The 71,600-nt window shown below is 43.2% G+C and overlaps 2 protein-coding genes across 2 annotated transcripts; both read right to left on the bottom strand.

The window, feature by feature from the left end:
• Positions 1-20,482: 20,482 nt before the first annotated feature.
• LOC308652057 (L-selectin-like) lies at positions 20,483-38,425 on the bottom strand. The gene is made up of 9 exons (XM_081299755.1): positions 38,284-38,425; positions 37,413-37,491; positions 35,312-35,698; positions 34,281-34,388; positions 31,769-31,954; positions 30,515-30,700; positions 28,858-28,986; positions 25,271-25,289; positions 20,483-21,549 (listed from the first exon to the last, which is right to left on the bottom strand). The coding sequence occupies exons 1-9, from the start codon at positions 38,284-38,286 to the stop codon at positions 21,531-21,533; spliced, it is 1,116 nt and encodes a 371-aa protein (XP_081155881.1). The 5' UTR covers positions 38,287-38,425; the 3' UTR covers positions 20,483-21,530.
• An 8,170-nt stretch (positions 38,426-46,595) lies between these two features.
• LOC308652192 (E-selectin-like) lies at positions 46,596-54,179 on the bottom strand. The gene is made up of 11 exons (XM_081299967.1): positions 54,099-54,179; positions 53,702-53,782; positions 52,646-53,029; positions 52,033-52,140; positions 51,667-51,852; positions 51,169-51,357; positions 50,788-50,964; positions 50,145-50,255; positions 49,412-49,433; positions 49,238-49,310; positions 46,596-48,340 (listed from the first exon to the last, which is right to left on the bottom strand). The coding sequence occupies exons 2-10, from the start codon at positions 53,736-53,738 to the stop codon at positions 49,253-49,255; spliced, it is 1,272 nt and encodes a 423-aa protein (XP_081156093.1). The 5' UTR covers positions 53,739-53,782; positions 54,099-54,179; the 3' UTR covers positions 46,596-48,340; positions 49,238-49,252.
• Positions 54,180-71,600: the final 17,421 nt, after the last annotated feature.

The following is a 71,600-nucleotide window of genomic DNA, read 5'->3' as shown; positions in this document are numbered from 1 at the left end:
GGAAGGGAGAGGATCAGCAAGTGAATGGAAGACCTTGGAGGTCATCAGTGCCTGCTAACCACAAGTGAAAGCTGAACAAACTGAAGGGTGGACCTTCTCAGGACTGTGGAGAGGTGAGGCCACAGCACAAGGGCTGTCCTCACAGTTCAAGACTGAGGGGAGGATGAAGAGGCACAGCTGAACATTTTTTCATATATTTGTTGATTGATTGTAAATCATCTTCTGAGAAGTGTCTGTTCAGGTCCTTGGCCCCTTTATTGATGGGGTTATTTTTTTTATTGTTGCTTAGCTTTTTGAGTTCTTCATATACCCTAGGGATTAGTGCTCTATCTAATGTGTGAGGGGTAAAAGTTTGCTCCCAAGATGTAGGCTCTCTATTCATCTCACAGATTGTTTCTTTTGCTGAGAAGAAACTTTGGATGGAGTTAGAGAAGATAATGTTAAGTGAAGTTGGACAATCCCAAAAAACCAAATGCTGAATGTTTTCTCTAATATAAGGAGGCTGATTCATAGTGGGGTAGAGAGGGGGAACAAGGGAGGAAGAGACGAACTCTAGATAGGGCAGAAGGGTTGGAGAGGAAAGGAAGGGGCATGGGGTTAGCAATGATGGTGGAATGTGATTGGCATCACTATCCAAAGTACACGTATGAAGACCTGAATTGGTGTGAATATACTTTGTATACACCCAGAGATATGAAAAACTGTGCTCTATATGTGTAATATGAATTGTAATGCATTCCACTGTCATATATAAATTAAAAAATTAATATAAAAAGACAGATAGCTGATTGCAGCAGCAACCTCATGGGAACCAGTGGCTGCATCACACCTTGTTATCCATAAAAAATCAGAAGGCTTGCCAGAAGACAGCACAACTGGAGGGGACATAGCAAGCATCCAGACAAGGCCCAGGTGAGTCAGGGCTTTTGGGACCACCAGACCAGGAACATAAGGCAACTGTGATTAATATGATAAGGGTTCTAGTAGATAAAGTCAACAGCTTCAAGAACAGAGGGCAATACAAGCCAAACGATGGGAATTCTAAAAAGAAACAAAAAGAAATGCCAGAGATCAAAACCACTGTCATGAAACTATTAAGGCATACTATTTTTAAAGTACAGAAAATTTAAAAAGTTCTAAAAAGCCAGAGGGTGAAAACACCTTTCCTACAAAGAAGAAATAAGAATTGCATCCAATTTCTCCTCAGAAACCATTTAATCTCCAAGGATTTCTTAAATAAAGGCACATTGCATACATACCAGGGGTCTGGGAAAATGGCCTCATTCATACTGACTCTGAGATGCCAATGGGGTGAGACATGATAGGAAAACACTCTCAAACCACTGAATCAAGTCACTTGTAGGTGGCGTGTCCCTACTGATGTAGAAGAGGGCTGTCATCACAGGCTGGGCTCTTAAGAAGCCCTAGGAGACAGACAGCAGGTGATGGAACTAGAAAGAGAGTGGGAGGCACTAGAGACCATTTAAACTACGCCACAGTGGGTCTGGGCCTGGCTTTGGTCTGGCCACCGAGACAGGAGCAGCCAGGCAGCAGCTCCCTTCCTGATTCAGCGCCTAGAGGACTACACGGGAAGTCAGCTGACTGACCTGGCAGACTTGGATGATGAACTGAAGAGGCCTTTCCCAGGCCTCCCATTCTGGAAAAACCTGAGTCCCAGGGCTAACGGGAACCCAGCATCTTCCTCTCTAAAGCAGAGTCCCCTTGCAGAACTTTTAGGAAACTCCATTTGGGACTGTAGGAAATTGGAAAAAGAGAGCCTTAGCCTCAGTCTGTATCTATTTTAAACCATGAGTGTTGAAAAAGAATATCTGATAAAAAAAAATACATATAGAGCCAAGGTTGGCGGTGCATACCTGTAATCCCAGCCACTCAGGAGGTTCAGGCAGGAGGATCACAAGTTCAAAGGCAGCCTCAGTGACTGAGCAAGGGCCGATGGACTGGGAATGTGGCTCAGTTGTTAAGCACCCTTGGTTCAATCTCTGGTACCAAAAACTAAAAAGGAAAAAAAAAATTTTTAAAAAAGCACAGATACAACAAGGTGGTTCACAGCAGTGATGTTGAATGATCTACGTACAACAAGATGGCTGAATCTCATAAATAAAATGCTGAGTGAAGGAAACCAGGCCACAGAGTGAAGACATTCTGGAAGAGTCTACCTAGGTACAATCTAGAAGCCAGCGGACCAATCAGTGTTGCTGCTGGAAATCTGGGGAGGGTTGCCCTTGACAGGGTGGTTAATGGCAGAAGATGCAGCAGGGGAAGCCCCTGGGGTGGGTGGGATCTGTTTCTTAACCCGGGTGCTCCTTACATGATGTGTGGGTCATAAAAACTTATATAGCTATATGCTGGTGATGTGTAACTTCTCATACCACAAGGAATACTTGCTCCATCTGCCTAAACTTTCTAGCTTGATCATGGCTTTACTTTTGTGGAAATGAAGCCATAGATCATTTTAAGAATGGGCAAAGTTGCGGGGAAGTTAGAGTGAAGAATTCAGAAAGTAGTTCTGTTGGCTAAGATTCTCCACTTATCACACCATGGATTTATTCCTTGATTCAGCCCCTTTGGAGTCGAAATGTCCTATATTTTTTTGTATCTGGAAAGAAGACAGGCTATGCCTCTAACACCTGATACACTGTTTCCCAACACTCAGAAAACAGGGGAAAGACAACTTTCTCCACAGGAGAAAGGGGGTTCCTATTTCCTACCAAATACAGAAGAAAGTGTCTATAACTTGCCAGGGGAAAATAGTCTGAAAATAAGTAAAATATGCTACAGGATGGATGCTTCAGGCTTCCCTCTTTTCCCCAAGCTTTGCTCCCTGGGCCCCTGGAGACTGTCCCATCCACTGTTCTGTCTTCATCTCTCACCCTGAAATGAGCAGAGATGGCCAGGAGGTCCCCAAAACCTATAAATATAGATGTTGCTTATAAGTCATTTTGCTAAAAAAAAGGGGGGGGGGGATTTACTTGGAACAAAATTGACCAAATGATACTGTTATATTGTGTACAGGTACGAATACGTAACAGTGAATCCCAGTGTCCTATGTAGTGATAATGCACCCGTGAAAAAAGAACGGGGGGGGGGGCATTGAGATGGTCTGGGATATAAACTGGAGCACTCATGTCATATAGATCTTTATAAGAGAAATTGGACTGTGGTACCTTAGAGGCATGACACAGTCTCATGATGATCTTTAACCCCCCCACAACACTGAGGTTCTGAGGTTGCCTCCATCTTATGTAATAGGTGGAGACCGAGCCTGGCAGAAGCTCCATGAGACAGCCTAATGTAACTGGGAAGTGGGAGAGTCAGGATTTTGGTTGGCCTTGCCCTCACCCATGATAGGATCTTCCTGCTATCCATCTGATTCGATTTAAGACAGTGAATATCATTTAAATATTTACTGAATTTTCACTCAAAAATTTTGGTATAGTATGAAATCTTCTGAAGCCCAAAGACTCTTATTCAGTATTAAATTTAGAAATTTAATGGATATGGTTCTCAATATTTATATGTTCACTGTAGAAGTAAGTATTATGGAAAGGTTTCTTGTAATTTTCCTTCTTTAGACATTAGCTTTTTTGTTTGTTTCAGCCCACTAAAAAGTTTTTTAAAAATGGAAATCTTATTTTTATAGCACATAGTGCTTTTTTCCCCAAAATTAAAATACCTTTATCCTTTTTATGATGATAAAATTCATAATCACTTTTATTTTAATAACTCAACATTAAATATCATAAATAAAAAATTCAAAATTGCTTGAAATCCTGCCATTCAAGGCAATATTGGTTAAATATTTGCTATGTAAATAAGTACATACAACACACATGCATACATATAAGTATGCATATATCATCATAGATTTCTTTCTATCTGTAAATGCATATGTTTTCGTTTGTTTCAATAACATCTTCATAAAAACTAATGCAATGTTATGTTTCTTAATTTAGCACAGTGGTTTTGCTTTATAGCATTTATCACAGCACTCAATTTATATGATCCTTGCACAAGTGCTGAAGCTAGACCTCTCTACCCCCGGATTCTAATTCCAGATCTTTGACTAGTTGTGTAATCCTGAGCAAGTAACACTTATTCCTCAGTTTTTTTTTTCATTTGTAAAATATAGATAAAAATATTTACCTCATGGGATTGGTTTGAGAAATAGATGAGTGTAAAACACTTAGGACAACGCCTGCCACACACTAAACCCAGGTGTATTATCCTCTGTGCCAAATGGTTTTCTTTCCACTAAGCTCTCTGCATGTGGGGGTGGGGAGAGAATCAGGTTGTTCTTCTTCCACATTACATCCCCAGCTTGTTACACAGTGAATATGAGGTATTTATTGTCTGCTATTTGTGGTATTTAATAAGTACCTGTTGAATGAGTGGAGAAACACCATGTATTAGTATTTGATATAGAGAACATAGTGGGGGAAAATTCAAATTCTGGAATCAGGCAAATAGGTTTCAAAACCTCCTTCTCTAATCCTCAACAATTGATATTTGGGGTTGGTGGTGGAGAAGGGAAGGGCAATTTATTAGACTTTCCTGAGCTTTCAATTCCTCATCTATAAAATGGAGATAATGATCAGTTCTTGTTTTCGGTTTGCAACATACAGATTTGGAGAAGCTATAAGTTCTTATCCTGAAGGAATGGTGAATTTTATTGAAAGCCTTTTGTGTATCTACTGAGGTGTTCACATGGATTTTGTCTTTTGCTCTGGGAATGTGATGTGTCGCATTTATTGATTTGCACGTTGACTCACCTTGCATCCCTCTGATAAAACCCAGTTATCATGATGTATAATCTTCTCCATATCTTGTTGGATTTGGCTTTGTTGAGGATTTTTGCATCTGTGTTCATCAGGGACATTAGCCTAAGGTTTTCTTTTGTTTGTTGTGGCCATGTCTGGGTTTTGTATCAGGATTGTGCTGGTCTTGGATAATGACTTTCAATGAATTCTTTCCCTTTCAATTTTTTGGGGGAGTCAATTGAGAAGAATAGGTGTTAGTTTTTCTTTAAAAGTTTGGTATAATTCTAAGCTATGCTGTCCTGGGCTTTTCTTTGTTGGTAGATTTTTATTGCTGATTCCATGTCATTGCTCATTACTGGTTTGTGAATGTTTCTATTTCTTCATGGCTCAATCATGGTGAGTTGTATGTGTTCAGGAACTTAGGCATTCCTTCAAGGTCTTCCAGTGGGCTGGCATGTACTTGTCCATAATAGCCCCTGATCATCTTTGGCACTTCTCTAGTTGTATCAGTTGCATTATCTCTGTTTTTATCTTTGTTTTTATGTATTTAGGTCTTCTCTCTTTTTTTTCTTAGTGCAGTGCTTTGTCAATTTTGTTAATCTTTTCAAAGAAATAACTTTTTGATTCATTGATCTTTTTTTAAAGGGACACTCATTTTTTTCTCTTTATTGGTACATTATATTTATACATAATAGTTGGGTTCATTTGACAAAATCATACATGATGATTCATTGATCTTTTGTGGGTTTTGCCTCAATTTTGTTTATTTCTGCTTGCATCTTAATTATTTCTGTTATTCAACTGATTTTTTGTTTGATTTATTCTGGCCTTTCCACTTCCTTGTGTTGACTTCTAGGCTATTTGAAACCTTTCTCCTTTTTGATGGAGGTGTTTATTGATTGAAATTTCCTTCTTGGGACACCTTTTGCTGTATCCTGTAGCTTTGCTATATGACATCTCCATTTTCATTTGTTTCAATAACATGTTTAGTTTCCCTTTTAGCCTCTTCATTGGCTCATTGGTTGCTCAGGGGCATACGGCTTGTTTTTTAGGTATTACACGTATTTCTGCAGTTTTCCCAGTTCCTCTTGTGGTCAATATCTAATTTTATTATGTTGAAGTCAGAGAAGATACACGCTGTGTTTAGGTTTTTGACTCTGTTGAGACGGTTTTTTGTGGCCTAACATATGGGCTATCCTGGAGAATGTTTCATGGGCTGATGAGAAAAGTGTGCATTCTGCAAATAGTGGGTGAAATGTTGTGTAAATGTCTGTTAGATCTATGTTGGTTTTTTTGTCTGGATAATCTGTCCATTGATGAACGTGTGTGTTGAAATACCAAATTGTGATTGTGCTGGAATATATCTTTCCTTTTAGATATAGTAGTAAGTGATTTATAGATTTTGGTGACCCCATTTTAGTATCTACAGATATATATTTACAATTTATTTTTTCTCCTGCAGAACTGATCCTTTCATCATTATATAATGACCCTCTTTATCTCTTTTTATGTTTTTTTTAAAGATGGACACAATAACTTTTTTTAAAAAGAGAGAGTGAGAAGTGTCTGTTCAGGTCCTTGGCCCATTTGTTGATTGGGTTATTTGTTATCTTATTGTCTAGTTTTTTGAGTTCTTTGTATACTCTGGATATTAGGGCTCTATCTGAAGTGTGAGGAGTAAAAATTCGTTCCCAGGATGTAGGCTCCCTATTTACCTCTCTTATTGTTTCTTTTGCTGAAAAAAAACTTTTAAGTTTAATTAAGTCCCATTTGTTGATTCTAGTTGTTAACTCTTGTGCTATGGGTGTCCTATTAAGGAATTTGGAGCCCGACCCCACAATCTGTAGATCTGAGCCAACTTTATCTTCTATCAGACGCAGAGTTTCTGGTTTGATATCAAGCTCCTTGATCCATTTTGAGTTAACTTTTGTGCATGGCGAGAGAAAGGGATTCAGTTTCATTTTGTTGCATATGGATTTCCAGTTTTCCCAACACCATTTGTTGAAGATGCTATCCTTCCTCCATTGCATGCTTATAGCCCCTTTATCAAATATAAGATAGTTGTAACTTTGTGGGTTAGTCTCTGTGTCCTCTATTTTATACCATTGGTCCACTCGCCTGTTTTGGTACCAGTACCATGCTGTTTTTGTCACTATTGCTCTGTAATATAGTTTGAAATCTGGTATCGCTATACCACCTGATTCACTCTTTCTGCTTAGAATTGCTTTTGCTATTCTGGGTCTTTTATTTTTCCATATGAATTTCATGATTGCTTTATCTATTTCTACAAGAAATGCCGTTGGGATTTTGATTGGCATTGCATTAAATCTATAAAGAACTTTTGGTAATATCGCCATTTTGATGATGTTTGTTCTGCCTATCCATGAACAGGGTATATTTTTCCATCTTCTAAGATCTTCTTCTACTTCTCTCTTTAGGGTTCTGTAGTTTTCATTGTATAAATCTTTCACCTCTTTTGTTAGGTTGATTCCCAAGTATCTTATTTTTTTTGAGGATATTGTGAATGGAGTGTTTTTCCTCATTTCCATTTCAGAAGTTTTGTTGCTGATATACAGAAATGCCTTTGATTTATGCGTGTTGATTTTATATCCTGCCACTTTGCTGAATTCATTTATTAGTTCTAGTAGTTTCTTTGTAGACCCTTTTGGGTCTTCTAGGTATAGAATCATGTCATCTGCAAATAGTGATAATTTAAGTTCTTCTTTTCCAATTTTTATGCCTTTAATTTCTTTCGTCTGTCTAATTGCTCTGGCCAGTGTTTCGAGAACTATATTGAATAGAAGTGGAGATAGAGGGCATCCCTGTCTTGTTCCGGATTTTAGAGGGAATGCCTTCAACTTTTGTCCATTCAGAATGATGCTAGCCTGAGGCTTAGCATAGATAGCTTTTACAATGTCAAGGTAAGTTCCTGTTATCCCTAGTTTTTCTAATGTTTTGAACATAAAGGCATGCTGTACTTTGTCGAATGCTTTCTCTGCATCTATCGAGATGATCATATGTTTCTTATCTTTAAGTCTATTGATGTGGTGAATAACATTTATTGATTTCCGTATGTTGAACCATCCTTGCATCCCAGGGATGAATCCTACTTGATCATGGTGCACTATTTTTTTGATGTGTTTTTGTATTCGATTCGCCAGAATTTTATTGAGGATTTTTGCATCTAGGTTCATTAGAGATATTGGTCTGTAGTTTTCTTTCTTTGAGGTGTCTTTGTCTGGTTTCGGGATCAGGGTGATGTTGGCCTCATAGAATGAATTTGGAAGAGCTCCCTCTTTTTCTATTTCCTGAAATAACTTGAAAAGTATTGGTATTAGTTCTTCTTTAAAGGTTTTGTAAAACTCCGCTATATACCCATCCGGTCCTGGGCTTTTCTTGGTTGGTAGTCTTTTGATGGCTTCTTCAATTTCATCTATTGATATTGGTCTGTTCAGATTGTCTATATCCTCCTGACTCAGTCTGGGCAAATCATATGACTTAAGAAATTTATCGATGTCTTCACTATCCTCTATTTTATTGGAATATAGATTTTCAAAATAATTTCTAATTGTCTTCTGTATTTCTGTAGCATCTGTTGTAATATTGCCTTTTTCATCCCGTATGTTAGTAATTTGAGTTCTCTCTCTTCTTCTCTTCGTTAGCATGGCTAAAGGTCTGTCGATCTTATTTATTTTTTCGAAGAACCAACTTTTAGTTTTGTTAATTTTTTCAATAGTTTCTTTTGTTTCAATTTCATTAATTTCCGCTCTGATTTTAATTATTTCTTGCCTTCTGCTACATTTGCTGTTGTTTTGCTCTTCCTTTTCTAGGGCTTTGAGTTGGAGTGTGAGCTCATTTATTTGTTGGTTTCTTCTTTTTTTGAGGATATACAATCAATCAACAAGTACATGAAAAAATGCTCTCCATCTCTAGCAGTCAGAGAAATGCAAATCAAAACCACCCTAAGATACCATCTCACTCCAGTAAGATTGGCAGCCACTATGAATTCAAACAACAACAAGTGCTGGCGAGGATGTGGAGAAAAGGGTACACTTGTACATTGCTGGTGGGACTGCAAATTGGTGCGGCCAATTTGGAAAGCAGTTTGGAGATTCCTGGGAAAGCTGGGAATGGAACCACCATTTGACCCTGCTATTGCCCTTCTCGGACTATTCCCTGAAGACCTTAAAAGAGCATGCTACAGGGACACTGCCACATCGATGTTCATAGCAGCACAATTCACAATAGCTAGACTGTGGAACCAACCCAGATGCCCTTCAATAGACGAATGGATAAAAAAAATGTGGCATCTATACACAATGGAGTACTATGCAGCAATAAAAAATGACAAAATCATAGAATTTTCAGGGAAATGGATGGCATTAGAGCAGATTATGCTTAGTGAAGCTAGCCAAACCCTAAAAAACAGATACCAAATGTCTTCTTTGATATAATGAGAGCAAGTATGAACAGAGCAGGGAGGAAGAGTAGGAAGAAAAGAGTAACATTAAACAGAGACTTGAGATGGGAGGGAAAGGGAGAGAAAAGGGAAATTGCATGGAAATGAAGGGAGACACTCATTGCTAAACAAAATTACATATAAGAGGTTGTGAGGGGAATGGGAAAATAAACAAAGAGAGAAATGAATTACAGTAGATGGGGTAGAGAGAGAAGATGGGAGGGGAGGGGAGGGGGGAAAGTAGGGGATAGGAAAAGTAGCAGAATACAACAGTCACTAATATGGCATTATGTAAAATTGTGGATGTGTAACTGACGTGATTCTGCAATCTGCATTTGGGGTAAAATTGGGAGTTCATAACCCATGTCAATCTAATGTATGAAATATAATATGTCAAGAGCTTTGTAATGTTGTGAACAACCAATAAAAAAAATGTAAAAAAAAAAAAAGAGAGAGAGAGTGAGTGAGAGAGAGAGAGAGAGAGAGAGAGAGAGAATTTTTTAATATTTATTTTTTAGTTCTCGGCAGACACAACATCTCTGTTTGTATGTGGTGCTGAGGATTGAACCCGGACCGCACGTATGCCAGGCGAGCGCGCTACCGCTCAAGCCACATCCCCAGCCCAGAGGACACAATATCTTTATTTATTTTATTTATTTTTTTATGTGGTGCTGAGGATTCAACCCAGTACCTCACAAGCACAAGGGAAGTGCTCTACGCCCTACCACTGAGCTGTAACCCCAGCCCCTTTATGGTTGTTCTGCTGTTGTTGTTTTCTGCTTAAAGTCTGCCTTATCTGATATGGTGTGAGCACTCCTGCCTGCTTTTGAATTCTGTTTACGTGGAATATCATTTTACATTCTTCCACTTTCCATCAATATGTGTCTACACCTGTGAGACAGTTTTCCTGTAGGCAGCATGTAGTTGAGTCCTGTTTGTTACCCATTCAGTAGTCGTATCTCTTCATTAAGGAATTTAATCCATTTCAGTGAAGGAACTTATCCCTGTCATGTTGTTAATTGCTTTTGTCATTTTATTTATCTTTTGTTCCTTTCTTCCACTCTTGTTGTTAATCACTGTGGATTGGTGGTTTACTGCAGTGACAAGATTTGATTTCTTACTCTTTCTCAAGTGTATATCTATGCTACTTGTGAGTTTTATACTTTTGCATATTTTCATGATGGTAATTATTGTCCCTTGCCTTCTAGATGTAAGACTTCCTGGATTTCCTGAAGCCTTTCTTATAAATTTGGTTTAGTTGTTGCCATCTGAGTATCTTTTATTTCTTCTTAAATTCTGAAGGATAGCTTTGCTGGGTATATAATTCTTGGCTATAGATTTTTTTTTTCTTTCAGCACTGAATATATCATTCCATTCTCTCTAGGGCTGCAAGGTTTCTCCTCAGAAATCTGCTAATAAATATTCCCTTACATATGACTTAGTATCTTTCTTATGCTTCTTTTAGAATTCTCTCTTTGGCTTTTGACTCCTCCATTATAAAGTGCCTTAGAGAGGGCTCCGTTGAGTTAAGTATAATTATTATTCTTTGAGATTCATTGCTTGGATGTCCACATTTCTTCTGAGACTTAGGAAATTCTCAGATATTATTTTGCTGAAAATGCTTTCAATGCCTTTCTTCATCATCTCCTTTGGAAATTTCCATAATGCAAGAATTTGTTAACATAAGGATACTTTAATAGATCATGTAGACATTTTTTTCACACTACTTCATTTTTTACCCTCCTGATTGGATTAATTCAAAGAAATTGTCTTCAAGTTCTGAAATTCTGTCTTCTATATTATCTAATCTGTTATGGCTCTGAATTGTATATTTTCTTATTCACTGAATTCTTCAACTATGATTTCAATTTAGTTTTTTTATGCTATATATCTCTGTTGAATTACTCATTCATGTCATGAATTTTTTCCCCTGATTTCATTGAATTGTTTTTCTATCTTATATCTCACTGAGTTTCCTTTTTAAGATGACAATTTTGAATATTTTTTCTGAATTTCACAAATTTCCTTTTCTTTGGGGTCTGTTACTAGAGAGTTATTGAGTTCTCTAGGAAAACCTTCTTGCTTTTTCATGGTTCCAATATCCTTACGTGATATCTGAGCATCCAGGGAAACAGTGGGATTTTCCAATGTTAGGGACACTTTTTGTCTTCACAGGGAGAGGATTTTTCTTGTGGATGTGTGTGGCATGTTGACTGGTTATGACAAGTTAGCTCTGATTGTGGGTAGACTCGCACTCTTGTCTGTGCAGTTTTGTCAGCTGCAGTCCTCACTGTGGTGTCTGCAGTTGTCAGCGGCTTAGGCTGTGGGTATGTGTGTTTTTGCTGGAGGCAGGACACTGCCTGGCTGTTTGTCAAACTGGGCACAAGCATCTGCAGATGGGATGGTAGGCTTTCTGGGGGTGTAATCACCATCTGGATGGCCGATGGACAGGGTATGATGTACATGGACTCTGAGGTTAGCTTGTTGTGTAGCAGGCTTACTGGGTGGAGGGACTGTCATCTGGATCCTGTTGAGATGTGCTCAGGTACATGAAGGCATTTCAAGCCAGTCAGGTGTATGGTGGGCTTTCTGGGGGGATTGGGACCTTTACTGGCTGGCTGTTGAGCCCTCACAGGCACACTAATGTGGTGGCAGGCTCCTTGGCTGGATGGCTGCCAGCTGGGATTTGGGTACACACTTTTCTGCTACTCTCTATGGGCTGGTCTGCTGTGTGGTGGATGGGCTTTCTGGGTGGAGTTCCCTCTTGGATGACTGTTGGGTTGGTGCAGTCACACAGGGGTGTTGCAGGCTGTTTGGATGTATAGTGAGCTCAGCAGGGAATCAGGGCTGCTGCTAGATGGCTACTGAGCTGAGTGCAGGCACATCTGAGCTTCTGGTTCTATACTAGTTTCACTTCAGTGCATGCCCACCTCTTTGTTGGGCAGGGGGCCCTGTGTGAACTTAGAAATGGAGGGCCTGGGCTCTGAGCAGAAAGGGACATGCCACTGCCGTCACTTGTGTGAACATGGTAGGATGGTTGCTGAGTCTCAGGAATGGAGGCATGCTGTGACTACCAGCCCTAGGCAGCTATTCCACAGTCAAGACAGTGCTGAGCCTTAGTAGCTTAGGTCACAGGGACAGGGCTGAACTACATGGTGGGCTCTTATTCTGTGCCAATACAGCCATGTGTACTCTGAGCAACACTCCAGACTATGTCTGGGGACTGTTAGGGCTGAGCAATCTCCTGTGCAGCTGACGGTAGAGGCTGTGGGCACTTCTAGGGGTCTGTAGCTACCCTTTCCCATTATGAATACTCAGTCTTGGCTCTGAAATGACTTGGGAAAGGGAGAGGCAGGGGCCTTGCTCTTCTCTCCCTGCTCCCTCTTATCTCTCGCTTCTACCTCCACTAGGGTCTCACCACTTTCCTGCTACTCTCTAGCATATTTCTTCACTCCTGTTGCAATATTGTTGTTTATTCTTTGTTGTGTTTACTTTGTGGGAGGGTGAGTGCAAGGAAACTCAATTCAGCTATCTTCCTGATCTCCCCATTATTCTCATTTTAAAGGCATGAAAAATGAAACATAAACTCTTGACCTGAGTTCAGATTCAAGCTTCTTAAACTCCACATTCATTATTCTCTAAAGCCCAGTTGATACAGTGACAGCAGGGAGGAGATTATTTAAAGTAAATCTCCTGAATGAACAAGTTATTGTTCCTTTTCTACCATCAGCCTATTCAGTGTTCACTCACTATCTAGGAGACTCAGAGCCCAGGAACTGACTTCCTGTGCCCCATCTCTGTCCCGCATCCAGGGTTGGATTGTGTCCAGCAGGTACTTTCTGAGCAGGGATAGGCACATCAGGATGCAGGCATGGAGCACAAACAGAGCCTCTTCTGGTTGATGAACAATGGGTGAATCAGTGTCTAATCAGATGAACAGGAATGTTTGGTAAAAACAAGTTGCTTCTAAGGAAAATGAGTTTCTTGGCGTGTTGCTTGTCAGCATTATGAGGCTGACGCTAAGCTTATCTTCCATCTGTACAAGTCCACCCTGTGGCACAAGTGTCCTGTCCATTCTCCTCTATGTGGCTGCTGCCTGGTTCATGAATCAGGACCCAGGTCACAGTGTCCCCTGGGTTTCTTCCCTGAGATTTACTTACGGGCAACATCTTCATGTGTTTGTGAACAGCCCTGGTTGATACACGAGAGGGTCAACCTGGGGCATCGCTGGGGCTTGTGCAGGGAAGTCTGGCCTGGTCACTGCATTTCCACAGAGCAGGAAGGGGAGTGGTGGCCTGTAACCTCAGGGAAGCCTGCCAGAGGGCCCCCTCCCTTCTCTCTCTCTCTCTGAGGAAGTGGCACAGCCTGGAATGGCACCACGCAGGGCAGAATACAGACCCGAACCAGCACAGCTACTGCCCCTGTCCCAAGGGCAGTTATTCAGCAGTACCACCAGCTTCTGTTGAAATTTTGGAAAGACTGAAACATGGTCAGAAATGAATGCTAATGGGATAACAGTCGCTAGAGCATTGGCTGCCCCTCCAGGACAGTCAGCCAATCTCATCAGCCTGCAGCAGTTCTCCCAAAGAAGAGAACATACACCGGTGATGCAGCAAGAGAAATTGAAGCTAGATATAGAACAACTTTCTGAATGCCAGGCTAATTACATGTTGAAACCATGTTGGGGGAGGCATTCTGTAGGGTCCTTCCTGAAGAAAGTAGAAAGCAAAAATGATATTGAAGTTACTGGAACTTGGAGGGGTTGGATCCACCTGATCCTGTGTTCTTTCTATCTTCCCTATAATGAAGGTTGCTGGGATGAGAGAAGTTGTTAGCAAGTTTTATTTTCAGGGCATGAATGGGTGCATTAGGTTTTGAACTGGAGTTAATTCTAACATTCATTAAGCACATGATGTGAGCAGTTTTCAGGAGTTCATTATCTAGCTGTGACCATTCTTGAGGAATGGTATCTGGTAGTAGAATCATATAAATGAATAAGGTCTATGTGACAAGTTGTGGTCATTACTATAATCCCACAAGCTGCTGCAGAATTTTGGTAGAGGGAGTGTTGCCCCAGTTTGGATATTTAGAAGAATTTCCCGAGTACATGTAATCCTAAACTGGGTCTCACAGGATGGCCTAAACTTAGATGGAGACTGGGGAATGTGAAGGTAACAATAGCCCAAATAAAGATTCAGGGGAGGGGGATGCACCCAGTGAATTCAAGGAAAGCCAACTGTGCTGGTGCATCTAGAACTCAGGGTCGGGGATCAGAGGTTGATGGGTGATGTGCTGCAGATGTCTGGAAACTAATGCAGTGTTGGGGGGGAGCGGTCACAGTTAAGGCCTGCTGTGGTTTGGTCCCCAGAGCAATGCTGCTTAGAGCTGGGGGTTTGGGGAAATGATTGCACAATAAGATTTCTGATTAATCTTTTGAGAGACTCATAATTGGATGGCAGTAGATTGATCCACTGATGAACTCATAATTGGATGGCATTTGGGGGAGGTGGTAGAAACTGTAGGAGGTGGGACTTTGTTGGAGGAAAGTGGCTTCTGGGGGATGCCATGGAAGGGTCTACCAGGTCCCTGGCCCCTTCCTTGTGCTCACTCTCTCTCTGTGTCTCTGTCTCTCTCCTTCCCAGTCTCCATGAGGTGGGAGGCTTTGCTCTGCCTGATGCTCTGCCTTCTCTCAGGCCCAAGGCAATGGAACTGGATGCCCTTGGGCAGCAGCCTCTGAACCATGAGCCAAAATAACTCTTCCCCCTCTAAGTTGTTTCCCAAGTATTTTGTCACAGCTGACCAACACAGTGTGCTAGTCAGGCTTTCCAAGAAACAGAACTAAGATGAGTAGGCACTCGAGAACTGTGCAGGGAGAAATGCCTGTGCAGGGCAGAAGCCATGAAGCAGGAGCCACTCTCAGAATGGCGTGCCAGCATGACACCTGCCGTGGGAGGAGAGGGAGGCAAGGAGGGGCTTCGGAAGCCTGCAGACTGCTGTAGAGTCTGAGACAGTTTTGACCAGGCAGATGGGGAATCCTGGAGTTAAAGTTGTCCACTAGAGGAGTTCCTCACCCACAGGGAGCAGGGGGCTGCACTAGTATCGCAAGTGTCCCTATCACTGGCCAGGAGCAGCCTGAGGGATGGGCAGCTTCCCCTGGAAAATGGTGGTGGACCCAGAGGCTAGCTCCTGGGGCTGTGGGTCACTCGGCTCCAGTGCAGGCGATCGGACTGGTGGGTTTTCCTGGCTGCCATGGTGGGTCAGCCCACCGAGTCACTCCTGAGTGTAGAGATTTGAACAGACCCTGTTAAGGGTGATGTTTGCTTCAGTGTTTGGGAGGAACCCTTTCTTGGTTAAGGAAAATTCCTCTTCTGGATCGCTAAATGTTCCTTTCCTTTTTTGGAAATCATGAATTCCTTTTTGGCAATATTGAGGTTATTATGCTTTTTTTCTCTTCTAATCAGTTAAGATGATTATTGTGGTCAGAAGTTTTCTAATAGTCCCACTCTTATATTCCAGAAACAAGTCTAAACTAAGCCTCATAGATTACATTTTTTTAAATTTTCTAGTACATTTGATTTGCTAGTTATTATGTTCAATATTTTTCACATGTATTCATAAATGATTTTGGAGTGTTTGGTGTTTGGATCAAGGGTATTCTTGAATCATAAAAATTGAAGAATAGTTCCTCATTTCCTATCTCTAGAAAGTATTAAATGAAATTGGAAAAATCTATTTTGTTTGCTTTTGAATGTTGGTAGAACTCACTTATAAAATTATCTGAGCCTGATATTTAACTCCAGATTCAAATTCTATAATTGTTATAGGATACCATCATTCATTCATTTTTTCAGGAGTAACTTTGATAAATAAAATAATTTTGATAAATCTATTTATTTTGTTTATTGTCAAGTATACTTTTGTTGTTTTTAATATTTTCTTAATTAAAAATTATCTTTTATATGCTCTATATGTTCTGTCTCAAAATTTTTTTGTTCTACATTTCTTTTGTCTTCATTGAGTCTTGCAGAGGTCAGCATATTACTTCTTGATCCTCTCTTATTCCTTGTTTCAATTTAACTTCTGCTCCTAAGTCTATTACTTCCTTTTTTCTTTTAACTTTCTTTAGTTTCAGCCTATCATTTTTTTCTTTAGCTGAAGATGAGAAGCCTGATGACTTTCAAGTTGGTCTCTTAAAAGCATTGTGGAGTGTAGGAACAAGCAATGGTTTTTAATCTCTGAACCCTTATGTTTTCTCATGACAAGAAATATTATTTTAAGCATAAATATTTGTTCACTATTGCTCTAAGCAAGACTAAATCTCTGGAAACAATTAGCCTATGAAGGCAGTATGGTCAGAAGCAGCACTCAGACATGCACACTTTGCTCTGCTCTGCTGTGGAGTCTTCCTGGCTCCCGAAGGCCACCTGCCACAAGACCTGTGCTATACAAAGGGTAGAAGAGTGAACACGGAGGTCAAAGAGCACAGCCACTCACCTAGTTCCTCTACTTTTCTCAGTAACTGGGTAATGACATCTTTCAACTTTAGTAAGTATTCCTCAGGGTAGATAATCTAGGAGACCATCACTGTGGGTATGAGCTGTAGAAGGAAACACTGACTTCTCTACAATGTTCCCATAATGCTTTGGAAGTAATAAGCAAAACAGGTCATGTACATCATCTGCCATGCACTCTGCCTGTTTCCTCTAAATCCATGTAAAACCAGTTGAATCCAAAGGTTATGGATTTGCTCCTTGTGAGTACAAAGCCAAAGAGCATGAGCAGAAGACAAAAGCATGGAGAAGGACTTACTACCCCCATGAGTAGGAAGACATCGGATTGTCAGCAAAGCAGTGCCCTCCCTGGAGAACAGAAGTGCGGGGGGTCCCATTCTGGGAGCCTGTAGAGACTCACTATAGGGGCAGGGGCATTCCTGAGCATGGTTAGCTCAAATCATAGTTCAACAAGAGAAGATGGTGGTTACATTTCTGGTCATTCTCAGCTCAAGACCAAAGGGCACATGATGAACTCATATTCATGATGGCTCATATGAATGTTCTAGGCATACTCAATTCAATATTATAAAGAGGCAAGTTTAGTCCAAGAGCCTAATAGAAAAAGTTAGAGTGGCTCAGTGACCTTGGAGAGCAAGAGTAGTTCTTAAGTGTCTGCAACAAAAGAAAGCATGCCTGAACATGCATTAATATAGGAGCTTGCCCTGACTGCCTGTCTGGCTTCGTGGCCAACACAACCACACAGTGGAAAGTGAGCCCAGTGGACAGGCATTAGGCTCTCAGCAAAGACCCAGGGCTGCCCAGTCTGCCTTGAGGTTTCTATCAAAGTAGCACTGATGAAACTAAACTGAGTTTGCTTTGTTTTGAGGGGTCAGAAAAGATTAAAGCCCACATTTGTAAGAGCATATAGACATGGGGCTTTTCCCATTCCTAGTCACCTAACTTATCTTGGTTTGTTCATGGGCATTTTGACCATAACCTTGACTTGATCCTATATTAAGAATAAAGGAGAAAAGTTCGAGGAGAGGAAAAATAACAAAGGGGACTTTCCTAGAAGATCTTTGTAAAAGGAACATTTGCATAAGCCATATTTAACCAGAATCTTTGTTTTGTTCTTCCTTCTGAATGCTTTAATCTCCCTCCCTGTGCCCTCACCCCACCCGACTGGTGAGAGAACAAAGGCGTCACCTTGTCTCACAGTGGAACCTCCCTGGCCCATCCTCATTGTCATGCTGGATAATTACATCTACTCTTCAGTCCCTCCTGCTTCCACTTCTCTCATCCTAGATGCTCAGACGTGTTAATCTTCCCAGAATATTGTCACAGTCCTGTCCCTCTTTTGCCCAAGTTTTCCCAGAAACCTTGGCATGAACTCCACAAGCGTTGGGCTAGAATTCAAAGCTACTGCCCGTCACTTTCATTGCTGTGCTCTAATCACCCCTACCATCTGTCTGTGACCTCAGAGACTTTGGCTCAGGTGCTCCACTCTCCTGGTTTCTACTTTCTCTAGGGTCCCATCTTGACTCTGGATCTTGCTGCCTTTTACCTAGTGGTCCTGTGCCTGTGCGCTCCACCTGGCCTTACTTTCCTCCCCCAGGATGCTGCCTCCGAGGGCGGGAGCTCTGCCCCACGTCTGCACCAGCTCTAACAACACTTTTTTTTTTTTTGCAATAGTAAAGGGTTTTGGGTTGTTTGTTCTTGTGTTTTAGAGTTTTAATTCATCCCACACCTTAAGTGTCTCTTCTGACTGAAATTGCTCATGTTATTTGTCACTCAACAACTACTTTGATCACCTGTTGTCCTCCTGATAAAGGGGCCAGTAATGAGAAGCTGAGATGGAGAGACACAACCTGTTCTTTCCAAATGCTTTCTGGGACTACCCTGTTTTAAGTTGGAAGAGGCCACAAATTTTTTTTAACTACCCATTTTGGCAAAAGTGTTAAAATTAAATAGATTTGGAGTCACTTTTAATTTTCTTTTCCCTTAGCATTGCATACACAGCTCTTTCATGCCACCTCTGCTTACTCCTTCAACACTTGCTCACCACACAGGCGATCCTAGGGATATGGACTTAGAGCAGATCCTTATTGGCTGGGGATGATAACATCGTAGCCAGGGGTTGACTGCTTCTGGGGACTGTAACCCAGAGGTCATGAAGAACTTCTGCACACCCTAAAGTCCAGATACACTGGGTTTAAATACTACTAATTGTGGAAGCCCCAAACCCTAAGAGTTGTTGAAATTCCCAGAGAATTTTCATGCTTACCTTCATGTTGATTTGCATGTAAATATTTTCTTAGTCAAGATATTTTGTCCCCATGTTGACTTTTGTGGCTCTTTCTTCATACCTAGTCCAAAGGGGCTGGCCACCTGACTGCCAGCCCCTTCATGTGTAGAAGGTTCCCAGAAGGTTAATACTGTGCTCGGAATCACACCCCGTACTCTCAATTTTATTCCTAGGCGCAGATTGCCCCACATGTTCTATAATTTCTCACGACTTTTCAACTTCTTTTCTTTTTACCTCCATTACTTTCTCTCTTCTTTCCTTCTCATGCCTCACAGAAGCTAAGTTTTCTGACACAGACAACTCACTTCCACACTTGTACTCCTTAGTTCCTCCCACACTGTGGGCTCTCACCTCTCCCTTGAAGGCTTCTCAGGAAAAGGCAGCTTTCTCCTGAAGCCTTTGGAGGCCGACTAAGACCAGTTTCAGAGAATCATATTGTTAAATGACCACACTGTTATCATCACCTTGGTGACGACGACTGCTAATCCATCAGCACTGGACACACCACTAGCAGAACTGCACTGGGACAAGCTTCGTGCCCAGATGCAGAGGAAGCCCAGTCCAGCCACACTCTGTTCAGGGCCCCCAGGGAGGCTGCGTGTGTCAGGAGATGTTGGGAGCCCAGGAGATCAGCAGGACCACGGACAAAGGAGGTGGAGTTTCGCGACCACTCCTGTTTCCCTGTCCCTCCATGGGTTGTGGGCTGCTTGGTGATGGCAGATTTTCTTCCTGTCTGTTCCATGGCACTTGTGGACAATGGCCAAGTCAAGAGGGAGAAGAGAGGCAGCCAAGAGGCACGTCAGCTGTCAGAGAGCAGGAACTGGGGGAAACATGGAAGCCTGAGGATAACTTTCTAAACCACACACATCTTACTCCCCAAAGCAGTCTCCACTGGGGTCCTTGGCCCTGATGTCCCAGTGAACCGCACTCAGAGTGAGGGCTGCCAGCGCAGGCAGTGAGTCTGTGCAGGTCGTGCACTGCACAACTTCAGGGTGCCCCGGGAGCCACCTGAATGTGGAGGACACATCCTTGCAGCTGCGCAAGATGGAGAGCCTCTGGCACTAGCCTTTGCTGTAATGCAGAACCTGAAATGACTCTGGAAGGGAAAGTGCAATCCTTACCCAAAGCTGCTTCTCTTAAGAGGCACAAAGTCATAGGAAGGCTGGTCTGGCCATGGGGCAAGGAGGTATTTCTGACTAGGTTCTGATGGGGCCTGTTCTCTCCTGAGAATCCAGCCCTGATCAGGAGAAGTCTCATCGCATGCCATGGAGAGAGGTTGGCTGCAACTTGCCCTAATGGTGCACTTTCTGATGCTCTCTCTTTGGACACACATCTACTGAGGGTCAAGCAACCAACTGGACTTTCTGGAGATCTGGCACAATCTCTGCCTTTAAGGAGCATCCAATTTTATTGGAAAGAAATCAGAACATATTACGATTTAAAAAACAGACTGGGTTAGAAGTTTAGATTATACTTAAGTCCAAAATTGTCCAGTACAGACTGACCTTGTAGAGGGACACCAGGGAGGGGAGACTGCCTCTGGCTGGCCAAGGTGAGAGCTAGTGAAGAAGGAGGGCGAGGGCGGGTGCTGCCAGGAGTCTAAGGGCTGAAGCAGGAGGTGGTAGGAGACCTGGGGCAGGGGAAGGGGCATTCAGCAGGAGTCAGGGAGTCTCTCTCCTGCAGAGCTGAGGAGATGCCACCTGCATCCAGCATTTCAGTGAAGCTTCTTGTGTATTAACAATGGAGCTCAGAAAGAAGCAGGGACTCAGACGTGTGGATGGGTCTCACAGGAAGAGACAGAGGCACCCACAACTTCCAAACAGCTCTGGCCATCACCGTGTCCCCTCCTTTGTCTGGTGCTGAGATGCTGCGTGTGGAAGTTGGCCAGCTGAGAAGGGAGATGGTCGAGGAGGCGGGCAGGCTGCAGGTGGCTGGATAGGATGGCCTCCCTTACTCAGGTGAGCTACAGTGCAGTGGAGAGCCCCTTGAGCAGAGCCCCTTTGATTTACTGCAGTTGGAAAGCATCAAACATCAGTTGTATGAATTTTCCTTAGGAGTGTCCTCCCACAGATACATGGAGGACAGAGGAGGCAAAGTTTGATCTGCAAGAAAACTGATGCCGTAGTTGCATATGTAGAAAATTTTTGCTGTATTTGTCATTAGGTACAGCATTTAGTTGAAACAAGAGTTAGCAAAGAACAATCTCAGATGTCTTAATATTCCATAATAGTTCTTTACCTATTTTCTTATTCGTTTCCCCAAAGAGAAGATATTAAAATACTGATCCATATAAACACCTATGGGGGATAGGAGCCGAGGGATGAATAAGGGACTAAATGTGAGCAAATGGAGCTGTTGACACATGGAAATCCTTTTCAGGTGCACTGAAGAAAAACACTGCATCCTGGACACAGTGAATGCCACCATGCAGGCCTCTTTGAGGAAGGACCAAGGAGTCTTCAGTGCCTCAAGAGTTTTCTTTCACAGAGGGTCGATTAGTATGGGTCATCCATGCTGGAAAAAAAGCACAAGAGTATAAAATTACAAAAATTAAAATGTTAGTAGCAAAAGTCAATACTCATTAGTGGTAAGAAGAGGAAAAAGGAACTTATTTCAGCTGGAAATTTTAGGCAAGATGTGGACCATTTTAAGGCAAACAGGAAGAGTCCTAGAACAGCAGTTCTCATTTTCAGGTTAAAATATCAACTCTGATCGGTAGGTGGGTGGGGCCTGAGGTTCTACATCTCTAAGAAGCTCCCTAGTGATGCTCATGCTGCTGGTTCACCGACCACACCTGGACAAAGGCCTATGGTTCAACCCTTGTCTCTAGATCCACTAAGTTTGGAGCTAATTTCAAGCCAGGGAAGTGAAAGATAAAAAGCAACATGCTCAAATGGGAAGTTAAATCAGAGAAGATCAAAGCTCAGGAAGAGAATGGAGGTAACTCTAAATGCCTGATTATGGCGGGATAAGCCTTACAGAGATGTTGACCAATTTTGTTTTCTGAAATAAATGCCACATTTTTGTTGTGATACAACTCTCATTCTTGGAAAGGATGGGTGAAACCAAATTTGGTACATCTTAGCACCTTTCAAAGGAGAACTATATTCTGAGGCTCTGGTCTCATGATGAACTGTCAGGGTAAACCACAGTTCAGCAGCTGCAAACGTGCTCACCAAAAGAGATAAAAATGTTTCTGAAAACATGGGCCCACATGTGCCCTCCTCTGAGGTTGGCATCATATCTTCCTGTGTATCTTGGGTGTAGCTTTCACTCAGGTAGAATTTAGACACTAGAAACCAAATGAGGTGGCAAACAGAACCAGTTTGCAGAAGAGCCAAAATAACCAGCATGAATCGAAACCACAAATGCCCAGAGAGTGCTTCATTCACCACCCATAAGGTAACAGGAATGTGCACCAAGAACTATGAGAGTCAGCTCAAGACTTAAAAAATGACACACAGTGTATAGTGTGATCACTTCATTTTACTTTAGGTTTGTTCTGGAAACATGTCCTATCTTTTTCATCCACCCTTCCTCAGTGCCATCACACAATGGTTTAGTGTGAAAAAAATGTCACATTCTTGGAAGAGGAGGGCATCTTACCACTTGATTAACAACTTTAACCTGGGAATCCAGAGTCCCGAGTTCTAGAAGCACAAGAACATGCCCTCTGGACCCAGGTGCAGACCAGGCTCTGTTCTGCCATTTAGCCTAGTGACCTCAGGCTAGCTATTATAGCTCCCTGTGCCTGTCTCTTTACTGTCAGGGGGTATTAATAGTACCTTTTCCAAAGGCTTATAGGCAGTATTCATTCATTTTGTATGTAATTCTATCAGCAACATAGAATTAATATTTGATAAAAGTTTAACTCTGTCGCTAGCTCAAGGCCTATAGGAGAGTTATTTAATTATAAGCTCAGTGATGAATAGTTTGGACATTATGCTGACCAACATTCTTTACATATTTAAAATTCAGTGATTCTATGAATTAAGGTCACTGTGGTGAACAATGAAAGGTGTCCTAAGGCAGCTGTGCAGTTGTGAGGTTGTTCTAGAATATCTGGGGAAGCACTCAACACAGGGAGCCATTCTTTGCTCCCAGCCCCTCCTCCACAGCTCCTCAATAATACACAGGCTCCAGCCAGCTCCACTCACTAGCCCTGAGCATGATCTCATGCTTACATCACCATGTCATTGTTTATGTCATTTCCCTCCTTAATGTCTTCACAAGTCACTCCATAAATCCAAGCCTATCCGTCCATCAGGAAGCACCCAGGCTCCACCTTCTACACACGTTTTTTGTGTGATCACCAAGCCCACTGGTCTTTCATTTTTAAGATACAAAATTCAGTAGTCATTACTATACTATGCTTTGTATTCTTCTAATTTTTTCTATATTTCTGTCTTGACTGCCCAACTAGATAATAATAATCTCCCTGAGGTTAGGGACAAGGGATTACTCCTCTTGGTTGCTCAGTCAAGCTTAGCACTATTCCAACATGAAAGTGTTCAGTAAACAACTTTTAATTGAATCACTGTAAACATAATCGAACCCTTAAACCTAATATGGCAATTTGCTTAACTTGATAATTAACTTAATGTTAATACTCTGCCATCCAGCAACTCTTTTTGTCCCTCAAGGACATTAAAAAAAATTAGAATTGATCAGCTCCACCCAGTGGCAATTAAAACAGGTGGTTCCTGTGGCCAGAAAAAAGCTCTGGGTAGATTGCACCAGAAAAAAACTTTCACTCAGTGGGTGGGAGCATGAAAGAAATCTTTACATCTTGTGGGTTTCCTGCCACAGAGATAGGGAGGCCAGCCCCCAGAAGAGACCCCTTTCTTATCAAGATGCCTTCTACACAGTTGAAGACAAGATAGAGTCATCAAGCAGGAGAGAAGAGTCTCCATTGGCCTATGTTCCTGTCCAGTTAGCTCCACAACCCTCCTTCAGAGCCCGACTTTAAATACATAAACACATGCTCCACTCCCCTCCTCATCCCCATGACTCCTCAGCCCTTTGCCCTCTGACTTCATCTTGTGTCTGCACTGGGAACGCTCTCCCAGGGATGCCATGTTAGAGCCCCTGGAACCTTGCTCTTCTCCCAGCCACATGGAGACTATTTCCCCTTCCTTCTTCCCTAGATTTGTGACCCCCGAGTCTCCCTCCCCTTGCTTGGGCCCATCTCCTTCTCCTCCTTCCTTAGCTGACTTAGATACTGAGGCTCCTCTGGCTGCCACCCTCTCCCAGGTCCTCTCCCTTTCCCATGCTCCCACTGTCCCTGGGTTCCTGTGCACCCTCCTGTGATGGCCGTCACCTCCTGAAATGAGAGAACCCCCAAATCCATTCTCCTGCCCTTTGTGCTGGAGAGACCCAACACACTGTGGGTGACCCTCAGACACCTGAAGCTCAGCATGTACAAACCAGAGCTTGAGATCTTCACGTCCCAAATTGCTCCTTCTCTTATGTTCATGTCTCAGTGGTAAACACCACCCTCAGTAGTTCCCAGGTCGGACTCAGGCAGCCTCTTTGACTCTTCTGGCTCTCTCTCTCTCTGTGTCTCTCTGCCAATTACGCACCACATTCGGTTGATCCTACCTCTTGTCACCTCATGAACCCAGCCTCACTGTGGTTTCTCCAATTTGAAGATTTAAGATTTAAGACCAAACTAAAAAATATATATATAGATTGTTTCTTTGGAAAAACTATGTTTAGAATTCATGATCCCAATTTTTTTTTCTACATTTCTGAAGATCAGTGCTTATTAGATTTGCAATTTTCTACCCTTTTGTGTTAGACATTTGAGGCCCTGGGGTCTGGGGATGTATGTTTTTCCTAAGGTCTGGGGTATATTAGTTGCTCAAAAAGTATTTATGGAATGGAGTGTTTCTCAGAGATTGTATGTATTCTCCATATGTGTTCAGATAGGACAAGAAAAAACACAACATTATGCTTCTAACCCTTAAAGAAATTTCAGGGATGATCATGAAAACACCCTTCCTAAAAAAATATTACTTATACATTTATTCATTCTGCTGCACTAGTACAAAAAAAAAACAAACAAACAGATTTCAAGGGAGGCTATGATTTGGCACTGTATCTGGAAATTTTATACGTGAGAAACCCCCTCCATTTAAATAACTAGTATGGGGTCAGTGTGACTAGCTATAACAGGAAGTATTTGAAGAGAAGAAGAGTACAGATATGGAAACTTCTCGTTGATAAGACTTACCATTTCTGAGATTTCTTGCCTAAAAAAAAAATAGAAAAAAAAATGGCATTAACAAAAAGTAGACAATTTCAATTTTTTGAACTAAGGGAGAGGGGATATGTTCCAACCCTCACAAATGCCTGTTGAGGCCTACCATGCATTTGTTAGGGGGACCTCCATGTGTGACGGGAGGGACTTGAGGCTCTGGCTTGATGCTCTAATTCAAACCGTGGCAGATTCTCAAACAGCAGGCTTCTTCCCAAAGGGGTATGGCTGCTGATACTGTAAGAATATGTGCCATTGTATCTCAGCCTCTTCCCAGTGGGATGCACTAGAGACTTTCACTAGGAATTGCATCAAAGTGTCTTGAGTAGCTGACGTTTTTACCCTATAAACACAGTGACTGTGGTTGTGATCCTTCTTTTGATTTCCTGCAAGGAAATCTGGGGCCAGAGCCAAGATCCTCTCTTCTCAAGTATATAGGATTTTATGACACACAGTTTTGTGTCCTAACTTAACCCTCGGTTCCCAATCTTTTTAGCTAATTTTATTTGCTATGTTGGATGCATTTTGTCAACTGTCTTATATGCTTTTGGAAAAAAGCAGAATATAAATAAGCAAATTAATGAGTGATCTACAGAGCTGGGGTCTGGAGGAAATCAAGCAAAAGAAAAAGAAACAGTGAGCTCCTGGAAGAGACAGAATCATGAGGGTGGGGCTGCACGTTTCAGTGGCTGTAAACTGGCACACTAGAGGCACCCCACCCAGGTGCAAGCCCTATTTTGCCACCTGTGTGTAGCGTGGTGTTTTGAACTCCTTCTCTGTAAGCCACAATTTCTTCATCTGTAAAAGGGGGACAATGATTGCTGCTTCCTCAGCAGCAGTTATGCTGGTCCAAAGCGTCCAGGCCAGGGCTTACCACAGACAGTGCTCACCTACTGTTTTAATCCTTTCAAGCGTCAGGAATTATGACTTTAAATCCTTTCTGCCAAAATCAGCCTGATGATGACATGGGCCAAATTCACTTGATCAGGGAGAATCAAGTCTGAATTCACTTTAGGTTCCATTTGTTTATCTTCATAGAAATATATATTTTTTTCTTTTAGGAACAGTAAATCAACAAGAGATGACAAAAAAATCTGTTCCTATTGAGAAGGTTTCTATTTGAAGAAAAGGGAACTAAGGGGCCATATGTTCAGTTTCATGCCCTGTCCTAACCCTGCATGTTGGTTCAGATGGAAAATTCAACTGAGAAATGAACAGTCTTATGAATCTGAAGGCTAGTTCTTTTGGGGAACATATCTGGATGGGAGTCTGACCTCTGACCCTAAACCCTGCTAAGAGATTTTGGAGATTTGGTCTAAAAAAATCATTGCCTCTATTTCTTCTTTGCCAAGAGGCTAGTGGTTGTGACTTCTCAGGAATGATGGTGTCAGGAGCAGTGTGTCTGGATGAGCCCTACAAAGCACTTCCCTCCTTGTGTACAGGAAAAGAGAGCTACAGTCTGGATACCAAGACTCCTAGGGAGGGGCAGTGCAAGGTTTAGAGCATCCAACTAAGAAGGACAGGGATCACTTCCTTGGCCAGCATACTCTAAATTGTCATTTGTCCTCATCTTCAGATTTCTGAATCCAACAAAAATTAGAAAATTCTTGGAAGACTAAATATACATATATACACAGAGATTATTTTTACTTTTATCCTTGTAAATGCATTAATTAAAGGTCTGTGAATTGAGGCTAGGGACATAGCTACCATTTATAACATTGTCTCTATAATATCCTTCATGTTTTAAAGAACCAACTTACAATTAAAACTTTGGAAGAGAAAGCCACTTATATGAAAGTCAGAGATCCTGGTAGAAGATTCACAAATGGAGACATCTACATGTCGCATTAACTCTGACTTCCCACAGAGTCAGGGATCTCTGGGGCTCTGGCTCTTGGTGGCATAACTGTAACTAGCCTAAGTGCCCGTTATATGTTTCCTGTTTGCCCCACACTGATTCCCACAGCAGGGGCATGCAGTTTTCAAGTTATCAGATTGAGATCTTGTACAGAAATGACTCCCAGGTAAAAAACGTAAAAAACAATCCTACTGCCTTTCTCACCTACTCATACAAGAGTCTTAGCCAGCTCACCCCTCGTGAAAAACACATGACCTTGATTCTATTCTTTGAATTTCGGGCTAAAAGCTAAGAATTTGGAGACAAGCATCCTCCTTATAAAGGTGACTTTCAGCCCCAAAGACCTTAAAGTTCCACATCCAGGGCAGGGCACATCCCAGGGCAGGGCACAGGTGTAACTAACATTCTATTCTCCAGCCCCTGGCTCTGCCCTCATCACCCAAGGCAGGAAGAAAGAAAGGACAGTGAGGTCAGGCTTGGACATCTCCATGGAAGGAATGGTCACTGGTGACAGGCAGCTGTCACTCTTCTTTCCCCAAGTACTGAGGGAATGTGATGGTGGAATCCAGTCCCCTGGAATTCACAGCAGCAGGGAGGACACTGTGACTGCTCAGTGCTCTCAGGTTTTAGCTACTGAGGTTCTTCCTCCCAGGTTGTGCCCCCTCCATGTCTTTCAAGTTGGTGAGAAAATGAATCTGGCATCTCCTTAACTGTGGATGAAAGATTGGATCAGAGTGCAGGACCAGGGACTGGAGGAGAAGATTCCTTGAATTGCCACTGTGCATGGCATCCCACATCCAGGGACAGAACACATGCTGCCTTATTGGAAGGAAGGGAAACTTAAATGTGAACCCATTGATGCCACAGAGAGTTAGCACAGAGGAGTTGGTCTGCACTTGCTTTGAGGCTGTCCATGGCCACTGAACTTGAAACAGGTATATCTTAAAAGCTGCCCAGTGCCTGTGAGTTGTAGCTGTGAATGGTTCTGCCAAAGGAGTCGGCCACATGTGGCAGTGCACACCAAGGCCTGCTGCAGACTCTTGCCCACCTTCAGGGGTGGGCCCTGCAGGGGGCAACGGGGAGTGACACTGTGTGCCTCTCTGCTGGTGTTCCACTCTGAGTCCAGGAAGCAGACAGTAGCTGCTCAGGGCAGTCCTGCTCTGCCTTCTCTCCAGCCCAGGCTGGAGGTCGGTGCGCATGGAGTTATTGGTTACAGCTGTGGCCTTCCTTGGTGATAGACAGCAGGGAGAGGATAGGGGGTTTCCCCAGGGACAGTCCAGAAACAGACAGGACTGGGACTCTTCAAGAAGTCAGGCTTTTGAGAGCAGCACCTGAAAACCTTAGTGGATGTTAGGTTCACTTCCCAGTGAAACTGTAAAACTGAAATCAGAGGCATGTAGGTGCTTAGAGGACAGAGATTATGCCTCCTTTTCTCACAATTAAATAAGAGTAAACATCTCAGTTAGTTGTTATCCCCCTAGCAAGATGTCTACAAGATAACAGGCATTTTCAAAATTTGCCTAATGCAAAGCAAGTCAGCCAGCCTGCTTTAATGGAGGTGTGTCCTGGGTTGATTGTCTATAGAACTTTAAGCTTGGCATCCTGCTTCAAGTGAATCTAATACACTCAATTTCCTGTGAGGCTCTTTTTTCCTTTTTTCTCTTTAAATCTGTTATTTTCATAAGCATTTAAATTCACATACCTTTTCTTAATCGCCTTGCCAACCAAATGATAAATGCCAACCCAGAGAATGCAGTGACTATGACTGCCACAGGTATGAAGAGGGGATTATAGTCACCTTCCTTTATCATGGAGAAACTTCTGTCTGATTCTGAAACAGAAGGCAGGAAGGCACACATGAGATCATAGCATCATTTCCTTGGTGCAGCTCCTAATTCTTGACATTTTCCCTCCTGGCTTCCCGTTACAGGCCCTTGATGGCCATGACAAATCTGATGCAGAGGAAAGCCCCCCAGGAGTCTACCTGGAGAAGGGAAATTTAAACGTCAATCAATTGATTGACAGAGGAGTTGGTCTGAAACAGACTGGTCCAGCCTTTAGCCTAGTGCCTAGAGATTCTCTGTCGCCTGATGGGTGTTTGGTAGAATTCCTGGGAATGTCTACAAAATCTTGGCAAGAAAAGGTTATCATTGTATTGAGCTTTGTTCAATGGTTGGACCTCAGACACAGAGAAGATCTACAAAGTCAGATACAGCTTCAGGAAAAAGAGAAGCCAATGATTGACCTGGGAAACTTGTCAAAGGAAACGACTAGTGTTTTTACTTTAAAGCACACGTGTAATCGTAAGCACTAGAGGTTATTCACCAAGACCTGCACTGATCCATCAAGTGATGTAGGCCTACCACCTCCCTCCACTTCCTTCCCCAACAAGGAAAAGGACTCAGTTACACATCCTTTGTGAATATAAACTCAGTCCATTTGCAGTTTCATTTTTATTGAGAAAGTTCCAATGTGAGAAACCTGCCTTGGATACCTCCTGATGAAGGAAGCTACCTCCCATGTTGGCACAGGGTCCAACTGGGGCCCTTGATCCTCTAGCTGCTTTGCTGAGCACTCACACAATGCCTCCACCCGACTCTCAAATACAGGATGCTGAGAGGCTGAAGTTCCCAGAGGTACCAAACAGGCACCTGTTGGCTTGAGGAAGATGAGGGAATGGATGCTAGCCAGGCTGCAAAGCAAACGTACCCGACAACCTGAGGCTCAGAGGCCTTCTTGCCACTCTCTGCTGCCTGCCCCACTGCACTCCAGACACACAGAGGTTGGCTTCTCTAGTGACTTCTACAGACCCCAACCCAGGAGGCCCTCTGTAGCCTGTGCAGATGGCATGTGGGGCAGACCTTATGGCCATCCTCTCATATGCTAATTTAATGTGCCTTTGATCCAGCAAGTGTTGCTGGCACCTGTCAGGTGGAGGAGAGAGGAAGGTGAAGAAGACAGTCCTTCTCTTGCTCAGACTTGGGAGACATCAGCTGAGGGGCAAGTGAGAAGAATCCATGATTTGGGGAATTAGGTGGCCACGGATGACCTCTGAGGAGGCATTTCAAGGGACTAACAGAGAAGAGAAGTCAGATAGCAGAGGAAAAGAACAATGGAGAAGAGCTAAGTCACAGAGACAGCGGGTTAGATTTTAAAAGTTCAGACAGGAAGTGCTGAGAATGAAAAACAGAAATGGCTGTCACTAGAGGAGGAGACAAGGACAGCCAAGCATTTTATAGTAGTTAATGCATACAAACTTGTATTGTACAAAATGAAGCGTCAAGTTTAGTAGATGTGTCCCACCGTCTGTGTGTCCATCAGCCCCATCTTCAAGTCTTCTGTGTATTGGGCGAACTTACGTTGACATATTGGTTGAGGGCTGGACCAGATTCCAGAGGATCCACAAACAGTTCTCTTCTCCCCAATTAGCTCGGTTCCCTCTGAGCAGCTGAAGGTGCACGTGGAGGTAAAACTGAAGTTGGCCAGAGGGTGAGTGCAGTCCATGGACCCCAAGTCAGGTGCTGTCAGAGGCTCACACTGAATCACTTCAATGGAAAAGACAGAACAGAAGAACTCAAGATAGTACTTCGGAGCAGAGAACTCTCCCTTGATCAAAGATTTTTAGCCAAAGCTGTCTGACCTAAGATGGGACCATCCACAGGCATATAGCAGTCCTCATTTCTAGATGTTACTTCTGGTGATGCTTCCAGACTTTATCTTCTTGGAATGATGATGAGTGGTAGGTTGGGGGTGAAGCCCCAGCAGCCCTGATGAAGCAGCAGGGCACACACCTTGCCTAACAGCACCCTGGAGTATTCTCACAAATGTGCAGAATCTCCACCTTCTCTCCTGTTGTAGAGCTCACCCAGGAAGCTTTGAAAAACATCCCAACTCTACAATCCCAATTCTGTAAAATTTGGTAGATTAGACAATTTAGTTCTAGGATTTTGATAAAGGATTTTAATGTTTCTTTTGATAATTGAACTACTTAAACTAGTGATTCAGAAGGATAAATGTAGAAAATGTCATCAGAACTTCCCATGTGCAGACAAGCACTAATAATCTCCCATGTGGGGATAATCTTTTCAGTTAAAAAGGAAAATAAAAAACCCTTAATTTCAAATGTAAAATGATGAAGAGATTGGTTTGTTTTTCAAAGAACTTATTCTCCTGTGAGTTCAAGGATGGGAAACATAAAGATAATCTTAAGAAACACCAAATTAAAAAATCAAGAAAGAATTCCACCGTGGGACGAAAATTCTTTGATGTTAAGTAGGACACCAACTAGTAGATATCATTGACAGGAGAGGAACAAAATTTATTCCTCAGCAACACTGCTCATGCCATGGCAATGAGGAAAATAAAAAATACAATATCGCTGTGTTGTATTGCTCTAAACAGGATATATAGTGTTAGATGATTGTAGAGACCATATTTTCGTTTGGGGGGATTATTTTTAATTTTAGTAAGAATAACCCCTTAGAAAAGCTTCACAGCACAATCCAAGGTTACAGCACACTCTTAAAGAGGATGCAGATTTCTTAGCAAGTCTCTGCTACATCTTCTCAGACTGTAAACCCAGGAGAACCATGGCCAAACCTGGAGTTACTCACCATGACAGGTTGGTTCCAGAGATGACCAGTTTCCCAAAGGGCCACAGTGTGTTTCCTCCATCCCATTTAGGTTTGTTCCCTCAGAGCAGTTGAAGGCACACTGCGATCCGAAGCTGAAGGCTCCCAAAGGGTGAGTGCAGTCCATGCTGCCCAGCTCTGGGGCCTCCAAAGCCTCACACTGGACCACTTCAGTAAGGAAGAGACAGTGTTGGGAAGGGTTAAGAGGGCCTGATTTGATTCGTACCACTGCCATTTAATAGCCATGTGTCTGTCTTAGAGTCCAAAGAAATATTTCTGAAAGAAATGGTCCCTGAACTATGTATTCAAAATGAACTGTTGTGTTGGCCATTTATGAAATGATAGACAGGGTCATGAGCAGAGTCAGTGAGATAAAAAGCCCGTTTGGTAAGTGGAGAACAAGTATTTTGATGTTACTAGCAAGAAGATAATGATGTGAGATGAGTCTAGGAAGAAAGATAGGACTTAACGAGGATCTCTTATATATCAAGGATTACTCTAGGCCTTGAGAGGCTTAAATTTCATCCTGTAGGAGAAATGTTAGGCACAAATATAAGGGTAGCTGGTCACATGTGGGCTGTTTGATTACTTTTAATTGTCTACCTGCCTGTGGTACATTTGAGGAGAGCTAATTTAAAGTTGGAGAGCTCATCTAGTAGACTACTGCAATCATTTAGGAGAAAAACATGTGGGCAATGATATAAGAGTTGACAGGAGACATATTGGAAGTTTATAAGTCCTGCATATTAGTGTGCATTACCTTGCATCAAACATTGGGGGAGGTGAGAGTCTCACAGTGTCCATGTACACAGTGGTTTCATGTTCCAGCTCTAGAACATGGTTTATCTCACACTGAGGTAAAAGTTAAAGAAAGGGAAGCCAGCTGGGACAGTGGACTTTATAGGCTTTTGGACATCCCAAAAGAAATCCTTAGCATATTTGGAGTTGAGGGCTAGAGACAGATTTCTCAGTTCAAAAACCAGATAGACTTGTGGGTCAACAAAAGTCACTAAGTTTGACCAAAGGGAACATGCAGAGTCAGAAGCACCACAGGAAAAAAGACAGAAGTTGAGAAATAATAACAGAAGTTGAGCTGGGATTATTGCTTATGTAGGAACCCGAAGAATGATATTCAGTGGAACAGAAAGATTGACATAATGGAAAGCAAGACAAAAACAAAACAAAACAAAAACCTACAATTTTTTAAAGTGGGGGAATGGGAATACACTTACATAAGGTTTAAAAAATAAAGTTCCAGATGAGGAGTAAAATTTTAGGTAGCAGTCCTGGCTCAGAGATTAAGAAAAATGAGTTGGATTTATTCCAGTTAGTTGACTTCTGAATCCACTTTGGCTTTAAGTCATATTCTTTACAAATATTGCTTTTGTCAATAATTTTCTATTCTATACATCAGACACTTAAAACTTATTCTGAAACTACCAACATCAGTCAAAGTATCACGTGTCTCCTTCAGTAGTAGGTGACAGGGTCAAGGCCTGGCTTTAACCTGGGTGTTCCCTCCTTTCCATTTCCACCTCCTTGCCTCTGAGTGACTGACAAAGACCAGGAAGAGCCTCTCCATCGCCCACCATGTGCTTCCGGGTTAACTGCCCACTTGCCGGGGAAGACTAAGGAGCCGCTCACTGCAGATAAGGCTGGGCTCCTTCACCAGCAGCTCCAGGTCCTGGGCTCACTGCAGCTTGTCTCCCTCACACTCAATTGTGAACAGATAAGATTTCCCTTAACTAACCAAAAATCCTTTAAGGGAAGGTTTTATGACAGATCTTCCATTTGTTCTCCTGAAATACTTAGCCCAAGTGAACATGGAGAATTTGCTGATTCACATCTCTGACATATGCTATGTATCATCATGAACTTTTCTCCTGGCTTTCCCTGTCATCACTTTATAAAAAAGTGAGATTGCCTTCTGTGTAACTCTCTCCTAAGGGTAAACTGTACAGTTTCTTTCAGACTTTAGATTCCAATTAATCCATCAAGCGCATCAGATCGTGAGCTCCCTGAGAGCAGGAATCAACCCTCACCTGACCCCTTACTGTAGAGCTCAATGCTTGCACTCCACACCTGGTTTCTTATGGTAATCAGAAACACTTTATGTTCTAGGAGTGGTGGCCCAAGCCTCTAATACCAGATTCTGGAGACAGAGGCAGGAAGACTGCAAGTTTAAAGCCAGTACAGCAATTTAGTAAGACCCTCAGCAACTTAGTAAGAGACCCTGTCTTAAACAAACAAACAAACAAAACCCTGGGGATGTAGCTCAGTGAAAAACTGTCCTTGGGGTCAATCCCCACTACAAAAACAAAACAAAACCACTTCACACTGCCTTGTGAAACCTTTGCAGTAAATGCATTGCAAAAGCATAACTTCTGATCACAACTTCCCATTTCTCAGAATGGCTAGTATCATTTCGTCCCAACCAACTCCCATCATAAGCTACAGTGAGTCTTGTTACTTGCAAAGGAGTGAAGGGGCTTACCAAACTGACACTGGGGCCCATAGTGTCCAGCATCACAGTTACAGGTGTAATTGTTGATGGTTTCCACGCATTCTCCGTGGCCACTGCATGACCAAGGCTGGCAAGAAGCTTTAAGAGGGTCAGAGAAACAGTGTCTCAATTGATTGCCTTTTAGGATTAATAGATATTTCTTTAGTCATAGGAAACTGTTTATCCCACACTATTTTAATAAGCAGAAAAGGTTTATTTATATGTTCAAAGCACTTTTGCATAAAAATCACATGCTAAAATTTCAGTTTATAAAATATGCTAGGCATACAGCCCAGGACACATGTGTGCTTTTAAAGTCAACTTGCTGAGAGTAACATGCTGACACCTGGGGAGATGTTGCTTAGGCTGCTTACACTGAAACTCTTGAAATGGCTGGCTTTCAGTGCAATGATGGGTAAATGAAGGCTGGGCCTCACCCACCTCTGCACTGTGCTTGGAGTCCTTCCTTATGGGAAGCACTAAGATAAAAAGTCCAAATTTCTAAAGGAGCAGAGATTCCAGTTTACGAGGAACCAAATGAACCATGTTTCAGTGATAAAATCCTAAAAGCCGGCTTGGAAAAATCCTGGCTGGGCTGGAACTGTTGTAATACCCACCCAACAAGCCTGTGTAGTGTTGTGCCAGGAGGTCACGGAGGCAGCTTTCAGCCCAGGCTCCTGCTTTACAAGGAGGACACAGGCCAGGTGAGCCCAGCTCTCAGCCAGCCCTGCTCTTGGTGTCCACTTCCTGCCCTCCATCAGGGGCCCTGGCTGTCTAACTCCTCCTCCCTGCCTCCCATATAATGTACTTAGCACCTGGATGGGACGGGAATTAGGGGTATGGGTGTGGGGTGTAGGAACCAGCTTCACACACCAGAAATGCTCAGCAGTGACCTGGTCCATGCCTAGTTGGGGGACAGGAAGCAGATCAGAGTGAGACAGCTCCTGCTCCCCTTCCCAGCACTCCCATGGGGTAGGTCTGATTATTCTAGCTCAGGTCTTCCTCGTGGCCTGGTCTCCCACCTGTGTAGCAGAGGGCTGCCTTTCGTTTGTGGCAGGCATCGTCATTCCATTTGCCTGAGTCTTTTGTCCTCTTGATGTAGATCTCCACGCAGTCCTCTTTGGATTTCTTGTTGTTGGGCTCCCCAGTTCCCCAGTTCTCTGCTTCTTCAGTGAGAGGCTTGTTGGTTCCCACCCATGTCCATATGTTTCCTATCTTCCGGATTCCTATCCAGTAGTAAAAACGGTTGAAGGGCACCATCTTCTCCAGGTACTCAATTTCTCCCTTATTTTGTATGGCAACTAAATCTGTGTAATTTTCTCGGCAGAAGTTTCTAGCACTTTGCCAGTTCATGAGTTTTTCAGAATAGTGGTAGGTCCAACAGTCAGTTCCATGATGTGCCAGGAATTCTGAAAGACAGAGCAGGAAGCATGTCTACTCAGAGTGTTTCAGCTGAGAAGAGCCCAGCTCTTGTCTCCAGGCTGAGCTGCCACTCAGAGAGGAGGAGCTGAGGGCCCAGGAGAGTAAGTGACCGCTCAGTATCAAGCCCTAGTTGTTAGCAGATGGGAAGCAGAACCAAGATCTCTACTTGAACATGGGATATCTTCCTCGTGGCATTGTTTTATATGAACACAATGGCTTCTAGGTCTATTTTTGTAAAATGTGTTTTTTTTCTCAAAATTCCTTTATGTGAAATTTAACTAGCTTTTTAGAAATTCAAATTTCATTTTCTTATTATCAATCATTTAAAGTTAATATGACATATAACCAATATCATATAATTAATATTTACAGTCTATTATTTTATCCTGGGATGAACCCATTTTCTCCTTTCTCCTAAATGAGAAGCAAAATTAGGACAGAAAGAACCTTGACATATTTTCCTGTACTTTCTTTCATTTCCAAAAAAACCTTTTTAAAAAAAAAAACAGGGAAAGCTTGTTGTGGTCCAAGACATATAGACCTAATCACATAGTAATAAAGGCTAATTTACAAACCCAATTATGTAGAATTGTGAAATTGATCATATCAGTTTCTCTATGCAGAGTGACTCAGCTGTTGGTGTTTAATAAACATATGGATGCTTCAAATAGGAGGGCCTTGAAGAAACGAAATTAAACACACAGTAGACCCCGCCCCGTGATGTGCACCATTCTAAGCATGGCAGGATCTATGAGAAATGCGACTTTTTAGGAAAGTAAACCCCCCACAGCTTTCAGCCTACATGGAGTTGTCTTTGGGAGGGCGACTATATTGGAGAAACACCAGTACAGCTTAGGGCCAGTTCTCACGGCCTCCCAAGGGTTCTGGGCAAGGAAGGACAGGGGAAAAGGAAATGTAATTAATCTTGGTCAAACATGTCAGAGATGATCAGAGAACTAGGACATAGATGACCAATGGGAAAGAGCACCTGTGGTGACCTCTGAACTGGTTTGGGAGGAGTCACTCCACTGCAATGCCTGTTCTACCATGGGAGAGGCTGCTGTAGCCACTCTACAAATAGTGTCTATATGTTGTGGCAACTCAAAGGGCTCTTGAAAAATGAGAGGAACACGGGGCTCCCTGAGTTGCCAGGTGGCCAGGTGTATGCAGTCAGATGTGCTTGGTTGATCAAAGCCGAAAGTTCAGGTGAGGGAGGAAGAAGACATTTATGTACTTGGAATGGGGAAGGGTCCCAGCTATGGCTGGAGCATCTTGAGACTCACTGAAACTTTGTAACATCACTGAGAGGAGGACCATAAAGGGGACCTAAGTCCCCTGCCCTGAAGGAGTTCACATTGGAACTGCAGAAATTGATTTGAAGTACACTGACATATTAACAGAAAAGCCAGTGCTAAATAATGGTGCAGTGTCTTACTACAGATTTCCTATTTAACCTTATTCCTTTTCCATTGAAAGTTTCTTTGGGGATTGTCGGGATTTGGAGTCTGCAGTACAGGCTTTGGCAGACAAGATTGGGGTTAGAGGTTCCTGGAGAAGTACCGAGGGCTTGAGGAAGAAGAGAGAGGTCACAGAGGGATGGAATTGGTAACAATTTTCCCTGCATCTATGCACACTCAGTGGACATTTGAGAAAATGAACATAAATTAAAAGGCTTAGCAATGTGTGGCTGTCACAACATACCCCAGCAGAGCACTGTCCAGATCCACAACTTGGTGATCCACAAGCCCCTCTGTACACTCTGACATTTCCTTGGAAATATCTGCAATAAAATACAGGACAATTTAGATTGGAGACAGGTTTAAAGCACCTGGGAGGGGGGAGGTACCTGCAACTTTCTGAAAGTTCCAGATAAAACACACAAATGCACAAACCCTGTCCCCCATCAGAGGTTTCCCAGACAAGGGAGAAAAAGTCACATCAAATCAACCCAAACCTCCTGCAGTTTTGTTCCATTTTGATTTCATGTTTCAGTCTCAAATTGCTGATCATCATTGCTCTGATGCTTTTCTATATCCCAGTAATTTTTGTGCCTGCTTGTCTATGGAGCTTTCAGGTCAAATTACTGAATATTTGTATATTTGTTAAGTCTTCCTTGGTGCTTAATGACCTTTGGTGTTTAGATCGACTGCTGTCTTCTCACACTTGATCATGATCAGTCAATGCTTCAAATACCTAAGAGAATTACATAACCAGACTCCAGAGAAGCAAAGCAGTTCATTTTCTTTTTTAAATAAGAAATAAATTTTTGAGAACTGAATGACAGCATCCCAGGTTCTCTGCAGCCCTGAGGGCCATGTTTTCTGCAGAGGACACCTCTCTGGCAGCACCATGTTTCACTGCCCAAGCACCACTTCCCTCTCACCAGAGACTCTCAGGGGAGGACATCGGCCACCTGACACCCTAGGATCACATTCTGAGACTGAGAGCATTTTGGGTTTCTGCATGTTAAAAACCAAAAATGAAATGGCTTGTTTCTTGTCCCATGCCCCCTGCCCCTCCAGCCCCAGGAGAGTTTCTCTGCGTGTCTAGAATCTCTGGGCCAAAGGCTCACCATGGCTTTGCTGGCTCCTTCTCTGGGTCCACAGCCTTCAGCCTCTGCACTCAGCACCTGGGCTCTCTGGGTCCTTGTGGAGGGAGCCTGCTTGCTCCAGGGGAGGGCTCTGAGTGTCACCAGCAGGGCTCTCTCCACCCAGTCTCATATCCTCCTCCCTCCTCCCTCCCCTTCCTCCTCTTCTTCTCTCACCTCTTCCCCCACCCCTTTCCTTAGCTGGCCTCTGCCCCTCTCCCTGGGAACAGTGAGGTGTTGTGGTTGGATTCTCCTTCCTCTCCCACTTCCATCTTCCTCCCTCTCTCCCTTGTCCTGTGCTTCCTTCCTTCCCTTCTGCTGCCCCCCTTTATTGTTCTCATGCTGTTGTCTTCTTCCTCCTCCTCCTCCTCCTCCTCCTCCTCCTCCTCCTCCTCCCTCCTCTCTCTCCTTATTAATGCTAGACTAACTCCTGACTATCCGTTGTAGGTGGTCCTTGTAATGCCACAATTCAGAATTCTATCTCAGACAATTTAAGGTGTCTGTCACAGGTCAGTAGAGCTGCCTGATCCACTTGATTAAATCCAGTTCCTTCTCCTCCTTTCCTTGCTCGCCGCCTAGTGGACGAGCTTGTGAATGGCACCCCCTGAAATGAATCACTTTTGTCCTAGGAGGTTTGGGGTCCCAAGAGTATTTTATATTTCTGACGTATAAAATGTGAAGGAAATAAGACTGCATATGGAGTTAGAACTCAGATGAAAGACAATTAAAAAGAAGAGTCACTGACATCAGATTTGCATTTTAAGAAAGATAACGACCATGGGCTATAGAAATCAGTACTCCATATTAATTACCTTATTAAATTTTTATAAACATAGTATTCTGTGAGAAACTTTAGTATTTCCCATTTTAAAGAGTATCAAAGAGAGTAAAAAAGTTGCTCAGAATATATCTGGTGAGAGTCACAATTGGAGTTTGGAACTGGGCCATCAGTTGAACCTGGTGCCCTTGACCACTAAGCTGAGCTTCCAACAAGACTTTGAGGACATGTGAAAGTGGGGACAATATGGAGTCGAGGAGTCCTGTGAAATGTCAAAATGAAAGGTCTCCAAGTCCTCTCCTCCAGCTGCTCTGCAGCTTGAGCCAGTCAGGCCTACACCACACCAGTTAACAGTTCATCATGAACTTTTCTCCTGGCTTTCCCTGTCATCACTAGCCAACACTTCACTAATGGTGGAAGTTTTTCGTACCCTTGGCACTGAATATTCAAGCAGAAAAAATAGTGTTATTGGAACTCATAAGCCCTGTAACCCTGGAGGAAAAGCTAGTCCTCAGGAGTGGTAGTAGAGGAAGCAGGCAGGTACCTCCAAGCCAGGGAGAGTGGCAAGAAATCCCTTTGCTTCCCTCCTCTTACTCCCTGGTTTCTTTCAGGAACCTCTTAGCCAAGCCTATTGCAAACCAACCCACAGTGATGAAATGTCACAATGTACGGGGTCAGCCATGTGGAGGAGAGCATAGAAGGGAGAGGGTGGATGGGGGCAGGGTAGATGAGAGTGAAAGGGCATGAGGTGAGAAGCCTTGTCCTCTTCTGCTCAAAGCCCTCCAGGGGCTTCCTACCCCACTCAGAGCAAAATCTTAAGTCCTTGCTTTGCCCTTTGAGGTCCTGCGTGATCCGCTCCCTCGTCCTTTTTGTCTGAGATTTCCAACAGTTGATTATAATTCATCTAGTGCTTTTAAATATTGCAGTGGTAAGGGTTCTCAAGATATCAGTTGTTTGGCTCAGCATTTTTGTCACTATGACTAAAGAACCTGACAAGAACAACATAGAGACGGAAAGTTTATTTTGGCTCATGGTTTCAGAGATCAGTCGATGGTCAGCTGACTCCATGGCTCTGGGCCCCAGGTGAGGTAGGACATCATGGTGGAAGGATGTGTCAGAGGAAAACATCTCAGGACAGGGAAACCATGAAGGTGGGGTGGGCTCTGCTCAAGGGCATGCCACCAGTGTCATTATTCCTCCAGCCACCCCTGCCTGTATAGAGCTACAGCCCAGTTACTCTGTACAGCTGGGTTAAGCCCCTGGTTAGATTACCCCTCTCATGATAAAATCACTTCACTTCTAAAAATTCCAGAATTGTCTCACAGATGAGCTTTGGTGGGACACCTTATATCTAAGCCATAACATCAGTCCTCAGTATTTCCAGGTCTGATACTCAGTAAATATCGCTAAACAAAAACATGAGTGGACAACTTAAAAACATTTTTTTGGTCATAAAATACATATGTTCTTTTTCTTTAGCAAAGATTTTACCTTCTTTTTGTTGTTGTTGCTTGTTCTTAGTCTTTTATTTTATCTTTGCTATTCTGTTTGTTTGATGCACATTTCTATTCTTTTGAATCAGACAAATGCAGAGTTTTCTTCTGAAGGCCAGTTTGTGTATCTGGCAGACAGACAGGTTTGTTCGGGCCCCAAGTTGCATCAGGAGCTTTCCATGAGTTCAGGCCTGGGAAGGGGGTCTTAGAGAGGGAGGTGATTATTTAGTGAACATTGTCAAATGCATAAGCAGTTGATTTACTTTCTGTACATTTTAAAATCTCTCTGTATATCGAGTTAGATTTCTAGCTACTTGGACCACATCAACCTAGCCCCTCACTGAGTCCATCCAGAGCTGTGGCTTTTGAATCTCAGCAAAGTTATTTTGTACATGTTCTTTTAAATCATGTGAATTGATCTTGTGTTTGTCAAACACATTTTTCCTGAGAACACAGTGAGAGACGGGGGTAGAATTAGAGCGTGTACGTGATGCCATGGGATGTTATTCTGCCTCTCAAGGAATGCGGTCCTGGCACTGGTGTAACAGGAACCAGAGCTGAAACCACGCTAAGTGAGAGAAGCCAGGCCGGTAGGCCGCATGCTGGACGAGTCCATTCTGTGGGAAACTCAGACCAGGAGGAGCCACAGAGCAGGAGCTGGCCTGCAGGCCCACGGCGCTGAGGGAGCAGGTGATAGGGCTTTTCATGGAAGTGCTTTGGAACTAGGACAGGGGCTGGTGGCACAGTGCTGTGGAGGTGCTGGACTGTCCCCCTCATCACGGCTGCGTTTCATCACACAAACTTCAGCTCAATGTGGAAATCAAGCCAAGTGTGCACTGAGCTTAAAGAGAGGAGCTGGGGCAGCAGAGTCACAGGCACCTGTCAGCAGCCACTTGAAGGGCAGCAAGAGAAGGGGCTTACTGGACTGTGCCACCAGGTGGGGCTGGTGGCATGACAACCCACCACTCCCTGAGGGAGGAGCCACTGCTGGAAGGCCAGTGACCACTTGAGGGTGGAGGGAAGAGCCTCTGGGGGCCACTGAGAGCAGCATCCTAGGCCCACAGAAGAACCATCGCCCCAGCTCTCCCAGCCTGCCCCTCAGAGGGCCTCGGCTCGCTGGCTCCTCGCCCAGCAAGGAGCTCCCACGGCAGTCCCCTCAGGTTGCCCTCCAGGCCTCCGTGGGACCCCTCCACAGATGCCTCCCCTCCACAGCCCTATCCAAACACCTCCACACGGCTCAGAGCGCCTCTCCCTGCACCTGGGGCCAAGCCACCTCCTGGACGGTTCACCATACCCCTGTCTCCACACAGCCTCGAGGTCCTTCCCACATGCTCCCCTGCTGCCCCTGGAACTCCTGCTTCGCAGTCGGCAAGCTCACCCATATGCTGCAGTTCTCCCAAACCTCCTTCTACCTTCCTCCATAGCAACCGCTGCCTCCTGGGGACATGTCTCCCCTGCAGATCTCTCAGGACAGTGACATTTTCTCCACACTCTGCAGGGTGGGCCTCCTGCTTTCTGATGGGGCCCTTTTACACATCTTTGTTCCCCACCACACTGGAAAGAAAAGGAAGCAGCAATCAAATAACCCAGGATCTCTGAAGCTCACCGCACCAGGATGCGCCATCTTGTCACTGTCCTCATGGTGGTGACCCCAACTCCTCATGCACTGGTGGCTTTGGCACCTGGCTCCTGGTCCTCCTGTCCCTGGAAGCACCTCCCACAGCCATTTGTGACTGCACCATGCACTGAACACCTGTCCCACAGCAGGATCCTCACTCTCTAAGTCAAGGTCAGCCACTCCTCCCTGAGCACAGCCTCCACCTTGACACCTCAGGAGATTTCAGCATCTCTAAAGTCACATGATCAAGACGTCCTCCCATCACCTCTGTCCCCTGTTCCTGCTGGCTTGTTGCTCAATATCTCACTGTGATGCCTTTATTCCTACCCCATTGACCCCCAACCTGTTAACTCACCCCCCCACACTGCTTGTTATTTCACAGTGGGACTCATTTTTAGTTTTTTGTTTTGTAGTTTGATGTAATCTCATTTGTTGCTTTTTGCTTTTGTTTTATGAGCTTTTGGGGGGTAGAAAATCATTGCCTGTACCAATTTCTTGAAGTCCCCTATTTTCTAATAGTTTAAGTTTTTATAATTATATTCAAATCTTTTATCCATTTAATTTATTTTTGTGCAGGTGAGAGATACAGGTTAATTTTCAATCTTTTGCTTGTGGATATTCAGTTCACCCAGCTCTCTTTCTTGAAGAGTTTGTTCAAGAAAGTGTGTGTTTTTGGCCTCTTTATCAAGAAACAATGGGATTTAGATGAGTAGGTATATTTCTCGGATCTCTATTCTGTTGCTTTGGTATTTGTTCCTCTCTCTTTTTTCCATTTTTTTTGTTTCTTTTAGTTATACATGACAGTGGAATGTATTTTGGGATATCATACATACATAATGTATAGCTTCCCATTTTTGTGGATGTACATGACGTGGAGTTACGCTGGTTGTGTATTCATATTAAGAACTTAGGAAAGTTGTGTCGGATTCATTCTACTGTCGTTTCTATTCCCATTCCCCCTTCCTTCCTTTCATTCCCCTTTCTCTAATCCAGTTAATTTCTATTCTTCCCTCTCCCTCTCAGTTTATTTTGTGTTAGCAACCACATACCAGAGAAAACCATTTGGCCTTTAGTTTTGGGGGATTGGCTTATTTCACTTAGCATGATAGTCTCCAATTCCATCCATTTACCAGCAGATGTCATGATTTCATTTTTCTTTATAGCTGAGTAATATTCCATTGTATTTATGTACCACATTTTCTTTATCCACTCATTTGTTGAAAGGCAGCTAGGTTTGTTCCTTAGCTTAGCTATTGTGAATTGAGCTGCTACAAATGTTGATGTGGCCACGTCACTATAGTATGCTGATTTTAAATCTGTTGGGTATATGCCCAGGAGTGGGATAGCTGGGTCAAATGATGGTTCCATTCCAAGTTTTCTGAGGAATCATCTTACTGCTTTCCAAAGTAGTTGCACCAATTTGCAGTTCTACCAGCAATGTACAAGTGTACATTTTTTCCCCACATCCTCACCAACATTTATTGTTACTTGTATTCTTGACAGTTGTCATTTGGACTGGAGTGAGATAAAATCTCATTGTGGTTTTAATTTGAATTTCTCTAATTGCTAGAGATGTTGAACACTTTTTCATATATTTGTGGACTGATTATATTTCTTCTTCTGTAAAGTGTCTGTTCAGTTTCTTTGTTTACTAATTTATTGGGTTGTTTGTTTCTTTGGTGTTAAGTTTTTTGAGTTCTTTGTATATCTTGGAGATTAGTGCTCTATCTGAGGTGCAAGTGGCACAAATTTTCTCCTATTCTGTAGGCCCTCTCCTTGAGTTCTTGATTGTTTCCTTTGCTGTGAAGAAGCTTTTTAGTTTTATTGATTCTTAATTTTACTTCTTGAGATTTAGGAATTGTCCTGTTTACTATGGTTCTGGAATTTGTCTTTAATGCCGTATAACCAATGTGATTCTGCAACCTGTACATTTGGAAAAAATGAGAAATCATACCCCATTTGATTCAAATGTATGATATATCAAGATCATTGTATTTTCATGAGCAACTAATAACAAAATTAAAAAATAAAAAAACCAGACGTGATGCATGCAACTTTGTTCTTTTTACTAGATAGCTTTTTGCTATTCATGTTTTTTTGTGCTTGAAATGAATATTAGGATTATTTTTAACTAGTTCTGAAAGAAATATTTTGATGGGGATTACATTGAATCTGTAAATAATTTTTGGTAGCATGGACATCTTACCAATATCGATTCCTTCAACCCATGAACATAGATGGATGCCTTTCCTGTTTTCTGGGATGTCTTCTTCTATTATTTTGTCATTGTTTTGTGATCTTCATTATGGTGGTCTTTCACCTGCTTAAATTTCTTTCTCAGTGTTCTCTTAGAGTTTTATAGCTATTGTATGAATGGAATTCTTTCCTGTTTTCTTTCTTAGCAAATGCATTGCTGATGTATAGAAAGGCTGCTGACTTTTCTATGTTGACTTTATATTCTGCTACTTTCCAAATTCATTTATCAGTTCTAACAGTCCTTTGGTGGAATCTTTAGGATTTTGTACATTTAGATCCTTATCATCTGCAAACAAGGAAGTGACTTAATCCCTTCATTCTCCCTTTATTTCTTTGTATCTCCTAATTATTTTGGCTATAATTTCTAGTATTGTATTGAACAAGAATGATTTGAGTGAACACATTCTCTTATTTCTGATCTTAGAGAAAATTCTTTCAGCTTTTCCCCATTAGTATGATGTTGGCTGTGGGCTTGTCATAAATTTCCTTTATTTTGTTTAGTTATTATCTTCCCATACATTATGTATTCAGGACTTTTATCTTGAAAGGATGTTGAATTTCATTAAATGCTTTTCTGCATCCTTTGTGAAGATCATGTGATTTTTATCCTTCTTCTGTTGATGGGATGTATAATGTTTATTAATTGCTTATGTTGAGTCATTCTTAGATCTCTGGGATGAAACCCACTTGATGGTGGTGAACGATCATTTGATGTGTTGTTGAGTTCAATTCAGTAATATTTTCTTGGGAGCTTTTGTGCCTGTTGTCATAAAGGATATGTTTTAGTGAGAGCTCTCCAGATAATCACAAGCTGTATGTGTGTGTGTGCGTGCATATGTATGTATGCACATACATGTGCATGTGTACATAAATTTATTGTAGGAATTAATTCATGAGATTATGGAGGCTGAGAAGTCCCATGATCTGCTATCTGCAAGGAAACCTGGTGACATAATTCAATCCCAGCTCCAGGACTCAGGAACAAGAAGGGCCAATGTCCACGGGTAAGAGAAGATGGATCTCCCAGCTCACATTTCCTCCATGGTCTCAAACTTCTTGTTCAACAAATTGGATGAGACCGCCCACACTGGGGAAGGCAATCTGCTTTCTCAATCCACCAATTGTAATGTCAATCTCTGTAAAAACATCCTGACAGACTCTCACATAAATAATGCTTCATCAGCTGTCTGGGCATCCCATACCCCAGTCAAGTTGATAGAGAGAGCTACTCATCGTGGACATTTAAGCAGACATCTCAAAAGTGAAAAAGAATTAACCAACCAAAGAACCAAGATGCCTAATTGTCAAGAAGATAGACAATAGCAAGTATTAAACAGGGAGAGGAGAAATTTGAATCCTTGGGCATTGCTAGTGGGATTATAACATGATGTAGGCCCTTTGGAAAAGGGTTTGGTAGTCCTCAACAATGAAACATCATCACCGTGTGACCCTACAGTTCAACTTCTAGACATATGTCCAAGAGAACTGAAGACATATGTCAGCCTAAAACTTGAACTTGAATGTTCACAACTGCATTATTCACAGCAGCTTGAAAAAGAAAAACGACCCAAAGCCCATGGGTTGATGAGTGGAGAAGCAAAGTGTGCCGTGTACTTGCAATGGAACATGACTCCACCAGGACACAGAGGAGGTGCCGATGCGTGCTGCAGCAGGGGGGCCTGGGGACATCACCAGGTGGAAGAAGCCAGGCACACACAGTCACCTGTGAGTCTGCTAGTGTGAAATTCCCAGAATAGGCAAAGCCATAGGTGCAAAACTAGGTTAGTAGTTGCCGGGGATAGGAGAAGAGAAGAATGGGGAACAACTGCTAATGGGGACAGGTTTCTTTTGGGGGTGATAGAATTTTCTGGAGTTAAATACTGCTGATGGTTGCTTGATCTTGCAAAATTTAAAAAGGCATATTTTCTTGTGTATAAGTTTTATCTAGGGACTGGGTTGTGGCTCAGTGGTAGAGTACTCACCTAGCATGCATGAGGCACTGAGTCCAATCCTCAGCACCACATAAGTGTAAAATAAAGATATTGTAAAAAAATGTTTTATCTAAATGCAATAAAAATTTTTAAGAAAGAGCCTATATCATAGATAAATAATACACATACAATAAATGCACATATTTATTGTCAAACTTTGTAGTGCCATGTCCAGTATAATAAAGCTGACAAAAGCTAAAATAAATACATACTTTAAAACTGTTAAATATTTTAAATCATAATTTAAAACATGATACAAAACACACAGTCCACATTTATGTATCATAGTTATTTCTAATGCAAAATATATAAATATTTACAACATTTGAGCAATTTCAGAGAAAATAATAACTCTTTCCATATGTAATCTGATCACGATAGTCCTCCTTCCCTGAGTCCTTCTGCCCCTTAAGAACCACTGCTTTCTCATCTTTATCACACCTCCTGTTTACTGCTGGCTCCACCACTGCCAACATTCAGGCAGCACTTACTTGAAACGTACCTTTTCAACATGCTAAGTTAAAAGAAATGTGGGAAAGCTTTGATGTGGGCAGCTTTGGCACTTACTGACCAGGAATGTCTCCTTGTCAGTGATACCTGGAAGTTCCTTAGGAATTTTAAACTCTCCTTAGAAACATAATGCTCGCACATACAAGCTTCCCCCTCTTCCAGGACATCTAACATACAGAATAAAACAACTAAGAAATAATCATTAGACATTTGCTCTTTGAAAATCCACTGATTGGACCTTCACATGATGAATTCTTATGTATTAAAACCTTATGTAATACAAAATAATTATGTGATAATATCTGACAAACACCTTTGTAGGAAGGCAGAGCACATCAATGTGTCTACAATTTTTTTAAACAAAGAAAGTCTCAAAATTTTACCTTCATTTGTTTGCATTGATGCTTTTATCATATCAGGATATTAGGCCTCATAGAAGTTTTTTATCATAAGAAAAGCTATCATAAGAAAGCAAAATTTGGTGAAAAGAATATAGTAACAATATAAAAACTCTCTATTCAGCTTTTACTCTGGTGATAGTACCATGTTTTAAAAAACCTGTAGTAAAATTCTCAGAATGTCACCCTGATTCATGTATGTTATTATTTGAAATAAATCTACTGCAGTTATAACATTGAAATTTGTTAATAAATAAGAAGGTGGATCAATAACTTTACCATATCATAGTCAATAACATTTACAAAAATTTCAAGTACCTTTAACTTTTGTACTGAGTTATTTATGGAAGATCATGCTGTATTCAAGGCAAGTAGAAAGAGCACAACCTTTAAGAACACTTTAAAAGCACATGAGTGAACATGATTAAGACTGTTTGGCGATCCTTGAACTGAGCATTAAATAGGATTTGCACCTTGCACCACGAATAACCTCCTGTGTAGACATCTCTGGGCATTAAAAACTATACATATTTTCGTAAGTTAGAAGAAAAATATCTGGCCAATTGGTTCCCTGTAAGCTACTGATAAATATTACGTTCCCCTCTGAGCGCAATTCTGTAACTAGCAGTTGCAACACTGTGAGGGGCTAAAGAGAAACTGAGCCAGGAAACAGTATTCCTCCACTGAGATTCAGAGCCACAGAGGGAGAGTGAAGAAAAGAATTCTGAGAGTCCAGAGCCTTGGTCTCTTTAGCTTGCTTTGAAGAAGATCCTCTCCCCTTAGCAGCTGGCACTTTCTTTATCTTGAGAATAGGAAAGAGAAGACTTTCTTCTCTTTTATGTCTTTTGGTGGAAAACTGCACGTGGCTCTGAACTTAATCCACTGAAGTCATGGTCCCAGCTGTCAAGGCAAAGGAAAATGGGCCAGGAAGGCCAGGGGGCAGGACACCTCTGCTGTCTTCAGTGGTTCAGTCTAGTTCCCGGGATGCACCAGTGTTCCTGCAATTGCAAGCAAATGTGCATGTCACCAGAAAACTTCAGCATAATGCATACTGTAAGTGACAACAAAATGCACATTCTAGCACAGACTACTGTGCATTCTGGCTGGGGCCACCCAAATAGCAACATCAAGTGCTGTTCAGTTAGAACAGGGAAACTATTCTTTACGGCACAGTAATGGTGGCTACAGGTGATTACATATCTGTTAAACCCTGCAGAAAGCACAACAAGTGAACACTAAAGTAACCTGGGGACTTTAACTAATAATAATGCATCTCTACTGATCCATCAGTTGCATCACATGAATCATGCTAGTTCAAGATGCTGGTCACTCTGTAAGATGTTAGAACTCTGTACTTTTTGCTCAATTTTTCTATAAAATTTAAATTGCACAAAAAATGTACATTAATTTTTTTGAAAAAGTATTGCAGGGGACTTCACTTGAACATCACAAATCCTCACAAAGCAGAGCAGATGTTTAAGAACACAGATTCTAGAACCAGACTGCCTGTGCTTGAATCCTGCTACACCACTTAGGAGCTTTGAGACTTCACGCAAGTCACTTAGCTTCTCTCTGCCTCCTCTGCTCCATCTAAGTCAGGAGAAATAGAATGATCATCCTATTTCATGGAGTTCCTAGCTTAGAACAGTTCCTAGGGCACAGTAAGTGCCACATAAGGGTCAGTTGTCACCATCATTATTATCTTTCATAAAGGAAATGGCTCAAGAAAGCCAGATCTCTGTTTCTTCCCTCTCCTGCAAAGAAACAAAACACCTTTCCAGTAAGTGCCATGGAGATGGAGAGGTCCTGAGGACAATGCAGGCTGGAAGGGGCCCAAGGATGAGCAGAATGCCTAGGGAGGCGCTCCCTCATGACATGCCACTTGCAAGTCTTACCAGATCCCTTTGGGTTTAGATGAAGTCCGAAGGTATCTGGTAGTTTCCATGGGATTCAAGGCTTTGGCAGCTGCTGTGGGACAGGTAGGAATAGTAATAAGCCACTGTTTTCACATGAAGAGAGGAAAATGTTCAGAAGGTTCACAGAAGGCTTTGTACAAGAATGCAACTTACCTCGCAGGGACAAATTTCCTTGCTGCAAGAGAAAGAAAACCATTCCTTTAGACCAAATGGCTTTTAAGGACATTGCAAATTCAGACAGGATGTGACCCAATCATCAGGGTTTGCAAACTTAGTGCCCCTGCACTCTGTAACAATCAGAGCAGGAACACAACCAGGTTACTAAGGTAAATGTACAGTGCACAGCCATCAAAGGACACAGCAGCTTTCTGACAGCAGCCACTAGTCACAGGTTCAGCATTTCATGACAAGCCCCAAATCAGGATTATTTTTAGCATGAAAATTTTTATTTCTTAAATGTCTAAACTTAGTTTAAAATTTTTAAAATATTCTGTAGGCCAAACAAATCATGAGCTTGGATAGATGTTTGTGTATTCCTTAGGAGGTATCTCCAAATTTAAGACTCTATTCCAAATAATCTTTTAAGAAAAGATTTCATCCATTTCCCTGGGAGCACAAATCAACTAAACTCCAGAGTCAACCCAGTATTCAATGCAAATACCAACCCCTGGAGTTCAGCAATTCTAGCATACTAACACTTATTTTCCTAAAACACTTCCAACTTTGGGTTGCCTTATGAACTCTTTCCTATGATTTTGCTTAATAATAAAGGAGTTATTACTGTTTGTTATTACTGTATAAGTCTGAAAGAGAAACTATGAGACACCAATGACACAAAACTAATATGTCAAAAATATTTTTGGAGTATATTCATAACCTCCCTCACCTTTCTTCCGAAAGTATTTCAGAAGCCAGAGGAGAAATGACGTCAATGAAAGGAGGGAGAATCCTGCTGCAGAAAGTCCAGCTGCCAAGGGAGTGCTGGACTCGGGGGGAGCTGCAGCAACAGAGGGGAGGATGGGCATGAGGAGCTGGCTTGAAAATCTTTCTGTCCACCCACTTCTCCTTTTCTATTACCTCATTCCCAGGAGCAGAAGCCCCATCTGGTTCAAGTCATGAGGCAGAGGTGGCTAACCGGCCCTTTAGAACTGTCCAGCTCCCCTTGGCTGCCCCAGCTCTGCCAGGCAGAACTCTACCCTGCCAGCTCTTTCACATCCCTCACCCTGCCCTGCTGGACACTGTGCTGTACTTGCTCAGCACCCCCCGCCCCCCGGCCCCCCCCACACACACACACACTTTCTGTTTCACCCTCTTCCTTTCCCCTCCAGGTCTTCTTTGCCACTGTTAGAATTCTACCCATTCCGTCCACATGCCACATCTACCGTTTTCTTCCTATCTCCATAAACTTAAATATGTGCAGATGCTTAACCACTCTGATATGGGCCCAGTGCACCTTTAATTGCTCTAGTAAGACAGCTCCCTTGCTTCTCTCTGGTCTCCCAGACAACCAGCATCAACCAATGCATTACCTTCACAGGTAGGCAACATCCCAGACCAGTGTCCTGTGGCATCACACGTCAGAGCTGCAGAGCCATTGAGCATCCAGCCCTCAGGACATGCAAACTCACACACAGTGCCAGACACAGGCTCCCCACTGCAGCTCATGTTGACCTTTCCTGGAGCTGCGAGGCTTGAACACTGTACCACTGCAAATGACAGGCACATGGGGGGGCGGGTTAGGAAACATCTGCTGCAAACTTGTAAAGTGGCCCAAGTCACCACAAACCTAACTTATAAACACTACATACAACTCAGCATGTGGGAAATTAGAATCAAGCCCCCTGAGACCACTGAGGCTCACAATCTTATGAGGCATGTGACCTGCACCCTCAACTCTGAACTCACCCTACCTTGGCAGGAGGGGACCTCGTGTGTCCACTGCCCCTGAGATGTGCACTCCAGTTGAGCTGATCCATGTAAGTCAAAGCCATCCTCACAGTGGAAGGTGCAAGAGGACCTGTAGGTGAACTCTCCAGTAGGGGAAGGAGAGCACTTCATGGAGCCATTCAGGGGCACAGGGAGAGCATCGCACTGCACAGCTGGAAGGCAAGAGTGAGCCCTGTGGAGCCCCGTGTGCCACGTGGCTGCAGGGGTCTCCAGGCAGCCCCCACCCTGGGCTCCCCAATAGTTCTGTCTTAAAGCCAAGTAGAAACAAAGATGGTTTCTTCATATCTGGGCTCTCTAAAATGGAGCAGGTACCAAACCTACCACATATATTGACTGAGAGAACAAGATTTACTAAAGATGACCACAAATAGAACTTTCCCTGGGGGTTTGGATGAGGTTATGGGAAACTGAGGCAGGGAGGGTGAGCTGGGGACGCCCTGTGCATTCTGAGGGAGATTTACCTCTGCAGGTGGGAAGAGGAGCACTCCATTCCCCAGAGGATGTACACCGGGTGGTCTCCACGCTGCTTGGCAGGTAGCCACTGTCACAGCTGACGGAGCAGGAGGAACTGTAGCTGAAGGTCCCAAAGGGTGAAGTGCAAACCAGCCTCCCGTGCTCAGGGTTTTTCTGTGCTTTACAGGTCACAGCTGGAAAAGGGACCCAAGTCAGTTCTGCCAGCTTTCACTTGGGACGGGGGTTGGAGGGATGGGGAAGACAGGCTATGACTGTAGTCCAGGGAAAGGAGGACGTGCAGGCCCGACTCCAGACCAGCCGGGGCAGGGGATGGTGCCTTGCCTCAAGTGAAGAGAAGGCGAGGACACACTTACCGTGCTCGCACTCGAGTCCACTGAAGCCGGGGTGGCACCTGCAGGTGTAGTTGTTGATGGTCTCTATACACTCCCCGTGGCCGCTGCAGGAGGCTTGGGTGCAGGCAGCTGCAGGAAACACAGCCGTGAGGACAGGTCTGTGGTGCTTGTGGGAAATTCCTCACAATTTAGGGTCAGCTGCATGTAATGGCATCACCTAAGTTATGGGGTGCCTCACAAAATGCCAAACCTGAGCTCCAGGTTCGTCTCGCATACTTGATGTTAATGTTGGAGGTGTCGGGAGGGGATGCAACAACACCATGCACAGAGACTCCCTCAGCACACGCCACGAGACACTTCCCCTGCCACAAGAAAACCAGCACTTGAGCTGCCATGGTGCATCTATGTGGCATTCTGTAGGGGTGTGGCCTCCGCGCGTGCGCTCACACTACACATGTGCGCTCACACTACACATGTGCACATGTTCTTGCCTACATCTGTGCCAAGGAGTAAAGGGGGGCCTTGGCAGGAACACCCGGTTTTCAAATCACATGTTTCAGAGCAAAGTGGCCACAGTGGAGACCAGTGGCTGCCACTGTGAGTCATCAGGTGGTGGCTGCCTGTGGCTCCCTACCTGTGTAGCACAGCGCGAGCTTCCTTTTACTGCATCTCTCGTCATTCCACATGCCGGAACCTTCTGGTCTCTTGATGTAGATCTCCACGCAGTCCTCGTTTTTCTGCTTATTATTGGGTTCTCCTGGAGCCCAGTTCTTGGCTTCTTCAGTCAGGGGCTTCTGGGTCCCCACCCAGATCCACACACCATTGACTTTTCTGATGCCGATCCAGTAATAACTTGGAGAATAGCTCAACGTGGCATTCAGGTACTCGATCTCCTCTTTGTTTTGAATTGCGACCAGGTGTGTGTACCTTTGCTGACAATAAGCACTAGCCTCATCGTAAGTCATCCTTCTCCTGGACACATTGTAAGTCCAGGCCGTGCTGTCTTTAATGAGGAGCACTAGGGGTGGAACAAGAGAGAATGGCAGCGTTTAGTCCTGCTGGGCTTAACTCTAGCTCTCTGGGTCTTTACTGTCTTATTTATGCCAGTCTCTGGATTTGGGGTGACAAAATTTTTCACCTTTTCAAAAGTAAGAAGAGGAAATAAATATTAAAGAAACCAGAGTTTCCTGTGCATCATTTCTGTGGCCAACCACCCCCAGGGCTTTGCTGTCTCCACCTTCGTAACAAATTTGTTATTCTGCTGGTGACTCTGCAGTATTGAGCCCTTAGTATGAGCCACCAGGTGCTGGGAGAGGCCACTTTTCAACCGAATATAACATATTTTGGAATTTTATATTTGGAATATAAAATCACACAGTGCAGTCAGATTGTTGCCTACTTCAAGTTTGTCAAGATGTCCCCACATGCACCTAAACTACTGTGCCATTGAATTGTCACAGTGCCTATGTAGGCCATTTTTGATCAATGTTTTACACATATGGAAATATGACACTAAGAAGTGAATTTCCCTAGTGCCAGGCGGGAAGAGGCCAGGGATGCTGCTAAACACCCTCTGCACAGGACAGCCCCACATGAGGAACAATATCCTGGTCTACAATGTCAGTAGGGAGGTGATGAGAAACCCTGGTCCAGTGTTACCAAAAGTGAGAGTGGAGAGAATCTGACTTACCAAAAGTGAGAGTGGAGAGAATCTGTGAAGCAATCATGGCCTCAGGACTTCTCACCGATAGATTAGACTTGAAGTTCTTTCCTGGGGAGAAAAATTAATTACAGAAGGAAACGTTAGGCAGCCAATTACTCAAGTCATTCGAGCCTGGTGTTTAGGTACCAGCATAAGATTTGAGATAAAGGATTCCAGTGCCACAGCTTATTTGAGAGATACTACTGGAATGAATGAATAAATTTTAAGATCTTCCTCATTTAGGTGAAAGAGAAAAGACAGGCTTTAACCACACTACAATTAAAGCTTGCACAGATCTCTTACCAGAGGTTGTTTACACATCAGTTTATTCTGAGGAATCTGTTTCATGGCCCAAGGCTGCTCTTGCAAAGGAGCCTGCACTTACAGTTCTGCGAGGTGGTCCTTGGCTCACACTGCTCAGGTGTGTTGGGATGCTTCTGTCTCCTGATCCTCTGGCACTTGCGATGTGAAATCAGCCAAGCCAAGCCCTGTTGAGCTTCGCCTCTGCTGGGCACTTTATAGCAGAGCTCACATCCTGTGAGCAACAGGAGACTGTCCAAATCCAGCCAGGAGGAAATTCCCAATGACATCCAGAAATTTTCCCGGAATATCCACAATGCTAAAAATTACAATGATCTCAGAAGTGCTGCCCCTCGAAGTTAATTCTCCCTCGTCCTGCCTTTGTGTTTTACATACACTTTTACTAACAGGACACAGCCGCGTGGCTTTTAATTCTAATAGCATAACGTCTAAGTCTTTAAAATGTTTTAAGACTTTATTTATCGTTGTGGTTCTCATGTAATTGTGGCACCAATCAGTTTCATAAACACAAATTACCTAAGGATTTCTGTCGTCTGTGGTTCTCCATCCTCAATTTTTTCATCTGTAGCTGTCCATAATAGATGAACAGTCACTTTCCCTTTCTTGTTTAGCCACCAACTTAACACATTTTATTGTGCACTGTCTCCCAGGGGAGTCATCAAAAGGCAGTATTACTCCTCAGGTTCTGCACACTGGCTACAGCTATGTTACTTAGAGTAATACCTTCCACTCGAATATTTGAAACAGCTCTTTGTTTTCACAACCTGAAACATGGGAAATACATTTATATATTCATAGTTAGGTCTGTGGAAAAATAAAGATTTAAAACTACATTTAGTTGACACAAATTTTATTTAAAAATATCCTAAAATGTGAACTGAAAAGAATAAAAACTGGGGCAAAATGTTAACAGTGACCCCTTTGAGCTGGAAACTTTGAGGCAAATTTTATATCCTTCATGATTGTTTTCAACATTTTCCACTTTTTGCCATGACTCTTTCTACAGTACTTTTTTTTCCTACAGAATTTTCAACATCTGTGTTCAAATGCCACTTCGAGGGATGTACATAGAGTCCTACGTTCCTGCTCTTCAGAGTGGCACTTCTTTTGGGTGGATACAGCCACATCCGTTCCCATCTGGCATCTTATCTAATTTAAGTGACAGTGACAGCAAGTGGGTTATTTCTGCTCCCATGTTCCTGGGGTTTAGAGTTCAAGTCAAGTTAACTTCTATGAATCCATCTTCTTCAAACAGAGGTCTCCAGAGGCCTCTTGGCCGACATGGGGGCAGGGTGGGAAAGGCCTCGTTGTTCTCTTGTCTTGTGTGTTCTTCAGCTTTCTGTGTTCACAAAGATACCAATCCTGGACCAAACTAGAAAAAACAAGGGATATTTCAGTGAATACACTGATTAAAACAAGGAAAAAACCTTCACTAGTTTGATCCAACCTCTGTCAGAAAGCCTACGTTAGCCAGGATTGAAGGCCACCTTCCTACTCTGTTTGTTCCAGATACTGAAGTCATTCCAACTTGGCGTCCCACTTGTCATTGCTAGATATGACTTTGTTTCTCAATACCTGTAGAAGCTAATCACTCAGCGTTGACTCAGATTTAAGGGGTGGATGCAATGCTGGGGTCGTACACAGTCTGTCTTGGTATATGACATCATACACAGTCTATATAGGTTTTATTTTTTTAATAAATTAGGAATACATCCTCTGTTTTTTTATTTAAATCATGGTCAAACATGCATTGTAGCCAAACCTCAAGAGAAAATTTATCTGACATATTAGTGAAGGGCCTGATAAGTATTTTGTATGTAGAAATTGGTTATAAAAAGTCCTAGATAGGGGCTAAGGTTGTAGCTTACTCGTAGAATGCTTGCCTTGCATGTGTGAAGCACTGGGTTTGATCCTCAGCACCACATAAAAATAAATAAATAAAATAAAGATATTGTGTCCATCTACAACTAAAAAAATATTTTAAAAAATCCTAGGTAATCCATTTGCTTTTGGGATTTTTCATAACTAAGTACACAATTAATCTCTTCCCTTTCTTTAATTTGGAGATATAAATAGAGATAACCCAATTGTGATCTGTTCCTATTTCATTTACAAACATGTGTCCTAGACTGGCAACTTTGGTCTCTAACCCTTTGAGTCCTCATTCTGTGTCCAGCCCTGTTCTTTCTGCAGCAACAACAGCAACAGGCAGTAAGTGGACAGGGGGGGGTGGGGGCACAAGCCCAGCAGGCCTGGCTCTGCCTGCAGGGAGCCCTGCACCCTCAGCTGCACCTCTCTTGGGAACCTGACTCAAAAGCAAGTTCCCTCCAAGGCCAAAGGGCAACATGATTGTTGGAAATTTGTACTGAGAAAGCTTCCAGGAGAAATTCAGTACCAGAGGAAGGACGGGAGAAAGGGGTGAAGAGATTGGCGATTGGCGAGGAAGGTAATTAGCACACAGATGTTTCAACCAGGGGTAAATCCACTCACCCTAACAATCATCCTGCACTCTGCCAGGTTCCCATGTCCCTGTCCCTGGGTGGGTGCTGGGAGCTGCGGGGCTTGCCTCAGGCTCCCAGGGTCACTGAACAGGCCACAGACTGACCTCCCCTGGAGAGCCCCAGGACTGCAGGGGCCAGGGGAGGGAAACAGAGGGACTCTGAGCCGCCCTGTTGGTGCTGTCAGGACCTCCGCAGGGCTCTGACCTGGGCAGGGGTGGGAGGGCTAATGGGGAGAGACTTGAGTAGCTGGAGCTGTTGACCGTTAACCGCCTTCTACACAATGCAAAATCCCCCCAGAAACAGGCCAGTGAGAGGGCCTCCGTTCCACTGTGTCTCCCAAGCTCTGAGGATGTGGCTGAGTGTCCCTGGGACAACCTCCCTCTGGGGATCCCTCCCCCACCCCTCCATGGGGGAGAGGAAAGGAAAAAAAGATCAAGTGCAGACACAGGCGCAGCCCAGATTGCGCCTCCTTGCCTGCACTGTCCCCTCCCAGGCGCCAAGGGTTCCCACTGGATCTCCCCTTTTCCTGGAAGTCCCTTGTCCCGCCCCCACGCCCTTCAATTGGACATGGAGATGTTAACCACCGCTGCTTCTGTGCCTGGGCCCAGACATTCTCATCTTCATGGCAAAGGGGCACCCCTGAAGGAGGGAGGGGGGCCAGCCTGAGGATTGGGGTCCCCAAGCAAATGGAAAGTGAATCGTTTCTAACCAAAGAAAGGGAATAGCCCCTGACAAATTGACACAAGTGTGTATATTTATTAATTTATTCTGTTCGCAGAGGGCTCAGTAATTCCATTAATTCTCCTTGAGCTTCCTGGATGATTCTGAGACTTAGAATTTGGATTGTATTTTGTGTTTCCTGTTTGGCAGCACCTTATCTGGAAGCTTCTGCTCTCTGTGTAGGGATTTAAGGACTAACTAATGGGAATACCTTCAAAATGAGCCAACTCTGGTGAATTCCCGAGAGGAAGAAAAAGTACGGGTGGGCAGGTTAATTAACAGGACTTTTCCTGAATGTGGCCGGACCGCTGACCATTGTTAACAGGAGAGAAAAAAATACCCCTGACTTCAGAAAAGCCCCCTGGTTTGTTGTCCTTGGCCCCTCATGCTGCTTATTTTGTAATTCAGAAGTTTCCTTAAAGAATATTATTAGCTTTGTTCTCAGGACTCACATCAGAATTGTCCACCTGGTCACTTTTTAAAGTATCACTTTGAATTTATTCTTTCACAAACAAAATGAAACAATTCCAAATGGATCAGAAAGGATACCACGTGGTGATGAAAAGAGGCCCTATTTTTCTCCCCCCAAAGTAAAAATAGGAGATTTCAGAGAAGTAGAAGAATATCCTAAAATTTCTACATCTCTATGACTTGATAGTCAATGTGGCTCCTTAGATAAGCAAGCATTTTGTATTTGGGAATGTCTGTATTAACCTGATAGCAATGAAAGTTAAATGCAGTGATTTAGCACAAGAGATTACTATTTTGCACTAATTACCTCTGTGACTTCTGGGAGCAAGTTGTTTTTGTTTCTTTGGTTGGTTTTGCCTCATCAAGTCTCAGATTCCCCATCTAGGAGCCAAGCCTGCTTGACTACAGTCCTGATGGCTGTGATGTTAGGACCTAATAATGACTATGAGAAAACACTGTTTTAAGACAAAGTGTTCATTATGTTTCCTAGCTGTGAAGTTTTAGAATAGTTCATATCATGATCTATATGATAATCAGTGTCATCTGAAGACACTTTACAGACATTTCTTCATACAAATTTTTAAGTGAAAAGAGGAGTGCAGAGGAGGAAACCTGGGTTATTCACCTAGACAAGCTTTTCAGTGATTAAGTGGCAGAGCTGGGATTCAAATCCACATCTGTATGATTCTGACACCTGTGCCCTCTTGGTCACTTCATACCTGCTGAATGCAAATCTCAGCAGGGAAGTGACCCTTAGTTTTCATATTAGAAAATGTTGTAGAACTCCCTCACCGCAGCTCTGGAAGCTTAGTGTCCTCGGCTGGGAGTTTTTGAAGCAGATCCTAAGACACAGAAGTGCTTCCAGTTGTGTATTTGGGAGGTGACCCCAAGAAGCAGTGCAGGGGAGTGAGGGGATGAGACCAGGAAGGGAAGGAATTCAACAGAAGGTGAGTTGATCATCAAGTCACCCTGTGGGCAACCAGGGGTCAGTCTCTCAGGGAACTCTAGGGGACAGAGCAGAAAATCTCAGAATGCCCCAGCAGGGGCAAGAGAGCAGTCCTGAGGCAGGGTTGCCCCTGCAGGGGTGGTTAATTCCAGATGGACTCCTGTGGCCAGAGGAAGTGCTCCACAAGGAAGAGCAGGGCTTGAGTTCAGAGGTGACAGCATCTGCATGTACGCTGTGTGGGTCATGGTGGGCTGCTTGTTTTCCATCATCCCCTGAACGACTTACTACACGGTCAATGGCTGCAAACCACACACAGTTACTATTTCAGAGATTCTGGGGCAGGACGTGGAAGTTGGCTGACCCATGGCAAATTAAAAAAAAAAAAAATCGCCTAGCCTGTGGGTGGCAGAACTGGGACCACACCCACTCCTCTGTGCCACCCCGTGTGCTCCTGCCTGTCGCTCTGCCTCTGCTTTAAGAGACCTGCGGCTTTGCTGCCCTACCCTGACTCCGCAGCCTCCCAGTGTCTGCAGCGGGCTCCAGCAGCCCAGCAAGTGCCCACATAGGCGGGAGGCCCGTCCAGCACCCGGCCTTTGCCCTAGTTAAGACTGAAGGGTGCGGGTGATTTGGGAATCAAGACGCCGGCTTCTCAGGGGCATTTGCTTCTTCCCCAGCCCCTGACCCAGCCTGGCTTTTCATAAATGATCGAAGCCATGTGCTCACGGCAGGAGGGAAAGGAGTCACGTGAGATGGGACCCCTGCTCCTGTGTCCTCGTCACTGGCATCAGGCTCCGTGGCATCCTGGGAGGAAAGTGTGATGCTCCTTCTCCCTACCACAGAGGGAAAGCTGTCCCTGCCACCCGAGGTGGACTTAGGAATGCAGAGTGAGGGGGCGTGCAGCCAGAGCCTTGTCCATGGGTCAGCCTGTGGTGGTCAGCCCACAGACAGCAGCCCCAGGGCACACAGCTACACTCAAGTGGTGCCCAGACTCAGAGACAGAGCTGAGGGCAGTCATGTGCCCAGGCAGAAGATCTGCTCAACGAGGAAGTCCTGCTTAGAGCATGCAGAGCCTCCTTAAGGACCTCACGGGAATACAGGGGCCAACAGAGTAGAGGAAGTGGAGCCTGGGGGAGTACTGGGGAGTGAATCTACCAAGTTATGCTTTGTCCATTACGAACAGGCTAAATTGAGAGTTTTTACATATAAATTTAAAGCACTAATTAAAATAGTAGTAATAGTAGTAGAAAAGAGATCACTGTAGTAGTGCAATCTAATCACGGGGAGGGGAGGAAGGGAGAAGTTACTGGGAATGAGACTGATCAATTTCTGTGTGTGCGTGTTCACACATGGCATAATGATTCCCACTATTATGTACAATTATAATGCACGGATAAAACAAATGAATGAAAATAACCCTCCTTAAAATATTGTAGAATTTGTCAGGTAATTCCAGCAACTCTGGAGAGGGAGACAGGAAGACTGCAAGTTGTAGACAAGCCTTAGCAACTTAATAAGGTCCTAAGCAACTTTGTGAGACCCTGTTTCAAAAACAAAATTAAAAAGAGGGCTTTTGATATTGTTCAGTAGTAGAGTTTTACTGGAGTCAATTCCCAGTACCAAAAAATAAAAAATTTGAAAAGTATATAAATATACACCTATTAGAATTTTATGAAAAACATTTATAGCTATTTATAGGAGGTTATAACCTTCTACTAACACTCCCCCATGCTAGCACAAAAGCAGGAAACTGACCTCTTTTCTGATGAGGGCAAGAGATAGATGAGTGGGCATCATGCCAGCCATCCTGGCTCTGCCTGCCTGTGTACATGGGTTGGCTCACCCACAAACAGTTGGCTTCTATCTGTGGCAGCAGTCAGGCTGGCCAGGTGCACCCTTTCCATCACAGTTTGAAAAGCTACTGTTACCATGGAGCAGAGCACCAAGGTGATGAAATGATGAATCTGACGATGAGCTACAGGCAAGCATGGTCCAGAGGGGACCAGGGAAGACTTGGGCTAACGTTCAAAGCAGAATTTCCCTGCTCTAGGGGTCAGCTTACTTGGCCTGTGATGTTCAAAGGCTCCTTTGCATGTTGAACAATGTTGATTTTGGAAAGCAAACTGAGTTCAAAACTCCACATATCCTTCCCTGGGGAGTGTTACGGGAATACATAGGGCAATGTCCCCAAGCCAGCAAGGCTTCATCTCTGCTTCTTACAGATAGGAAGAGAGGAAGAGATGAATAATGCCTTTTCAAGAAGTTCAACTTTATCACCACGTCTCATAAAAAGATGCCTCCAGTCAGCCTGGCTAGTGTGGCTGTCATGGGAGTCTTGCTCTATGATTCTAATAACTGGAACGCGTCCCTTCCTTAGAGAACCTTGTCAGGCTCTGGGAAGTGAAGTGCTTTCTCAGGGCTCTCTGTGCCACAGGTCTGCACTGCTTTAGCTCTATCCCTCTTGTGTCTGATTTTTCTGTCCAGAATGGATCATTCCTGCTGTGCCAGCTCACATTCTGTCCATCCAGTGACTCTCTTCTGCCCCTAGGAAGGTTTTGAATGTTAACTTGCTCTCTAGCAAAAGTCTGAAGAGTGGGTCCTGGTTCCAAGTTGGTGCTGGTTCCACCCTCCAAGTATGAACTCCCCTCCAGAATCGCTGCCATGGTGCTCCCCCGTGCCCAGCTCGTCCCTGTGGGAGAGTTGTTCTGAAGGGGAGTTCTCCCCCCGAGAGGAAGATGGGAACTCCGTGTGCGGCTACCTGTCAGCAGCTTCTAGGGGCTTCTTGGGTCTTTCCTTATTTCTTGTTTTCTCAGCTATATTCTTTTTATTTTCATACTTCCTAAGTCAGTTTTCCTTTTTGCAAATTCAGTGACCATTATCAAGTGTCATATTGTTAACATATGATGACCCCATTGTATTTACAAAAGAACATGTATTGTAACTTACTAGTAAATTATGTTATATTGTAGTAAAACCATGTGGAGCTTTGAAGTCCAATAATCAAGTTTAGAATCTCCAGTTCTCAATATTAGCTGGGTGGTTTTGAGAAACTCTGTCTCCACTGAAACATATTTCTCATTTGTGGAACAAAAATTATAACCTAATATATGGGACAACTGTGATGACAAGAGATGACCAACAGAGCCTGTCATGATGTCTGGCATAAATATAGTATTCAAAAATGTAGTAAAAATTGCATTTTAAAAATCATTTTTATTTTTTATCAAAGGTTTAGGTTCACAGCATAGTTGGACTTAAGGTATAGCATGTTCCCATGTTGCAAAACACAAAGCATACTCGATGATCTCAACATTCCCTCCCAGAGTAGTACATGTGTTATCACTAGTGAACCCACATTGACACTTTATTGTTACCCAAAGTCTATAGTTCACACAAGGATCATTGTTGGTTTTGTGCATTTTATGGGTTTTAACAAATGTATAACAGCAGGTATCCACCATTACAGTATCATACAGTGTAGTTTCTCTGCCTTAAAAATCCTTTGTGCTCCATCTCTTCCTATTGTTTGAGAGAAGAATTAGCTGTTGTTGAATGAAATATTCTATAGATGTCTGTGAGGTCCATTTGTTTTATAGTATGTTTTAGATCTGAAATGTCTACTGATTTTGTACCTGAATGACCTAGTTATGGTGAGAGAGATGTGTTGAAATTACTCTGTATAATTGTTAGTTTGTATCTGAGCTTTTATGTCTAGAAGTGTTTGTTTTATATAATTAGGTGCACTGACATTTGGGGCATAAATATTTATTATCATTATATCTTCTTGTTAGATTTTTCCCTTTGCTAACATGGAGTGGCCTTCGTCTCTCCTGATTAATTTTTGCTTGAAATCTGCTTTGTTGGATACAAGAGTAGTTCCTCCTGCTTGCATTGGAATCCAGTTGCATGGAATATCCTTCTCTATCCTTTCACTTTTATCCTTTGGATGTCTTTGCCTGTGAGGCAAGTCTCCTACAAACAACCTATAGTTGGGTCTTGTTTTTTAATTCACTCAGCCAATCTGAATTGTAACTGAAGAGTTGAGACCATTTAAGTTCAGAATTATTATAGAGAGATATTTATTATTTCCTTCCATTATGATTTATTTCTTTAGTTTAATTCAGTTCTAGTTCTCATTGGCTTAATTATTCTTCCAGCAAGTTTTATCCTCTCAGGAACTGTTATTGGTTCCTTCTGTGTATAGTATTTCTTAAAGTGTTCTCTATAATGCTGACTTGATATTCAATTATTTTAGTTTATGCTTATCTCAGAAGATTTTTAAATTCTTCTTTGATTTTGAAGGATAGATGTCCTGGGTGTAGAAATTTTGGTTGTCATTTACTTTTTTCAGGGCTTGGAGTACTTCATGTCTATCATCCTGTATTTTATAGTTTCTGATTAGAAAGCCTAAGTTACTCTTAGGTAAACTCTTGGTTTATTCTAAATGTGACATGACATTTTTCTCTTGAGATTTTTAAAATTCTATCCTCCTTCTGTATGTTAGACATTTTAATTTTAAAGCATTGCAAAGAGGTTCTTTTTTTGTCCTGTCTTTTTTGGGGTTCTGTGTAGATCCTGTATTTGGATATCCCAAGGTTTGGGAAATGTTCTGCTATTATTTTACCAATGCCCCTAACATTTATCTCAGTCCCCTCTTCAACATCAGTGAATCTTAAATTCGGTTTCTTAATGTTGTTCCAGAGTTCTTGTGTATTCTGAGCATTTTTTTCTTTATTACTTAGTAAATGTTCAAGTTCATATACCTCACCCTGAAGACATGAAGCTGTGTTTTCTACATAGCCTAAAGTATTAGTGAGTGTTATGGTTTAGATATTAGGTGTCTCCCCAAAAGCTCGTGTATGAGATCATGCAAGATGATTTAGAGTTGAAATGATTGGTTTATGAAAGTCTTAACCTAATCAGTGCATTAATCACCTGATGGGGATTAACTGTGTGGTGACTGCAGGTAAATAGGGTGTTCTGGAGGAGGTGGTTCAGTGGGAGTCATGCCCTTGGTATATGTATCTTCTGTGAGCTGAGCTTAATCTCTCTTTTCTTCCTGGTGCTATGTCTCCAGCTGCTTTTCTCTGTTCCACTCTTCTTCCATGATGTTCTGCCTTACCTTGACCCCTAAGGAATGGAGCCAACTGTCTATGGACTCAGACCTCTGAAACCATGGCCCCCAACAAACTTTTCCTCCTCTAATTGTTCTTATCCAAGGTCTTTTGATCTCAGCAATGAACAAGCTGACTAACACCGTAAGCCTTTCCAATAAGTTTTTATTTGATTTATTGTTTCTTTAATTTTCGGAATTCTGTTGGTTCCTTTTTAGAGTTTCCATCCATTTATTGAAATGTTCTTTCATATCCTGTTTATTCCCTCTTGATTCAGTCCTCATATCTTTTTTTTAGTTCGTTAATCATTTTTTAATATTTTTTTAGATGTAGATGGACACAATGTCTTTATTTATTTTCATGTGGTGCTGAGGATCAAATCCAGTGCCTCACAAGTTTGAAGCACATGCTCTACCACTGAACTACCACCCCAGCCCCTCATTAATCATTTTAATAATCAACTTTTTAATATTCTTTCCTTGGGATTTCATCCATATAACTATCTTTGAATTCAGTTATCAGAGGTTGTAAATTTTTGGTTGGCCTGTTTCCTCATGTTTTCAGAGGTCCTAGATTTGTGCATCTGTTGAGATGTATTCCTCTTCCTTTTTGTGAGACTACTTGGGAGAAAATTTATCTTTTTACAATAAATCTTGGTAGACTGGAATATATCTTAGCTCAGCACATCCAATCAGCATAATCAAAGTATTAATTTCAATCCTGATTGCTCTTTGAGAGGAAAGAGTGCCTGCAAGTAATAGTGGTAGCAAAGCACATGTCAACATATACTATAAGTGTCAACACCAAAGATCTCTACAACTGTATTAAGCCAGGAGAAACACGAGGGACCAATAATATGCAATAGGATAAGAACATTAATGATTAATGTTTGTACACTAAATTGAGTTGGAAGATGTAGTTTTAAATAGAAAAACCAAAAAGGAAAGAAGAAAAGAAAATGATGAGTGAAGGGAGACAAATTAAATTGGAGAAAGTAAAATGGATGCAAGAGATGGGTAGGAACAGAGATGGAAGAGAGTAGAAGAGTTGTCAAGAGAGGATCTATTTAATTGACAAAATAGATAGAATTCTGACAAAACACAGAATTCTGACAAAACACTGGCTACCTCTCCTGGGCGTAGGTATAGATGGGCAGAGAACATTGTATGCTTTCCAAGAGACGTCACTCTAAAAATGGCTTTGTTGTTGTGTCCAGGGACGGGGTACAAGTCTGGCCAGCTCCTTCAGCTGCTCCATCTTTAGACCCATCTGGGTTGAATTGCACCCCTCATTCTGAGAGCCCCTGGCCATGTGCTTGGAGAGATGTGTGAATGCATCAGTGTGTCATCCAGCCCTTCTGGGTCTGGGGAGGTGCCCTGGAGAATGTCCACTTTCTATCTGATCCTGATCAAACTGCAACTTTCAAATAAAAGTGCTTTATTGCTCTTCACTATTCTGCAAACTGATCAACTGGCCATCCGGGTTTCTGTAAAAACAGCCCCTGTCTCTCTTATGCCCAGATTAATTCACATCAGGGGCACCTGCTAATCCAATGAAGAGTAGAGTCTAACTGACTGTTTGATCTTAGATATTTAAAAAGTGAGTATATCAAGAACAGGACTCATACATACATGAGCAAAAACTGAAAAACAATGGTGAACAACAGGGATTCCTAGTCTGCTTCAGAGAAGACCAAACAGAGTCCCTTAAAGTGCTTCTCTATTGCAACCACCTGTGCTGGGAAATGTGAGGTCTCTCTTGAGACAGAGAGCTCCACAACCTTCTCCCAGGTAGGCTCACCTCAGCTTTTCTGAATGTGTTATCTGCTCTGATTGCAAATGTGTTCATCAGCATTTGTTTTCCTTAAACTTGGTGGAAGAGTATATTTTGGCTCATTGGAGGAGAGCTTCCCATTCTCCACTGAGCCTTAGCATGCCCAACACTGCCACCATCTGTTGTCTTTTAGGATTCTCTAATGATTATTTTTCGGTTTCTCCTGGATGATAGATCACTGAGTTGCCTACTGGCTTCTTCCCACCATCTTCCTACTTCAATTTGCTGCTGCAGAACTTCTGTTCTCAGTCAGGGAGTGGCTATGACACTATGAGTTCATGGAAACTGCTCTCTTGATTCTTTCTCAATTAATTCATTCTTATTCCTTTTGATGAATAGCAGAAACTGAACCCATGGAGATACCCAAACACTCATCTCTGGAATTTGTGAATAAGCTGCCTTTCATGGCCAAAGGAACTATGCTGATAGCATTATGTGTTTTTTCTTAAATATTTATTTTTTAGTTGTAGTTGGACTCAATATCTTTATTTATTTACTTTTATATGGTGCTGAGGATCGAGCCCAGGGCCTCGCATGTGCTAGGCAAGTGCTCTACTGCTAAGCCACAACCCCATTCCAAGGATTATGTATTTTGAGCTTCTGGATCATCCAGGATTATCCGTGTGAGCCAGTGGGTAATCCCATGAGACTTTAAAAGCAGAACACCTCTCATGACTGGATTAGAGACCATGAGACAGAAGGAAGAGGGGGAGAGATCTGAAGCATGAGGATGACTCTACCCACTGGAAATGGCTTCAAAGATGAAAGAAGGGGCCACAGGACAAGGGATAAGGGTAGCCTTGGGAAAGGGGGCCAAGTCCTCCTCTGAGGGCTGCTAAGAAAGCATGATGAACTGAATCTTGCCAACAACTCAAATACCAAGGAAACAGAACCTTCTCTAAAGCCTGCAGACCCTTCTGCAGGGAGCCAAGTTCCATCAGGTTACTGTGACTTTCACTGATAGTCTCAAAGAGGAAAACCTCACAAAACTCAGCCTGAGACATGTGAGCAGGGCAGACTTCCATCACTTGACTGATTTCAGCCGGGGGAGACTGCAGCAGACTTCCCGCCGACAGAATGAGAGACGGTAAGCTCCTGTTGGATCCTATATTTGTGGTAATGTGACACTTCAGCAACGGAAAGCCAGTGCAGGTGCAGGTGAGAGAGAGAGAGATGATGAGAGAGACAGAGAGACAGAGAGATGCTCTTTCTAGATCATTTTACACATGGGTGGCCAAGGATGGCCAAGCTGCACAGACCGCTGGTTTCTCTAGAAGACTACCATGTCATCCCATGCTGTGCAAAGTGAAAACCTGACCCTGAGCAGCCAGAAGAAAGATGGAGGTCAAATGAGAGGGACCCAAGCGAGAAGTCAAGGGGTGGAAGTCTGCCCAGCTCACTTGTCTCAGCTGAGCCTTGCGAGTTTTTGCCCTTTGAGACTGCCAGGGACAGTCACAGTAACCTGATGGAACTTGGCTCATAATGAAGGAAATAACAGTGTCAATGTCAATTTCAGGGACTCTATAGTGTCCCATGGCACCAGCTGAACAAAGCCAGCTGGAAATGAGCTTAAATGGGGAATTTCCTGAACATATTCCCTGTTGTCAGGGCTCCAGTTTGGCTTCCTCACCTCCGTCTATGCCAAGTACTCATACCGCATAGTCTCTAGGGACAGGAATTAGTGGTTTGTTTCAACCCAAGAAACTTCTTCTTCTTTGTCTTCATCTCAGTCTCTGTCTGCTTCTCCTTTTTTTCTTTTTTTAAAATATTTACTTTTTTAGTTATAGGTGGACATGATATCTTTATTTTATTTTTATGTGGTGCTGAGGATCAAACCCAGGGCCTCAAACATGCTAAGCCAGCACCCTACCTCTGAGCCACAACCCCAGCCCTCCTTCTGATTTTTCCTTGTATTGGAGATTGAACCCCAGGGCACTTAACAACCTAGCCACATCTTCAGCCTTTTTAAGGTTTTTATTTAGACAGGGTCTCACAAAGTTGCTTATCCTCACTAAGTTGTTGAGACTGGCTTTGAGCTTGTGATCCTCCCGCCTCAACCTCCAGGTTGCTGGGATTATACACATGCACCACCACATCTGGCAACTTCTTAGTGAACATTTATGTGGCTGTGTTGTGGTGGTGTGGTTGTGTTGTGGTGGTGTGGTGGTAGTGTGGTGGTGGTGTAGTGGTGTGGTTGTGTTGTGATGTTGTGGTGGTGGTGTGGTTGTGTTGTGGTTGTGTGGTGGTGGTGTGGTTGTGTTGTGGTATAGTGTGGTGGTGTTGTGGTTGTGTTGTGGTTGTGGTTTGGTGGTGTGAACTGCACAGAGGATGAAATTGCACAAAACCCACACACGTGTGCACAGTAGCATGAGCCTGGGGACATCTGAGGAAGCTCTATGAATTGCACCAATGTGGCCCCCTAGGTTTTCTAGTGCACTGTGGTTATACAAATGTTACCTTGAAGGAAACCGGGAAAGTGGACGCAGTATATATTTTACGTCTTCCTGTGACGACATCATTAGTTATAAATGAAACATTGAAAATCATGCATATATATATCCTAAAGTTAAGGCCATAAAATTGATAACAGTTACAAGTTTTATTTTTCTATAACTTAATGCAAAAGACTAGGTGATCTTTAAAGAATAAAGAATAATTATTCAGCTTTTAATTCTGGAGGCCAGCAGTTCCAACGTAAAGGAGACACATGTCATGGGCCTTCTTGCTAGCGTGGACTCTGCAGAACCACAGGGCAGCACAGGTCATCAAGGGCCAGAGGGGCTATACAAGAGACAACCCAACTGGCTTTCATAACAAACCTGCTCTAGGATACCCATAATACACAAAGCCATGAATGCATTGATCCATTTATGAGGGCAGAGCTCTACTGATCTCACCTCTATGCCTCACAATGGGGGTTAAATTTCAGCATGAATCTTGGTGGGGACATTCAAACTACAGCAATAGGTCTGTTAAAATCTGCTGCATGACACTGAAAACAATAGCTAAGCAAGTACAAGCTCGTGGAAGTTACTGTTAGTGCAGTAGCCACCAGCACGCAGGCAGCAGGGAAGGGTCCCCACCCCAGCACCCTACCAGTAACTGCAAGGACCACTGTCCATAGCAGTCTTTTGCATGAGCTGAGGGAAAACTCTGGAGTCATTATGAGCTTCCACTGTTGAAGAGAGTGAGGACGGGTGATTTTTTGAAGATCTCACCAAAAACCACTCGTCTCATTCTAGGTCAGTCAAGGCCTGGAGGATTCATGGAGCCCAAGGACAGCTACAGTGGCTAAAAGAACATTCTAGGTCAGTCAAGGCCTGGAGGAACCTGGAGCCTAAGGACAGCCATAGTGGCTAAAAGAACATTCTAGGTCAGTCAAGGCCTGGAGGAGTCATGGAGCCTAGAGACAGCCACAGTGGCTAAAAGAACATTCTAGGTCAGTCAAGGCCTGGAGGAGTCATGGAGCCTAGAGACAGCCACAGTGCCTGAGAGAACATTCTAGATCAGTCAAGGCCTAGAGGATTCTGGGAGCCTAGGGACAGCCACAGTGCCTGAGAGAACATTCTAGCTCAATCAAGGCCTGGAGGAGCCTGGAGCCCAAGGAGAGCCACAGTGGCTGAGAGAACATTCTAGGTAGTCAAGACTGGAGGAGCCTGGAGCCTAGGGACAGCCACAGTGGCTGGAGGGCAGGGGAGCAGGCTGGTGTGGTGAGAGAGCTGGGCCAGGCCATGCTAAGTGTTTTCATGTGCACGTCTGTTGTCGACCAGATCAGAGGAGGCAATTCCTCAGCAAAGTTCAACCAGATGTGGTAGATTCAGCCTCCCCATGGCTTGATGGCCATACCAAAACTTCCTAGACAAGCGGGGTCCTCTGTCTCTTTGCCCAAAGTTCTGACCCTGTCTTCATGTTACCTCCCTCTTGGGAGGGACAAAGGTGCCAGCTCTCTCCTTGTGGCTTTAGGAAAATATCTTGCGCAAGCTTCATGAACTCCCAACTCTTCCTGTAGAAATTCTATTTAAATTGGTCTGTGGTGTGATGCTTAAGCATTTCTTTTCACTATCTCTGCTCTGCAGTCTTTGCAAGGGAAGGAAAGCCAAGGAAATCAGTCAGCTTGGCAAAGGTTCCAAACAATAAACACGAACTTTCACAAGAATTTCCACCCATGTCGCCTTAAATGGAAAAGGATCTCAGCTCCATGTTTACACACATGTATCCCACCTGAGGATGCATGTGTTCCTCCTACATATTTTGGTGAGAGTCCCTTCATGCTCTAACTTAAGCTACTCTCTGGAGACACAAAAATGAATGACACAGTCCCTTTCCCGAAGGAGCTCCAAGACCAATGGAGAGACAGGCATATAAAAGCTGATTATAAGCAAGTGGCAGAGGTGGCACCTGCATGGCCTTGTGTGAAACCTGCAAGAGGGTGTCTGATGGTCTGATGGTGGGAGGGGAGCTGGTCAGATGGCTGCTGCAGGAGAGGACCCTTGGCTCAGTGGAACAAGTCAGAATCTTGTGTGCAAGCTCACTGGTAGACATGCACCACATAACATGCTCCAAACTCAGTAGATGAGTTAGGAAGTGGTTTTCATTATGAACGGTATTTTTAATCTTCCAAAAGCACATTGGTTCTGGGCCCTTTGCGTACCATAGACTTTGATAACCACAGAAGGATTATCACCTACACCAGAGCACTAAAACAGTTAAATGGGGCGACCTGTTCACAAATAACACCATGGGTAGGCTGTTTAAAGCCACTTAGGAAGTGGAGCAGATATGCTGTTTGTTATATTTATGAACTACCATTACTGAGCATTTATTGGAGCAGACCCTATGCTAAGCATTTTAAAAGTTATATTTCATTTAATCCTTACAACAATTTCATCAGGAAGGCCTTATCTGCACCAACCTGTGACTCAAATATTGTTATGACATGCATTTTATTAAGAAGGAAATTGAGTATTGGAGACTTCAATATTTTGCTCAAGGTGGCACAGCTGATTAGTGGAAAAGATGGTATTCAAATTCAAGTTCATCTGCAGTGACACTACAATATACCAAAATGTGCAGGGGTTATCAGACTCGTTGAAAAGTGGTTTCTGAAAGAAAAGACCTTCTTACTCCCTTCTCTTTATTTCTGTCTGGTATTCTATGCAAGAAATCTCTGGTGTTTTGTGACGTATACTTGAAAGGAATATTGGGACTAAAGCAACCTCTTCTATACTCTTTATATCCTGATTTCCACAAAGTAAGGATTTTCCTCACCCACATAATCCCTCAGGTACTGCCTTGCCAAAAACCCAGAAGAAATGGTACCAACTAACCATGGACTGAGAACCTCTGCTCTTTATAAGTTGATTACCTCAGGTATTTTGCCATAGTAATAGAAATTTGACTAACACAGAACAGAATAGACATTTCTCCAAACACATGAAAATGACCATCAGGTCTATGAAAAGGTGTCCAACATCCCTAATCACATACATGCGAGCACATACACTTCGTGCATATGTGTATCTACTATTCAACTACAATGAGTTTCTTATGAACAGAATTTTCCCCCTCATCTTTAACATTTGCACTGGTTGTAGAGTCCTAGTAGTGTGTTCTGAAAGACTAAAAGGGACACAGAGACGTGGGTAAAGGTGCATGCAGGCAGCTGCAGGCTCTGCTGGGACAGCTAGCATGTGCTTTCATCTGGGTGCCAAATCCCCCATGTACCCACAACCGCTGCCTCCATCACCATGCCTGACATGAGTGTCCCTCAGTGGATGCAGCTACCTTGACCTCAGGATCCAACTATTGTCGTTCTGATATTCTCTGCCCTTCCCACGCTCACTAAAGCCGATTCAAGTTTATCAGATGCACCACCCCAGCTCCTCTTCCTTCCAAGGAGCCTTCTGTCCAGGCAGCCACGTGTTCTCTACTGCACAGCCCCAGTGGGACTGACACCCTCTCACAAGCACCACAGCCTACAGCTC

Source organism: Spermophilus citellus (assembly GCF_964194105.1).
Source record: "Spermophilus citellus genome assembly, chromosome: 6".
Lineage (NCBI taxonomy): Eukaryota > Metazoa > Chordata > Mammalia > Rodentia > Sciuridae > Spermophilus > Spermophilus citellus.
The sequence above is the reverse complement of the archived record's forward strand: the minus strand, read 5'-3'. Positions and strand labels throughout refer to the sequence as shown.

Coding starts and splice junctions, on each gene's coding strand:
- LOC308652057 (XM_081299755.1), bottom strand. Junction 31,955..34,280: donor TGGGCCCCAGTGTCAGTTTG/GTAAGCCCCTTC, acceptor TCCTTACTGAAG/TGGTCCAGTGTGAGGCTTTG. Junction 28,987..30,514: donor CCCTCAACCAATATGTCAAC/GTAAGTTCGCCC, acceptor CTTCTGTTTCAG/AATCAGACAGAAGTTTCTCC.
- LOC308652192 (XM_081299967.1), bottom strand. CDS start 53,738: ATGATTGCTTCACAGATTCTCTCCACTCTCACTTTTG. Junction 50,256..50,787: donor GATGTTGCCTACCTGTGAAG/GTAATGCATTGG, acceptor CTGTTGCTGCAG/CTCCCCCCGAGTCCAGCACT. Junction 49,311..49,411: donor AGGAAATTTGTCCCTGCGAG/GTAAGTTGCATT, acceptor CCTGTCCCACAG/CAGCTGCCAAAGCCTTGAAT.